The 72,089-nt window shown below is 41.2% G+C and overlaps 1 protein-coding gene across 1 annotated transcript; it reads right to left on the bottom strand.

Annotated features, from left to right (window-relative positions):
• Positions 1 to 16,129: 16,129 nt before the first annotated feature.
• cd79b (CD79b molecule, immunoglobulin-associated beta) lies at positions 16,130 to 31,095 on the bottom strand. Its single transcript, XM_063037372.1, has 5 exons — positions 30,971 to 31,095; positions 22,645 to 22,941; positions 21,600 to 21,718; positions 19,359 to 19,412; positions 16,130 to 17,483 (listed from the first exon to the last, which is right to left on the bottom strand). The coding sequence occupies exons 1-5, from the start codon at positions 31,038 to 31,040 to the stop codon at positions 17,388 to 17,390; spliced, it is 636 nt and encodes a 211-aa protein (XP_062893442.1). The 5' UTR covers positions 31,041 to 31,095; the 3' UTR covers positions 16,130 to 17,387.
• Between the last annotated feature and the right edge of the window lie 40,994 nt (positions 31,096 to 72,089).

The raw sequence follows: 72,089 nt of genomic DNA, 5'->3' as shown, positions 1-72,089 counted from the left end.
ATTAAAGAATTGTAACTAGCACCAAAATAGACAAAATACAGCAGTTTTAGGGTATTTGCTACCCAATTCTTGCCTTCTGCATGGTTTGCTTTGCTTTGCTTGCCTCTTTTGCATGTTTAATTTTTTTATACTGTATCCTGATCATCTACATTTGTGTGTTTACTTTCTACAATATTCTACTGTGTAGGTCTTCAACCTATGATGTCTGTGCCAACTATATCAATCTCACTATTCCCATCTGCCTGCATCAGTTCTCTATCGATTCCGTACCTATTCATCTGCCTGACCTCTTAAACATTCTCTTAAATGTTACAATAGTATCTGCTTCCACCACCACTCCTATACTAAATTGCAAGGATATAGAGGAAAAGGCAGGTGAGTTAGTTTAATGAACATAAGACTCAAGACTCAAGGCAGATATGACAGATTCCATCTCAGGGCGGATAGGGTAGCAGAGGAGTTAGTGCTGCTACTTCCTAGCTCTAAAGACCCACATTCAATCCTAACTTTGTGGAGTTTCCTGAATCTTCCCCATGACCATCTGGGTTTCCATCAGGTGTTTTTGTTTCCTCCCACCTCCCAAAAATGTAGTTGGCTGTAATCTGCCCTTTGCAGTTAACTGAAACTTTCCATACAACGATGACTACCACCTGGAACATGAACATAAGGCAAGTAGGTATTTAATTAGCAGATTAAGTTAACAAGATGACAAAACACTCCCATTCCAGATTTAACATTGGAGCATTGCCTGCTCCCCTAATTTAGCATTCATGTCAGTGACACCAAACACTATTTTGTAGAAGTCTGAAATATCAAAGGACATATAAGATTATACAAAACTCAAATAAAATGCTTTAAAGTTAGAGAAGAGAGCATGATATCAGACCCCAAAGATTAACAATTAGTTTTAAATATATATACAGTTTTGATTGAATAACTGTTAAATTTCTTCTCAAGCGATGCAACCACAAGTTAGGTTCAAAGGTATGATTGTAACTATGTTCTGAATTCACACTTTAAAATATCACTTGTCTTACAAGAGTCTACAGCACATGGATCAGAATTTAATATGTAGTCCTGCTGGGTTTTAATCACTATATCTAATTTGAATCCTATTGACCATCTGCTCATCCAGTTCTGACAAAATAACATCTGTATAGGTGTGGAGAAGATGGGGGATTAGTTGCAGGATGGAATGAAGATTGACTGATCAAAGTCTACCCTCTTAGATAGGAATGAGTCTGTGTTGGGATGAGTTCTGAAGGTGATGGGAACATGGACTAGCATGATCCTTCCAAGTGAACGCCAACGATATTCCTTCGCTTCTTTGGGAGACATTGATGTAAGTATATTTACTTAAATTGGCTGGCATCTAGGACAGATACACACAATGGATTTCTCAGAACTAGTATGGTCATTTACTGTGTCCCCACTGAATCTGTTGAGAATAGCATCCACTGACAAAACCAAGGGTGTTCAATCTGCAGATCAATGTAGAATGTAGAGAAGAGCTATTTCATTTTATGCACTGTCCAACTCTTCTGTAGCAGAAAATTCCCTATTAGCTGAAATTTCACTGCAACTTCTTTCTTTTCACTAAATAAAGTTGTCACTCCATTTTCAACAGTGGCATGCCTCAATTTTTGTTTTCCTTCTCCATGCAACACTGGCACCATTCATTGTTCAGCAGTTAATCTGTTAGCAAACCTCAGCTGACTTCACTGATTGATAAAGTGACTTGATCAGTTATCTGATGGCTTTTCTATTTCTGGCTAAACTTCTCTTTAACATGAACCCATGGGTAGTGAATTACTCCTCAGCTGAAGCTACATAGAATTACTCCTCAGCTGAAACTACATAGAATTACTAGCACAAAATTGAACAATTCAACCTACCTAGTCTATACCTCAATTGATACTCCACATGAGCACACATCTTATTGGCCCTAACAGTGTATACCTGTGCATGATTTTAGCTTTTCCTAAAAAGACCCTATGTAATTCATGTAAACAATTTGCATATAATACAAGCTTCTTATTCTACTTACTTTCTGGGTAAAACTTTATGGTATAAATCACCTCACATTTCTGTTTTAGCATGTTTGCAGAGGGTCTGGCATCTGTACTTTGTGGTTGAATTGCAATTTCACCAGCTGAAGTGAAGTAGAACTGAAGTATTTCAAGCTATTTAAGATCCACAAACATGTGGTTCAGTTACTAGGGTAGGTAATAGAAACAGAAGAGAGAAAATTGTGTGGACTAGGTTAAGGCTGGGGCATTGTGCATTAAACAAAACATTGAAAATGATAGGGAAACACCAGACAGGATTGTGTGAGGAATGTCAGGAAGAGGAGTCAGTAGAACATGTAGTTCTGAGTTGCAGGAAGTATGGGATACAGAGAGAGATGATGAGAAATAAATTAAGGGAGTTGGGGATGCAGGAATTCACATTAAAAGGGTTGCTGGGCATGGGTGAGAGAGCACAAGTCCGGGTATTTTTAGCGTTTTTAAGGGGTACAGGGGTTTTTTATAGAATATGACGAATAAACAGGAATAGGATACTAGGATGGTCAAAAATGGGAGGGTGAAGTGTAGGTTTGTATATGTATGTGTGTGTGTGTGTGCGCGCGTGTGCGCGATTGGTTGAAGGGATTTAGAATGTATGTCTAGTGCACATTCTGGAGCAGAGGGTGGCGGTAATGCACCATTAAGCTGGATGCCAACTGCCGTAAAACAAGATACAGACAGACAGACAAACATGTGGTGAAGTTCTGTGTAAATTTGTAGTTGATATGATTGAAAGAGCAGAGCTATTATTAACTTCAAGCAAAGCATGACTAGGTTGCAGGTGAAGTTAGCAGGTTGCTGTGAGGCTCACACACATTCATCTGTGTTGATGACCTGCAAAAGCTTGACTGGTGGAAAGAAAAACTTGCTGACTTACTGATGTATTGCAGGATATGCCTAGAAAGAGGGTGGGGTGGATGTCTTAGGAAGAGAGATAGTAGTTCAGTTTTTTGCTGTGGCTCCTGGAGGATAAGTCAAGTTCCTTCTGGCCCATCCATTAAAAATTTGGACAATTTCTTGGCAGATTCCTACTGTATGGAGTGCCTATCACCTACTGTGGATGGATGGTCTGTTTCCTACACAATTCTATCTCAAAATTACCGTGGATTTCTTTTTCTGCCATGGGGGTGGGATCTGGATCTTCCCACCAGGGGAAGCCTCCTGTTTAAGCTATTGAAAACTATGGTATTCTTCACCAAATCTCTTCCTAGGTATTTATGGCCTATGTGAACAGGAATTTAATGATAACATACCCTTCTGATCAAATCCAATATCTGTCCATATTTCACATGAATTTCTTCAACATTACAAAGTATGCAAATGGAATACTTTTTGACAAGAGAGTTGGCAGAAGTCATTAAGATTTATTTCCTGATCTGATCCCATTTAATCATTTTGGTCAACAAAATTTTTCTTTTTCAATTACTTAAAGAAGGTTCCTACTTTATATGCTTTTTGTTGAATAAATACTTTTATATTTGTTCATTTGTAAAGTAAATTAATTATGCCATGGGGGGAGGTGTCTCTGGAAATTCGCTCACATTACATTAATTCCATTTCCCAAACTATGTTCTGCATGAGTACTCTATATCTAACATTGCCTCTTTACTTCTTGAGCTAAAGTCTTGTGGATTCCTCGGGCTTCATTTCTATTTTTATTTCCCGAGCTACACTTGTTGATGTTGTAAAGAGTCAAAATCAGAACACTAAATTTTGTATACATTGCTTGGTTTGTTAATGCCATTGACCCTAAGTTATCCCTTCTGTGAATGAGATGAAATGAAATTTCATCTCATCTGAAAATTATTGATTACATTCAAGACTCATTGTGACTTGTTATTAATGCATGTTTTAGTAATATAAGGTTGTTACCAAAAGAATGATATATGGCATATCATGGCTGAAAGAAAATTACAGCTGGGAGGTTAATGTCTAAGGATACATATTGTATCGAAAGGACAGGCAGGAAGGCAGAGGGGGTGGCATTGCTCTGTCAGTAAAAGTTGAAATCAAATCATTGGAAAGAGGTGACATAGGGTCTGGAAGGTGTTGAATCATTGTGGATAGAGCTAAAAAACTGCAAGGGTAAAAAGTCCCTGATGGGAGTTGTATACAGACCCCTAAACAGTAGTAAGGATGTGACCTACAAATGCATGCCAAAAGGCAATGTTTCAATAGTCATGGGAGACTTCAATATGCAGGAAGATTGGGAAAATCAGGTTGGTGCCGGATTCCAGGAGGGGGAATTTCTAGAGTGCCTATAAGCACTCTAGAGCAGCTCGTGGTTGAGCCCACTAGAGGATCAGCTATTCTGGATTGGGTGTTGTGCAATGAACCACAATTGATTAGAGAGCTTAAGGTAAAAGAACCCTTAGGGGTAAGTGATCATAATATGATCGAATTTATCCTAAAATTTGAGAAGAAGAAGAAGCTAAAGTCAGATGTATCAGTATCACAGTAGAGTAAAGGGGCACGAGAGAGGAGTTAGCCAGAATTGATTGGGGAAAAAACACTGGCAGGGATGACGGCAGAGCAGCAATAGCTGGGATTTCTGGAAGCAATTCAGAAGGCATAGGATACATACATCCCAAAGAGGAAGAAGTATTCTAAAGGCAACAGAACCGTGGCTAACAAGAGAAGTCAAAGCCAACATAAAAGCCAAAGAGAGGGCATATAATAGATAAAGTTATATGTTTGGGAAGCTTTTAAAAACCAACAGAATCATTGAGAAGGTGAAGATGGAATACAAAAGTAAGCTAGCCAATTATATTAAAGAGGATATCAAAAGATACTTCAGATGCATAAAGTGTAAAAGAGAAGCGAGTGTGAATATTGGACCACTGGAAAATGATGCTGGAGCAGTAGTAATGAGGGACAAGGAAATGGTAGCCAAACTGAATAAGTATTTTGCATCAGTCTTCATGGTGGAAGACACTAGGAGTATGGTGGAGGTTCCAGCTGTTATGATGCACGAAGTGTGTGAAGTTACCATAACAAGAGAGAAGATTCTTAGGAAGCAGAAAGGTCTGAAGGTAGATAAGTCATGTTGACAAGATAGTGTACACCCCAAAGTTCTGAGGAGGTGGCTGAAGAGATTGTGGAGGCAGTAGTCATGAACTTTCATGAATCAATAGATTCTGGAATGGTTCCAGAAGACTGGAAAATTGCAAATGTCACTCCACTCTTCAAGAACAGAGAGAGGCAGAATGTGACATTACCATTGATTTCAAGAGGATATGAAATATTTCTCTAGAATATGAAAGCAAGGATGTAATTTTGAAACTTTATAAAGCACTGGTGAGGCGAGTATTGTGAGCAGCTTTGATCCCCTTATCTGAAAAAGGATTTGCTGAAACTGAAGAGAGTTCAAAGAAGGTTCACAAAAATAATTCCAGAATTGAATGGCTTGTCATAGGAGGAGAGTTTGATGGCTCTGATGAATGGCCTTGGCCTGAACCATTGACTGTTTACTCTTTTCCATAGATGCTGCCTGGCCTGCTGAGCTCTTCCAGCATTTTGTGTGTAAAAAGTAATTTACTTTCTTAGACGTCTTCAGCAAGTTCTACTTACCTTGTCTTATCTCATCTTATAATGACACTGAAGGGAACCATTTGGACTACTAGGTCCATGCAGGCCCTCAAAGGAGCAATCCCATTATTCCTTTATCTCCACACTTCCCTGTACTCCTGCAACTTATTCTCTCTCTCACTTGCCCAACAACTCTGCCTTTGATTTTCAGTCTGCGTTTACAATGACATTATATGTAACTAAATGGACAGATGGTCTGTGTATATTTAGGTGAATATGTTGAACTATAGTTGCAAGAACAGAATAAAAATAAATTTATCTACCTGTTGAGTATATTCTCAACCAAAATTTGGAATCTGGAAGAACTGGGGAATTGGGTAAAAATGTGGAATTGTGAATGACACAGCAGGCTAGAAAGACTATATTGCCTCTTTCTAGTTCCATTCCTTGCAGTCTCATGTTTCTAATTGTGACTATAACATGGCAGGGAATATAAGCATCTCAAAAAGTTTGAACAGTAATTATACAGATCCAGAAAAAGGATAATTGATCAGGGATATAAAACATAAGGTAGAAGTTAGAACATATGAAAATCTGATGGAATATTTGAACTTTGCTTAGTGTGCCTGATCCATGAGGCATTCTGGGCATTCCCTGTTTTTCTCTACACCCTTTATGCCCAAGGTTTCTATAAATCTATTGACCTAAGTTATAAGACTATTGAACAATCCCCAACTATGACAAGGTGAGCTCTTAACCTCACAATCTATCTTGTTATGACTTTAGACCTCATTGACTGCCTGCACTGTACTTTCTCTGACACTGTAGCACTCCATTCTGCATTCTCTTACTGTTTTCCTTTGTACTACCTTAATGCACTATTGTAATAAAATGTTCTGTATGGATGGCATGCAAAACAAGTTTTCTACTGTCCATTGATGTACAACTCAACAATATACAAATTTCAACTCTAAAATAGAATGACTGTTGTATTTAGTAGAATACTGAAGAGATCCTACATGCAATGCATTGATATTGAAAGCCCAAAGTGAGATAAGTGATATTTTGTATGTTCCTACAACCAATGAACTTACTTTTCAAGGACTCCATCTCATGTTCTTGATTTTTTTTGCTTATGCGTTTATTTCTTCTTTTGGTATTTGCGGTTTGTTGCCTTCTGGGCTCTGGTTGAATACACTAGTTAGACGGCTTTCATTGATGCTGGTTATTTGATTGGCTATTATTCGAGAGGTTTATTGAGTATGCTCACAAGAAAATGAATTTGTTATTGTTCACTGATATTAAACAAATCTTACAAGACACAGGAGAGAACTACCTAATATAAAGGACTACATCAGGTGATCCAGAATTATTTCCTAGACACAGCAATGGAGATTAAACCTGGTTAATACAATTAAATTCTTTAACTAGTAGAGATAAAATTTAGGTTGAAATTTTTTTTGCATCAGACAGTATATTTCAAGTATATTCCCTTCTGGACCAGGTTCCAACTGCTGTGTATTGTGATGTGGGACTAGTTGGAGGAGATTGGTAAACCAGATGAGAACTTGCACTCGGAATGTTGCAGTCAGTTCTAGCATGTGGTTATGTACCTTGGAAATAGAATATATCTTTCATTTCCTTAGATCATTTCAAGACATCATTGTTAGATCATTGCACCTCTTGAGAATACCATTCCAAACAACAGAAAAGGAAGAAGCATCCAGAAATACAAGCAACAAAAAATGCTTTAGGAAAGCAGAATCATGAGCTTCTGAGAATGTGCTCAGTCAAATGCAAGATGGAATGGAAGAAGTGACATGATTGAATATGTTTAGGATATTGCAGAAAGATTAACTCAGATTATAGAAATACTTTACTATCAGAAAATACAGTAGTTGAAAATTCAACTCCAGTACTTACCTCTTCATAAGTACTCCTTGACATGTCAAATAACTCTGGTATTTTATTGTTTTTTCCCTCCAGATTTAATTATATTCTTCTTTTTGTGAAGTACATGAATGTATTTAAAATTTGTATTTGCAAATAAAGGTATTTGAACTTCCAGAAAGGCTCTTCTGTCCAGCTTCCACAGATTTGGATATAAAGAAACAAAGAAACAAAGAAAACCTCAAAGCTGTGCTGAAAATGTACTTACCTTAGAAATTACCTAGGGTTACCCATAGCCCTATATTTTTCTAAGCTCCATGTACCTATTCAAGAGTCTCTTCAAAGACCCTATCATGTCCGTCTTCACCACAGTCGCCGGCAGCCCTGTTTCTTATTTCCACCCACAGAGACTCCATAGACAATCCCTCCATGTCTTCCTCCTTTTCTGCAGCCATGACAGTATCGCTGATCAACAGTGCCATGCCCCCCCACCTCTTTTGCCTCCCTCCCTGTCCTTTCTGAAACATCTAAAGCCTGAAACATCTAACACTTGAAGTATCCATTCCTGCCCCTGAGCCATGCAAGTCTCTGTTCTGGCCACAACATCATAGCTACAAGTACTGATCCACGCTCTAAACTCATCCACTTTGTTCATAATAATTTTTGCATTAAAATAGACACATCTCAAACCATCGGTCTGAGCATGTCCCTTCTCTATCACCTGCCTATCCTCCCTCTCACACTGTCCCCAAGCTTTTTCTATTTGTGAGACAACCTCCTCTTCCTCCATCTCTTCAGTTTCGTTCGCACCCCTCAACAATTCCAGTTTAAACTCTCCCCAATCGCCTTCGCAAACCTTCCTGTCAGGATATTGGTCCACCTCGGATTCAAGTACAACCCATCCTTTTTGTACAGGCCACTCCAGCCCCAAAAGAGGTCCCAGTGATCTAGAAATCTGAATCCCTGCCCCCTGCTCCAATCCCTCAGCCACACATTTATCCTTCACCTCACTCTATTCCTATACTCACTGTCGCGTGGCACAAGCAGTAATCCCGAGATTACTACCTTTGTGGTCCTGCTTCTCAACTTCTTTCCTAACTCCCCATAGTCTGTTTTCAGGACCTCCTCCCTTTTCCTACCTATGTCATTGGTACCAATATTCTCCTTCCTACTTCAGGATGTCATGGACGCAATCAGAAACATCCCGGACCCTGGCACCTGGGAGATTTAAACAGATCAGTAATTTCTCCAGCAATTCCTTTAATCCAGTAAAAATCCAGATTTAGATATCTAAAGGTTTTAATTTTCATGATGTAAAAATATGGAAAACTATGATTTTATAAAAAATTAAGTCTCAAAACATAGGTACAGGCCTAGCTACTTTGCTTTGCCACCTGATCTGTGACAACACCATATATCTGTTTTTCCCCATTTGTCTTAATAAGTTTAGCTGCCAAAAGATATCAATTTAAATTTAGCAATTTCTATTTGCAAGATGTTCCAAAATTCTACTGCCCTCAGCATCTGAAGTGTTTCCCTATTTTCCTCCTGGCAGTTCGCTCCCTAACGTTAGAACTTGGTCTTAGACTCTCTAATGGGAATTGTTTCCCTCCATCTGTTCAGTTCCCATTAATATCTGGAAAACGTTACTGAAAATCACATGGTAACTTTTAAAATTTCAGCAAACTTGAGCACTAATATGTTCTGCCTATAATTTAACTCTTAAATCCACCTGTTATTCAGGTAAACATTTTTTGCATTCGATCCAAATTCAATATATCCTTCCAAAATTGTGATGTCCAAAAATATTTACAGTACCTTAAATATGTGACCAAAGTTTTGCATTACTGCAGCCTAATTTCCCCCTCCTATTTAGTTTGGTCATCTGGCCATTCCCCAAAACACTTTGGACTTCTCAGTCATAAACACGAGAAAATCTGCAGATGCTAGAAATCCAAGCAACACACACAAAATGCTGGAGGATCTCAGCAGGACATGCAGCATCTATTGAAAAGAGTACAGTTGATATTTCTGGCCGAGACCCTTCATCGGGACCAGAGAAAAAAAGGAAGAGTCAGAGTAAGAAGGTGGGGGGAGGGGTTAGGAAGAAACACAAGGTGATAGGTGAAACTGAGGTGGTGGGGGGAAGTGGTGAAGTAAAGAGCTGGGAAGTTGATTGGTGAAAGAGATACAGGGTTGGAGAAGGGTGAAGAGAGGACAGAAGCCCATCGAAGAAAGAAAAGGGGGAGGACCACCAGAGGGAGGTGATGGGCAGGTAAGGAGATAAGGTACGAAAAGCAAATGGGAGTGGGGAATCATGAAGGGGGTGGGGTGGCAATCAGCAGAAGTTCAAGAAAGCATTGTTCATGCCATCAGCCTTGAGGCTACCCATACGGAATATAAGGTGTTGCTCCTCCAACCTGAGTGTGGCCTCTTCATGACAGTAGAGGAGGCCGTGGACTGACAGGTCGGAATGGGAAGTGGAATTAAAATGGGTGGCCACGGGGAGATTCCGCTTTTTCTGGCAGACAGAGTGTAGGTGCCAGACGCGAAGGCTGGTGGAGTAGGAGGTGATACAGAGAATTATGTGTTCTACATGGAGGTTGGTGACTCCAGCACATAATTCTCTGTGAATTCTGCCATCTCCAATGGGATCCCACCACCTAATATCATCTTTCCCTTCTCCCCCCCCCCCGACTTTCTGCTTTCTGCAGGAATCACTCCCTACGCGACTCGCTTGTCCACTCGTTCTTCCACTGATCTCCCTCCTGGCACTTATCCTTGCAAGTGGAACAAGTGCTACATATGCCCCTACACCTCCTCCCTCACTACCATCCAGGGCCCCAAACAGTCCTTCCAGGTGAGGCGACACTTCACCTGTGAGTCAGCTGGGGTCATATACTGTGTTCGGTGCTCCGGGCATTGCCTCCTGTATATCGATGAGACCTGACACAGATTGAAAGACCGCTTCGACATCCACCAGAAAAGGCAGGATCTCCCAGTAGCCACTCATTTTAATTCTACTTCCCATTCCCATTCCCATTTTGACATGTCAGTCCATGGCCTCCTCTACTATCACGATGACGCCACACTCTGTTGGAGGAACAAAAGTCTGGGTAGCCTCCAGCCTGATGTGATGAACAGCGATTTCCTGAACTTTCGGTAATGACCCCCACTCCCCTTTCCTTCACTATTCCCTATTCCCATTTCCCTCTTTCACCTTATCTCCTTACCTGTCCATCACCTCTCTCTGGTGCTCCTCTTCCTTCCCTTTCTTCCATGGCCTCTGTCCTCTCCTATCAGACTCCCCTTTCTCCAGCCCCGGTCCAAATTGTTGACTGTACTCTTTTCCATAGATGTTGCCTGGCCTGCTGAGTTCCTCCAGCATTTTGTGTGTAAAAAGTAATTTACATTCTCAGACCCCTTTAGAAAGTTGATGGTTTTCCACGTATCTACTTTGAAATTCATTGGCAACTGTTTTGACTATTTGCTGAATTTATAAATATCTTTCCTAATTACAGCTCCTCCCCAGTTTACAAATGCCCGAAGTGTGTGCAGTCTGTGTGCATGAGTGAGCCTTTGGGAAAATGGCATTACGAGTTTGCCTGATGCTGTGGGGTTGCAGGCATCTTCTGATTCGCGACTGCGTTTTCGACTTGTGAACTGTTTGGGTTATAAACATTTCACAGGAACAGAATCCTGCCATAATCTTGGACAAGGGAGTCGCGTAGGGAGTGATTCCTGCAGAAAGCAGAAAGTTGGGGGGGGGGGAGGGAAAGATGATGTTAGGTGGTGGGATCCCATTGGAGATGGCAGAATTCACAGAGAATTATGTGCTGGAGTCACCAACCTCCATGTAGAACTCCAAGGCAGAGTACAAAGTAAATGGCAGGATACTTGGTAGTGTGGAGGAGCAGAGGGATCTCGGGGTACATATCCACAGATCCCTGAAAGTTGCCTCACAGGTGGATAGGGTAGTTAAGAAAGCTTATGGAGTGTTAGCTTTCATAAGTCGAGGGATAGAGTTTAAGAGTCGCGATGTAATGATGCAGCTCTATAAAACTCTGGTTAGGCCACACTTGGAGTACTGTGTCCAGTTCTGGTCGTCTCACTATAGGAAGGATGTGGAAGCATTGGAAAGGGTACAGAGGAGATTTACCAGGATGCTGCCTGGTTTAGAGAGTATGCATTAAGATCAGAGATTAAGGGAGCTAGGGCTTTACTCTTTGGAGAGGAGGATGAGAGGAGACATGATAGAGGTGTATAAGAGGAATAGATAGAGTGGATAGCCAGCGCCTCTTTCCCAAGGCACCACTGCTCAATACAAGAGGACATGGCTTTAAGGTAAGGGGTGGGAAGTTCAAGGGGGATATTAGAGGAAGGTTTTTTAATCAGAGAGTGGTTGGTGCGTGGAATGCACTGCCTGAGTCAGTGGTGGAGGCAGATACACTCGTGAAGTTTAAGAGACTACTAGACAGGTATATGGAGGAATTTAAGTTGAGAGCTTATATGGGAGGCAGGGTTTGAGGGTTGGCACAACATTGTGGGCTGAAGGGCCTGTACTGTGCTGTACTATTCTATGTTCTATGTTTATTCCCACTCTCTGTTTCCTGCCAATCAGCCAATGCTCTATCCATGTTTGTAACATTCCCGTAATTCCATGGACTCTTATCTTGTTAAGCAGCCTCATGTGTGGCACCTTGTCAAAGGCCTTCTGAAAATCCAAATATACAACATCCACTGCATCTCCCTTGTCTAGCCTACTTGTAATTTCCTCAAAAAATTGCAATAGGTTTGTCAGGCAGGATTTTTCTTTAAGGAAACCATGCTGAGTTCTGCCTATCTTGTCATATGCCTCCAGGTACTCCGTAACCTCATCCTTGACAATCGACTCCAACAACTTCTCAACTACCGATGTCAAGCTAACCGGTCTATAATTTCCTTTTGCTTCCTTGCCCCCTTCTTGTAAATAGCGGAGTGACATTTGCAATCTTCTAGTCCTCCAGAACCATGCCAGAATCTATCGACTTTTGAAAGATCATTGCTAATGCCTCCGCAATCTCCACAGCTACTTCCTTCAGAACACGAGGGTGCATTCCATCTGGTCCAGGAGATTTATCCACCCTTAGACTGTTCAGCTTCCTGAGTATTTTCTCTGTCATAATTGTGACTGCGCACACTTCTCTTCCCTGCCACCCTTGAGTGTCTGGTATATTGCTGATGTCTTCCTCAGTGAAGACTGATGCAAAATACTCGTTCAGTTCCTCCGCCATCTCCTTATCTCCCATTACAATTTCTCCAGTATCATTTTCTATCGGTCCTATATCTACTCTCACCTGTCTTTTACTCTTTATATATTTTTGAAAAAGCTTTTAGTATAATTAATGTTTTATAATAATTAATAGTATAATTAATAATTAATGTATAATTAATGTTAAGTGGTTTCTCTTTCTACAGATCCTATATACAGTTCTTCCCATATCATCTGTGTCTGATTTCAGCGTCTGCAACTTTATTTGTTTTGCATCATTGCTGAATATATCTATTATTTTTACCAAATAGATAGCCCCGGTGGAGACACAAGAGATTCTGCAGATACTGGATATCCAGAGCAAAACTCTCTAAATGCTGGAGGAACTCAGCAGGTCTGACAGCATCTATGGAGGGGAAAAAACAGATGGTATTTCAGGCCAAGGACATTCGTCAGGACTGGAAAGAAAGAGGGTAGAGACACGAATAAACTGGTTGAGGCAGGGGAAGGGCATAATCTGGTGGGTGATGGATGAATCCAGGTGAGGGGTGAAGGTAGGAAGGTGGGTGTGGAGTTAGGCAGGGGGAAGGAATTATTGGAGAACCTGGAAGGTAATAGGTGGAAGAGGAAGAGGGCTGAAGAAGATGGAATCTAAGAGAAGAATACAGTGTACAGTAGTCCATTGAAAGAAAATGAGAAGGAGGTGGAGTACCAGAGCGAGGGGTTGTAAGTGATGGGCAGGAGAGGGGAAAGTAAAGGGATAAAAGGGCCGCAGAGATAAGGGAAAACAAAGGGTCTGTGGAACAGAGGGGAGGGGTTGTCAGAAGTCAGAGAAATCAATGTTGATGCCATCAGGTTGGAGATTACCAAAACAGAATATGAAGTGTTGTTCCTCTAATCTGCGTCTGCTCTCACTGTAGCAGTAGAGGAGGTTGTGAATAGACATGTCAGTGTGGGTATGGGAAGTGAAATTAAAAAGGCTTCCTGTTCCCACTGGTTAATTTAGGATAGCTCGTACACTGGTGGCTCTAGCAGACATGGTGAGAAGGATGCGTGGGGGGTAGCAGTAGGTTTCCTTTCTTGAAGATCTTCAGTAAGCTGAAATTGTTATTGACGATTGTACAGATTCATAGTTACTGGTACTGCATTTATTACATTTGAGTTTCATTTAATGGCTTAAATTGAAATTGTCCCATTTTTACGATGGAGTTTGAATTCAGGTCCCTGGCCCAATAGTTGAGAACTCCAGCTGGTCCATGAGCTACAATTTTTGAAGCAGGATGGCAGTTGAAGTGGAAATTACAGAGCAGAGTTAAAATAAGACTGTACTATTCATGCCTCTCAACCTCCGTTCATATGATCATGAAGCTTTTCTTTTTTTGAAGCTAATTAAAGGAAAGTATTTGCTTGATAGGCAAAATTTCAAGATGGAAATTGTACAGGTTGGTGCCATTGAGTCATTAGGTCGTTGCTTGACTGGTTCTAGTATGTTCCAGTTTGATTACTGGTTGCTAATTGACATCTCATCATCATGAATGTGAATGGAATATGTTGCTAAGTGTGACTAGGTATGTTTATTATGTGCAGTGCAGAAGCATAGATTATTCTTATTGACATAGCTAACTCTAAATGAGAATATACTAATCTCTCTCAAATTAGTAAAGAGATTACAAATAAACTTTCTTGGGGTTTCAGCTGGGTACAGGTATCGATTATAACTGATGTTCCAATGACAAACTCCGCCATCTTCATCAGGGGTGAAGAGATTGCTTGACAGAAAACTCTGAACTTTATAAAGTTCCATGTACATTTCATTTTGTCACATCTATTGAAAAGAACGAGAGTTGTCAGCACTGATGTTTTAAATGGCATTTCATTTTTAGGATCCAGTGTTAGCATGAACTGTTGGATGTTCTCTCGTCTGCTTTATCACTGTCTATGAACTCTATTTCAGGCAAGAATCTAAAGTAACAAGTGTTTCTACTTTCTGCATGGTTTAATAAATCAGTGGTGACTAATAAATATTTCTGGGCAACATCCTAAGAGGAAATAGATTGTGACATTTCTCATCTTGCTTTCAAAATAAGATCCACTGTCATCAAATTTAGACTTTAATCACACCATTCTAGGATGAATTTGATGTCAACTTGCAGAGGTTCTGTTAACATATGTATGTTGATATTTCAACAGTTGTAATTCTGCTTTCTGTTGAATATCTGCTTAAACAGTATTATGTAAAAAAAGTTCATCAGTTAGTTACTCTTTGAACAGACTTCTGGGTAGAGATTGCCTTAATTCCCAGCCAAACACAAGTTCCTAATGAGAATAAATTTATACTTGAAGGAAGTAATCCAGATTTTAATAATCACTTATTTAATGGTTTTAGTATGTCCACCAAAATTTAAATTTGCCCCGTCACTTTTACAGAAAGTATCATCATGGTTTGAAGAAAATCAAATGTTTTCCACTTACTGGGAGTTGTCATTGAAGCTTTTGCTACCAGTTCATGATGGAACAGTGCCTCTTACTGGCTGAATTTACAAGGCAGTCATTGAAGGAAGACACATTTTGGCACTCTCTTCTCTTTCACCAGTTCACAGGATAACCACTAGAGGCTAACACAGACAAAATCTCTGTCCTGTTTTTTTTTGGGAAGATTGTTTTTATAAAATCTTTAAATTAACAACCCCTGCCTTGGCATTTATTTTGCCCCTTGTACATTTTAGTAGCAGCAGCAGCAGCAGTGTGACATCACTATGTGGTGACAAAAGTTTACCAATTACCTCATAAGATGTAAAAATGTATTTAAATTCATTCACTTTGCTGGTGAGTAAAATTTAAAAGATAAACTTTGACTTGAAAATCAATCTATGTCTTAAGCTGTTAATTTTTCCTGTTGTGCAAAGTCCCCCCCACCCCCGTGCAGAATAGACAAACTGAAGAGATAGCAACACCAAGACAGAAATTATGAAAAAATTTACCAAATGGATTTATTCTAATTGTCTTCTCTCTAGTAGGGTTGAAACACAAAAAGGCAATAATTAAAAATGAGGAACTTACCAATAAAAAAGTAAGGTAAAATCTTTTTGGTCACCCGAGGTTAATAGAATTAAGCAATGTCACAAAAGATCATTTAGAATCACTGAAAAGTTTTTAAGGGAACAAAATTCCTTTGGAGTTTTAAGAGAGAGTAAAATAAAAGGTGAAAACAGACAGTGATATCTAAGAAAGGGACAAAAATATGAATTTTTTTTTGATGATCTGATCGACAATGCTGATTATAGATCTGGTGATCTATTCTAAGCTTTTTTGTCAGCCTTTATGATATGTTCAGGTGAAAGAAAGCAGTAATTCAGAAAACACTTGTTAATCACTGATGAAATACTAAACTTGTTTTTTTTAAAAGTCAAAAGCAAATAAATGATCAACAATATCAAGAGATTTTAAACTCTATGAATTTATAATTTTCCTAGGAATTCTACAGCAGATGGATAACTAAAATCAGCATTTACTGCAAGCTTAAACAAATACATTTGCAAATGAATGTTATCTTTAACAGCATACACTCCTTCAGCTATTTACATAATATATACAAGGTGGAAAATTCTCAAAATAACTTGAAGTAAATTGCTATATATTAAAACAGGTAAGTATGGTGCTATCTATGGTTAAATCATTTGTTTTAGTTTATTAAAACTGAAACCTTCTCTACCATGGCACCAGTTGAGGTGAAAACAATAGAAAGCACAGTAGATTTGCAGAGAAGCAATGTATCCGTGCACCTGGATTCACTTTAAAGAAGTCATATAGACTGCAGCTTGCTTTGTGTGGTGTTTATGAATGTTATGTCATCCTGAGGTTGAGATGACATTTCCAACCACTTAAATGGCACCTGCAGTTTATGATGTCACCTTGACCAATTATTGCATGCTTCTGTTTATGTACACTTTTGTCCACATTATTCAAGGACAAAGGAATTATCCCCTATTCCCTGAAGTAACATGATTATTCTTCCTTATTACTAACAACCTCATTGAATAATATAATAGTGCATCTAATTTAGCAACACAAGAAAAAGTATTCCTCTAGTTATTTTCCTCTCTCTAAAGGAAAATCCTTCATTATTTTGGAATGTTTTTTGCATGGAGTACAAACATGATCAGTTTATATGTATTGTGACTACCTATTATCCTAACAAGAAAATAAATTTATTTTACATTTCTTTTTCATCAGTTCTTATAATCCTGCATTAAAGTGTGCATGTTAAATGTCTATATATTGTCAATTAGCACCTTCAGCATTTTAAGTCTAATCTAACAGTAATTTTCACCTATGCAGCCAATTCCCTTACAAGAGGCTTCCCATTGTTGAAGAATGAAATCAAGTGAATACTGTGCAAGTTTCAGGAAACAATGGAAGGCAGAAGCTGCTCGACAGATCCTTGTATTAAAGCTGACATTCCTATTTATGATTACGTTATACATTTACATACTAGCTCAGGATCAGCCTGGAAGCATTTTCATGTCTGTAAACCATTCCTTAACCATATTCTGCATGGCTCTGTTCTTTCTTGAGTTAATAATATTATTTTCAACATGTCATTATATTGTTCAGGGAAACATGGTTGTGGGTTCTTGATGTGATTGTGGAATTTACTCATTAGGCTGCTCAGCAACAGATAATTTATCTTCAGATGCTCTCATGTTACCAATGTCTTCATACATGGCTGTCTGCATAACTTCCAAACCCTGCAGTGAAACAACACACTTTTACAAGAAATCAAACTTTTAATAAAACTCCAAACATGCTGTTTAAATTGATCCAGTGATGTACTTCATACATTATGATCAATTTTGTTCCAAACTAATTTCACATTGACAAAGTCAAAATACTTCTACTGATTATTAAGAGTTGCAATTATTTTAAACAAATTTGAATAGTCTCAATTCCATGCCCAAAAGACACCAGTCTATAAGTAAACCCTAAAGATTTAAGTGAAGAAATTTATTCCACCCAATGCTTCAGCAATTTGTATCATTCAGACATTTTTTCCCCAACACCTTACATTGAATAAATGATATGACTACATATAGTCCTGTAAGATAAAATAAACTTGGTATTCGTTGGTCAGGAACTTCTCTTAATTATCCTTTTTCTGTTGTGAGAAATTGAAATAAATTTGCCCCTATACTGTTTATTGCATGTACTGATGTTAACCTTTCAAACAATAGCAGAAAGAAATTCGATGCAAACGTATTCAACACAATTGAGAACTATGCCAAATTCATTTTGTACCTTAATGTCACATGCTGAGACAATCAGGTTTGGACATGTTTTCATCACTATTTTTGGCACTGAATTCCGCTTGGATAATCTTTCTTGGGAACAGCTCACAAAAGAGCTACGCTTGAGACCTTGTCAGCACCAGCAGTTGACCTTTCCATTACTCAGCTCGTCAAGCCTACTAGTTCCCGATCAATGCCTTCTGTGTGTGCTATTCCTCACAGGGGAATATGCTCTTATATTTGGAAAGCTTGTGGCTCTGCCACTACTTTTTTGTGATGTAATTCACATGTCAGTATTTACAATAATGACATGACATCCGCAATACTATGAAATCTTGAAACAGTTAATATGTTGGAAATTCAGGTACATTACAAGTTATAACAAGATATCTACTGATATTTGTTGCTGACATAGGACAAACTATTAGTTGTAATAACATTTACTGAAGTTCACTGTTTTGCAAGAACATACAGTATGTATTATTGTTTGTTCGCTATGTGCCATTTCGTGTGATGTGGGCCATCATGGTCTTTCACCATGATTGTTCTTGGCAAATTTTTCTTTAGTAGTGGTTTGCCATTGCCTTTTTCTAGGCAGTGTCTTTACAAGACAGGTGACTCCAGCCATTATCATTACTTTTTCAGAGATTGCCTGCCTGGCATCAGTGGTCACGTAACCAGGACTTGTGATATGCACCATCCACCACCTGCTCCCAGGGCTTCACGTGACCCTGATCGGGGGCGGGGGGGGGAAGGGGTGGGAAGGGCTAAGCAGGTGCTACACCTTGCTCAATGGTGACCTGCAGGCAAGCAGAGGGATGGAGCGCTTTACACCTCCTTTGGTAGAGACATGCATCTCCATCATATGTATTATACCTCTGAGACGTTAAGACCATAAAACATGGGAGCAGAATTAGGCCATTTGGTCCATCAAGTCTTCTCTGCCATTCAGAAGGGATTAGTTTAATTCAGCACAGATGTGGGCCAAAGGACCCACTCCTGAGCTTTACTGTTCAAATATTCTATGTTCTATCTCACAGCTCAGAATCAGGCCTTTAGCCCACAATAACCCATTTATACTAATCCTTTTCAGTGGCACTTACTCCATAACCTTCTGTGGCTTCACAATTCAATTGCTTAGCTAGATACCTCTTCCTAAGTGAGCTTACAGACTCATCTCCAGCACCGTTCAGGCAGTGTGTTCCAGAATCCAATCACTCAGTCCACAATTTTTTATGGGATGATCTAGTGAAACTTGTCTCCAGATACTTTCAACTAACATTCACATTGAGACATGATGTATTTTCGCTGAGAGAAAATACACTATTTGCTTCATACCTCATACATGTGGTAAGTTTCCGCTTCATCATCTTTCTTTTTCCTTTGATTGTTCTGCAAAGAATAAAAATGATTTCCATAACTGATTTTTAATTTGCTGATTTGTCCTGTCAGACCTTAACGGGATGAAGTAAAGCATTGTAGGTTGAACTTGAGTTTCTACATGAGGTATATGAAGCTGTGATAATCATTGACTGTACCTTGCTGTGGAATACTGGCAATTCTGTATATATGCCAATGAGTTTGGAATCTGGCCACATATGAATCTGAATGTAGAAATCCCAAACTTGCTGACAAGTTCCAGCTGGCTAATTTGCTACTGAATAAATAGGCATCCGTTAGTCTCATGAGACCATGGATTTGCGCCTTGGAAGGTTTCAGGACACAGGCCTGGGAGAGGTTGTATGGAAGACCGGCAGTTGCCCATGCTGCAAGTCTCCACTCTCCACACTACCGACATTGTCCAAGGGAAGGGCAGTAGGGCCGATACAGCTTGACACTGGTGTCGTCGCAGAACAATGTGCGGTTAAGTGCCTTGCTCAAGGACACAAAACGCTGCCTCAGCTGAGGCTCGAACTAGCGACCTTCAGTTCACTAGACCGACGCCTTAACCACTTGGCCATGTGCCACTGAACTCCACCAGGAACATGACAGCTCAGTCAATAGAGCTACTGTCTCAGTTCCAGCAACCTGGGCTCAATCCTGACTCTATATACTGCTTATGTTCAGTTTGTACCTTCTCCCTGTGACCACGTGGGTGGTCATGATGGCATGAATATTGATTCCTTCAACTTCTGGTAATTTTCCTCACCCCCCCCCTTCATTTCCCCACTCTGGCCTCTTACCTCTTCTCTTCCCCTGCCTATCACCTCCCCCTAGGTCCCTTCTCCCTTCCCTTGCTCCTATGATCCACTCCCCTCTCCTATGAAATTCTTTCTTCTCCAGCCCTTTGCCTATTCCTCTTTGCTTCTTATTTCTTCCCCCCCCCCCTTCCCCACCCACCTGGCTTCACCTATCATTTTCTAGCCTGTCCTCCTTCTCTTCCCCCACCTTCTTATTCTGGCTTCTTCCCCCTTTCTGATGAAGGGTCTCAGCCCAAAAACATCAACTGTTTATTCTCCTCCATAGATGCTGTCTGATCTGTTGAGTTCCTCCAGCATTTTGTATGTGTTACCATGTGGGTAGTCTGGTTTGCTTCTGTGTTGCAAACACGTGCTGGTTAATTGCTTAGTGTATTACCCTTGCTGCAGGTGGATGGTAATCAAGTTAGAAGGGAGCTGATGGGCTGCTGAAAGGAAATTGGGGAATGGTATTGATGGGGTGCTCTGAGAGCTGGCAAGGACTCAATGAGGTGAATGGCCTCATTCTATGCTGCAAGAACACATGAAAAAGCTATGAAGGACTCCCCAGCACTTATGTTAAACCTATGTAAAAGGAAAGATGAGGTTTACCTTATTGAAATGATTTGTTTTTCCCCCATAATCCATTTATTATCTGTTTAAACTTATTGTACTTTGATGACTTTATTTCTATGTTTTATAGCCTTTAATGTTTCTATTTTTTTCTGTTTTTGAATGCTTTGGATCATCAGGGACATTCAGAAATATTGAAAAAGATTGACAGCTGTACATAGGAGTGTAACTTGGCTGTATGCAAGACTTTCTGCCATTCTGTGGTGAGTGCTTGTTCTTCCTTTCACTTGACTTGAATACATTGCACAGGTTATTGCCAATGAACAGGCTTCACCCATCAAGATTGGAATGCTCTTGGTCAGTATATCAGTCCACATCAATCTTACCAACTGGGTATGAGTGGCAATTGGACCCTACTCAAAATTATTGATCATTACTTACAAATATTTTGTTTTCAAATTTAGAAAATCTCATCTCCAAATAAACTTCTTCCCAGGAAAAAAGGGATGATGAGATTGGTAATCATTAGGAATTGGAAAGTGTCAGAGGTGTACTTTTACTGGGCATTAGCATTAATAGATGAAGGTGGACAGATGAAGTAAAGGTATAAGCCCCAGGCTGAAATTAGTGAAATAATACATTCTTTCTGAGCAGTGGACTGTTTTAATTGTATTCTATGCTTTTCTATCAAAATACTTCTTAAACAATGTTCCATTTCATGTTCTGCTAATGTAGTGTAAACAAACATTTAGCTCAATGGCCCAAGCAGTGCACAAAACTGGAAGGAGAAATCTTAAGTAATTGGAAGGATGAATTGTGCTCTACTTACTTTTCCAAAGAACAGCATTCCTGGCAGGGTGAGACAAAGGAACAACAAAATTCCCTGGATTAAAATCAACAAGTCTTTCATTGTGTCTGCAGATTTCATCTTTTTCACATTGGTGGATCCTAAGGGGGGGGGGGGAAAGAGTTGGGGGAGAGAGAGAAAAAAAATCAAAGACGACTTTTGGAAAGAACAGCATTGCAGTCTCAAGGTAGCACATTGGCTTATGGTTACTGCACTGCATTCATTTAGAAATCCCAAAGATTTAGCATCTGGGTCCTAAGTTAATGTTTCTGATAGGCACACCTGGAACCATTGCCCATACTCTGTTTAAACTCACTAGTAACACAAGGGATTCTGCAAATGCTGGAAATCCAGAGCAACACATACAAAACACTGGAGGAACCCAGCAGGCCAGGCAGTATCTATGAAAATGAATAAATAGTCAACGTTTTGGACCATGACCCTTCATCAGGACCACCCTCACTTGTCACTGAGGCCCCATTCTCATGCTCTTTTTAAATTCACTAGAACCTCATTTCCTTTGCTCCCTTAAAACTTGCCAGTGTGCCATTTCCTGTGACCCATTAACATCACTAGGGCACATTTTCCATGCTTATTTTAAACTCAGTGGGCCCCTTTTCTTGCACTTCCTGTAAACACAAGGGCTCATGTACCATGCCCTCTTAGACCCACTGAGGCCTCACTCTTCATGCTCTCTTCAAACTCACTGGGACCAATTTCCTGCACTCTTTATACTCACTGGAACTCCACTTCCCATCTCCCTTCAGAGTTTCTGGGTTCACTGGATACTGTATTTATGGTGCTGTGTCATAACTGAAACTAAATGTTTCAGACCCGAAACGTTAACTCCGTTTCTCTCTCTGCAGCTGCTGTCTAACCTGCTGAGTGCTTCCAGTAGTTTGTTTTAGTTCAGATTTCATTGCTTAAGTTAGTTACCAAAAGTTCACAAAGAAAAACAATATAGGTCAGTGATCTGTATTTTGGAATTTTAAACAGAAAATCCTACATAGTTTATTGTTTTACTTACTCATTTGCACATTTACTTCTGCTCCACACCGCAATTTCACATTCTCCTTTTGAAAACCACAGTAGTAAATTCCTGAATGTAATTTCTTTGCATTGGAAATTCTAAGCCAGGCTTCACGGTTATTGTTCATTGTGCTATTCAACTCAGTGGGAGGTTCTCCATCTTTATACCACTTGAGGCCTCTATTATTGTCAGTAGTTACGTTTTCAAAGAAACAGTGCAAGCTGACATCGTTTCCTTTTGTAACAGCTCGATAAGGCACGGAGTATCTGACCTTCAACTCATGACATAGCACACCTGTAAGGAAAACAGACAATACACATGTATTCCTCTCCTACCTTGAATTAAGGTAAAGGTGCAATTGCATTGATATCACTAGAGTTTAGCATTTCCTGAGCTTGTTGGGACTGACTGTGGTCATTAAGTCTAGAAATTTGATTGCATTGGACTATTTCTGCCCTGCATAATGGAAAACAATTTCTGGATGATGTGAAATGCACTAGTAACTATTTGAGAGTTCTCCAACCCAGTGATCTTCTGTTCCCTTTACTCAGATATCCCCAGAGGTCCTTGATCCAGAGGTTTTCTCCAGGTCAAAATCCTATTCATTGAGTCCATCCACAGACTCCTATCTCTGGGCTTCTGCTTGCTCACCATTTCCCTTTGCCCAGACCCCCAGATTTGGTCTTGGGGGGTATTAGTTCCTTTGTAGGGCAACTGTGTAGTAGACCCAGGGTGCCATTGATATATGCCATGGTGAACAATGACCAAAATGGTCATTGGCTTACTAAACAACAGCCACACAAATATGTTTACAACAGTCCACTACAGTCTCTAGGTCTTTTATGTTCGCCAATAATCTAATCATGGGACAATCACAATAATTCAGGACGTGTTCACCACTGCATATTTTCCAACCAGATTAATATATTATCCTTGCTGATTTTTCACCTTCCTAATAAATGATATTGTCGAGTCATAACAGTCAAATTACTGAGTTACGTCTACTTGATTACCTAATCTGAGTCCAGGGATCAATCCTAGTCCTGATGAAGTGTTTCGGCCTGAAATGTTGACTATTTATTTTTCCTCCATAGAAGATGCCTGACCAGCTGAGTTCCTCCTGTATCTCAAGCTTAAAATTATGCCTCCTCATATTAGCCATTTTCACCCTGGGAAAAAGCCTTTGGCTATCCATCAATCTATTCCTCTTATCAGCATCTAAACCTCTATCAAGTCACCTCTCATCCTCCTTTGCTCCAAAGAGAATCTTAGCTTTCTCAACCCATCAACCTCTCCTCATAAGGTCTGGTCTCAAATCCAGGCAGCATCCTGGTGAATCTCCTCTGCACCCTCTCTAAAGCCTCCACATTCTTCCTATAGTGAGGAGACCAGAACTGAACACGGTACTCTAAGTGCAGCCACATCAGAGTTTTACTGAGCTGCAATGTTACTTCATGGCTCTTGAACGCAATCCCACAACTAATAAAAGTTAACACACCATATGCTTTCTTAACAACCCTATCAACTTGCATGACAGCTTTGAGGGGTCTGTGGGATCTATGGACATGTTCCTCCACGCTTCTAAGAATCCTGCCATTAACCCTGTATTCTGCATTTGGATTCGACCTTCCAAAGTGAATCACTTCACACTTTTCCATGTTGAACTCCATCTTTCACTTCTCAGCATCTTGTCATACCTGTTGCAACTTACAACAACCTTCTATGCTATCCACAACTCCAGCAACCTTCGGGTCATCTGCATGAGGCTGCTATGACAAAAAGAGTCCTGTTGCATGTTTTCCTTTATCCATTGTGGGGAGGGGAAAGTACAAAGCTGAGCTCCTATCTTGGTGCTGAGAATGTCAAGAAACTAAATGCAGGCTGAGCAAGGTTGTGCATCTGATCTAGGTTTATCCAATTGTTCCACCTACCTTTGTGGAACAAGTGAAGAAGAGAAAGGCATGGTTGAGTTGGTATCAAATTAAGCTCTTGACAAATATGTGTTTAATGGGAATCTATAACCATCTAGCAATATTGTGATGACTGTGTAATTGTGTTTAGCATTTGATTTATCAGGCACAGCAATATGACAATGCTGGATGTCATTCTTAACCATGAGTGCATCTGTCAGCTTGGAGAACTGGTGATTATTGCAGACGGCTGTGAATTTTCCCTCTCTGATGATTCAACCACATTAGTGTGATGGAACACTAATGTTATTTGATATTGTGATACAATTAGGCTAAAAGTAAATGAGTTGATGATATCAATGGTCAGCAAATATTTTTTTTCAATTTCTACCAAGATCTAGGCATAGGTGTGATAGCATTTGTTGTTTCCATCTAGGCTGTTATTCAAAAGGGTGGCGATTCAGAGAAAGTTCCACTGGTGTGTGCACTGGTACTAAGAGCTTGGCTATGGGTCAAAAGATGAAAAATGCAACTGATCAGAAGTGTGGGGTTAAGTCAATAACTGGGACAGTAAATTGTTAAAGAGCTGAATACTTGGTGAACAGGGAATCAAAAGCAATCGACAAGCTGCAGGTGAGGGTACATTGTAGGAAACAGCTATGTATTATTTGTTGCCTATTTTAAACAGCTGCAGATAGAAAACTCACTTAAGGCCGACAGTGTTTTTTCCCAAGTTTTCTACCAGAGTTTACTGATAGAAGAAACAACCGGATAGAAGAGGGATTACCTTCTAATATGGCTTTCCAACACACTTGGATTTTAACTTTAAATGAAGCATGCCACCAAACTAACAATCCTTTCCAGCTCATTCTGATCTGAATTGAATTTCACTCATTTGAAATTAGATGCCAACTTGCTGAATGTCTTTTTGGTGTGATTCCATACCCTGGGAAATGTTTGACACAGCTTACTTCAGGTCGACTTTGAGACCACAGATTCTTGTCCCTTGGGCATAACAAACGATGAAGCTAGGTCTCAAAGGCAGAAAAAAATTTGGTCATGTTAAAGACAGGAACTCTTTAAAACTGATGTTACACAGAGATATCCGCTGCTTCTTCCTGTCCAAATGGACAGGAATCACTGTTTACTGAGCTGTGCTAAAAGTGAAGCATCATTGTGTATCTAATCACTGTTCACAAAGCTGCAGAGAAATATTTATTATTTCCAGTATAATGAACTTGCCAATCTGCATAACGTTTGACAAATCATGTTTGACAAATCTTATTGAATTTTTTGAAGAGGTTACTAGGAAAGTTGACGAGGGTAAAGCGGTGGATGTTGTCTAAATGGACTTCAGTAAGGCCTTTGACAAGGTTCCACACGGAAGGTTGGTTAGGAAGGTTCAATCGTTAGGTATTAACATTGAAGTAGTAAAATGGATTCAGCAGTGGCTGGATGGGAGATGCCAGAGAGTAGTGGTGGATAACTGTTTGTCAGGTTGGAGGCCGGTGACTAGTGGTGTGCCTCAGGGATCTGTACTGGGTCCAATGTTGTTTGTCATATACATTAATGATTTGGATGATGGAGTGGTAAATTGGATTAGTAAGTATACAGATGATACTAAGATAGGTGGAGTTGTGGATAATGTAGTAGGTTTTCAAAGCTTGCAGAGAGATTTAGGCCAGTTAGAAGAGTGGGCTGAAAGATGGCAGATGGAGTTTAATGCTGAAAGATGTGAGGTGCTACATTTTGGTAGGACTAATCAAAATAGGACATACATGGTAAATGGTGGGGCACTGGAGAATGCAGTAGAACAGAGTGATCTAGGAATAATGGTGTATAGTTCCCTGAAGGTGAAATCTCATGTGGATAGGGTGGTGAAGAAAGCTTTTGGTATGCTGGCCTTTATTAATCAGAGCATTGAGTATAGGAGTTGGGATGTAATGTTGAAATTTTACAAGGCATTGGTAAGGCCAAATTTGGAGTATTGTGCACAGTTCTGGTCACCAAATTATAGGAAAGATGTCAACAAAATTGAGAGAGTACAGAGGAGATTTACTAGAATGTTGCCTGAGTTTCATTTCCTAAGTTACAGAGAAAGGTTGAACAAGTTGGGTCTTTATTCTTTGGAGCGTAGAAGATTGAGAGGGGACTTGATAGAGGTGTTTAAAATTATGAGGGGGATAGATAGAGTTGACGTGGATAGGCTTTTTTCCATCGAGAGTGGGGGAGATTCAAACAAGAGGACATGAGTTGAGAGTTAAAGGGCAAAAGTTCTGGGGTAACATGAGGGGGAACTTTACTCAGAGAGTGGTAGCTGTGTGGAACGAGCTTCCAGCAGAAGTGGTTGAGGCAGGTTCGATGTTGTCATTTAACGTTAAATTGGATAGATATATGGACAGGAAAGGAATGGAGGGTTATGGGCTGAGTGCAGGTCGATGGGACTAGGTGAGAGTAAGAGTTTGGCACGGACTAGAAGGGCCGAGATGGCCTATTTCTGTGCTGTGATTGTGATATGGTTATAAGCATCTTGGTTTTTCTATTGCAATATTATCCTGCTTGCAATAATTGTGAAGTGCTTGTGTTGAAATATTTTTTCAGAATATTGATAGGTAATTTATTTATTTATTTATTTTTTAAAGGTTGCTATTTTGATACCTAAGATGCAGATTCACTGCATTTAATATGATATATTGCTGGAATTTTAGTCAGTCTTCTGCACTTAAATATTTAAGTATATCTACTGATATTTCCATACATGAGTGATGTAGTGAGGCAAAAGAGATCAATAGGAACAAGTTACTTAGCCCAGTTTCATTGAATAGATTTGTGCTTCCCTAATTTTTTTCTAAGCATAATGTCAATAAAACACTGGAAATATTTTGGACCCCAAATGATGAAGTCAGCATTATCTTAAATTTGTGTTACAATATCATTTCTGATCCTAAAGTGGATTGCAACACCAAGACCAGAACATGCTGAATTAGATCAAGCATGGTTGATACCTACATCCAACTTTCTTTTCTTTGATGTATTTACCTAATGAATGTTTTGTTCCAGAAAACTTGAATTGTTCCACCATTCCTAGCTTTTGTAGAAGAAATTTTCATATTTTTGTAGCTCTGTGTGAAAAAGGCCTTTCTGATTTTGTTCTTAAGTGTCTGAGCGCTAGTTTAAGGTCAGGAAGCAGTGAAATTATTTTAAACCCAGTTTTCCGATTTGTTTTACTGGGGGTTAAAAAAAAACAACACAGGTCAGTTTTGATTTCACATTCAGAGAGATCTTTGTTACCTATCCAATTGAACCAACTTAACATTTCATGCACTTCATTCTCCAAAATTCTTGGGAATACAAGTTTATGAAGAATGTCCTCCTGGGTCTCTTAGGTACCAATGTGACCTGTTCACCAGTGGTCTTACAAAAAAAAACATATTAGATGCACTCTGAATGTGATTGTGCATTCTGACATCCTTTGCTGTTAGAATGCACAATGAGCAACATAAATTGAAGTGATCTGCAGCAGTTTTAAAAGAAACCTTAGAAAGTCTGAGAGCTTTTCAGAATTGTCATTTTGTATTTATTAATGTTTCAGCCCTTTTTCTTTTCCCTTCATCTCCATTTTGCAAAGCAGAAATACTGTTTATGCCTAATTTTCTAATGGAAAAAATATTATCAAAGTATAAATTTCATCTGGTTGGTTCTACCTCAGCATGTTGAGTATGCAAACTCTCACCTCAAATCCTGGCTATGGTGAATTGTGATGAACATTTTGTTTTGCTCTAAGATGATTATTTTCTTATTTGTTAAATGTTGGTGAGCATTAAATAAGCCTAAAATCTAATTGGTAGAAGCGAAGAAATAATAAAAGAAATTTTAGAAGGATTGAGAGGAGAAATGGTATGAATTAAAATAACTATTTATACTACACAACTATCTTTTTGGAGTAGAGGTTTCCATGAAATAATTCTCGCACACAAACAATTTCAAATGTATTCCACAATGGAATCTTCCAAGAGGATCACAACCTTATGGATTGGAGGCTTATCTGCCTCAATGACCCAGACAGCTATGCTGGCTGGACTCAGGGCTTTATATACTTTGGCTCTTGGTAGAGTCACCCTTGCCAAACAGGTTAAAGGGTAGAGGCCAGACTAAGAGTGGTCTACCGGTCCTCCAGGTTCAGGGGTTCAGCTCAGGCAAACAACCATAAATGGTAGAACAAAATTGTTATGGAAACGGCAATGAAGAATCTTTCTGCATCTGAGTGCAGCGGTATTCCTGAATCTCCACCCAGGACTTGCACGACAGACAGTAGTGAAAACCGAACTTCTAATACAATGAACGAAGTCCTGAACACCGCCAGAGATGGAGGACCTTCATTGCTGCCCTAAACATCGGTAGTGTAATGGGCAGTAAGAAAGTAAAGGTACAGAAATGGGCATGGTGAAAATATAGATTGCTTATCAAAGAAAGTCATCTGTGTCGCAGATGATGCTGTATTGTCTCTGAATGAAAAGGTTGTGAGTTTTTTCTCAAGCAAGAAAGCCTCGCAAGCTTATACACTCAAGTACAAAAAAAAATAGGCTGCCACTTCACTGCATCACGGAAACAGTCCTGCATTGTTAGATATTCAACCCTTTGGGAAAATGTTAAACTGAAGCTCAATAAAATGGTATTATTTCAAAGAAAGGTGGGGAATTATCTCCTGTGCCCTGAATATTCATTTACAGCAGATTAGCCTAGAGATGTGCACAGCCTACAATGCTTCATGTTTTCTTGAATTGTGAAGCTTATGCCTTAGGAGAATTAAACAAAACTGCGCATTAAGTAGACGTTACTCAAATAAGTGGAAACTTTCCAGTAAGATATCCCACTGTAGCAGGAGCTTTTCATGATGGAAAATGTTGTTTCAGTGTTGATTTGGGACAAATTTGCTCTCAAGTGTTGGGGGGATAAGGGAAATTGTTAATATTGTATCTTCAACAGTGGGTGGGGCAAATGTTTCCAAGAAGGCACATGGAAACAAAGTCACCATATTTCGGTTCCCACAAAGAAAGAAGAAAGTACTCTTGAAGTAAGCGTCAATAGAACCATCCAACATGATTCACATAACAACGCACATCAAAGTTGCTGGTGAACGCAGCAGGCCAAGCACCATCTCTAGGAAGAGGTACAGTCGACGTTTCGGGCCGAGACCCTTCATCAGAATGCAGCAGTCCTGACGAAGGGTCTCGGCCTGAAACGTCGACTGTACCTCTTCCTAGAGATGCTGCCTGGCCTGCTGCGTTCACCAGCAACTTTGATGTGTGTTGCTTGAATTTTCAGCGTCTGCAGAATTCCTCGTGTTAACATGATTCACATTCTTGGTTTATTGTTGGATTTCCTGATAGCAGATTGGATGGGAACAGGCCCTATAATTTAAGATTGAGCAGGTCTTCATTCTTTGATAATGCTTGCTCCAGGTCCATCCCATTTCCCAAGTACATATTTATGCTAGAAAACCACAATGGCAACATCAGGTTTTATATGCATGTTGTTAAGACCACTACAATGTGAAGTACGTGTGTGTGTGCATCCGTCCCTCTTGGATAGGACAGACATTACAAATCACAAATGCAGGCTGTATGCACATAGAATTGCTACCACCTTTACTGTTAAATTTTCAGATTAAAAATATCTATTGTGAAGGACACACAAAAATGTTTTACAAAATAGAACTAGTGTTGGGGATCTTGATTTCTATAGAAAGTGACTACAGTCCAGAAAGTATTTCATTGCTTGATATACCAAGGAATGAAAAATCCTAGATAAGTGCAATTCTTTCTATATCTGTTTTTTTTAAACATGCCCTTCAGTGTCTGTATTCAACATTGGGGTGCTTATAAATATCTGTAAATTCAGTTGAGTGAGGCATTGAAAAAAGCACAAAAAGCCACTTATCTTTCCAGTGACAAACAATCTTCATATTTTGCCTCAGCAAAAGGAGTGGGAATGATTAGTAGTGATAGAAAACAAAGAATGCTGGAAAAGCTTGAAATCTGTTTTTTTTATGAGACAGCTAAAATGCTGAAATAATCAATTAGACGAGCCAGAGTAAAGAGAAGAATATCTTCTTTGTACAAATGCTTGCTGACCTGAAACCTATTCCATGCATTTCCTGTTTTTGTTTTTGGACAGCTTTAGTTTGTGTCATTAGGGTACTAGGTAAATATATAGTTCTAACTTGCAGGTGTTCCCAACTTTTTTTATGCCACGGACCAATACCATTAAGCAAGGGGTCCCTGGACCCCAGGTTGAGAACTCTTGGAGTAGACAAAAGACTAGCAATATTTAGTTCTGCCTCATATCTCTAAGTTTATTTCAAAGTGCTTCATGTACAGCACATTTTGAAATTATGACAAAAAGACACTTACCAGTTGCAATGGTGAGCAGAAAGATGATGATTCCTGATACTAGACATGATTTCCCAGCAAAGAAAGCCATTGAGCAATCAAAGCAATAAATGTTTTTGGCTGTAGATATTCAAGTCTTGTTGGCAGCTATCTTAGCTAAGTTATTTTGATCAAGAATCATCATCTCTGTTCTTAAAAGGCATGTCTCTGATTGGCGAGATGCAATGAATAATGCTGAATGTTAATGTGCAGTTTCCTCTGCAATTAATTTTAGCTAAAACAGGAAGAACTCTGTCCCCAGTGACAATAACAACATTATCAGGAGGAGCAGTACTTACAGATTTTTCTAATTGATTACCAATTTTGTGCAAGCTAATAATATGGCCTTAAAAATAATGTCATATTTTTGAAACCAAATTTCTAACTTTACAATACTCAGGTTTTCTTAAAAATATAAAATGATTAATTTCATTGTCCAACTGCCACAAAAGCAATATTTTTAACCTATGTTTATATTTCTAAATTTACAAGGAGAATTTTTCCAGATTGATGGAAATTATTTTCCTGTGTCCATTCTACAGTCAAAAACAATGGTGAGAAATTAGACCCTGTCCAACCTATTTATTTGTCTTGGCGATCATGCAGTCTCCTTATACTGGAAACCAGTATCCAAGATACAGGTGTGCACATTTGCTGAAATGTTGGAATTTTGTTTTCTCTACAAAATTGGCAGTGTACAGAGCAAGCAAATTAAACTCAATGTTCAAAGTAAATTTATTATCACAGTGTTATAGAACATGACAGCCCAGAAACAGGCCCATCTAGTCCAAACCGAACCATTAATCCGCCTAGTCCCATTGACCTGCCTCCAGACCATAGCCCTCCATGCCCTTCTCATCCAAGTATCTATCCAAGTTTCTCTTAAATGTTGACATTGACCCCACATCCACTACTTGTGCTGGCAGCTCGTTCCACACTATCACCACCCTCAGAGTGAAGAAGTTCCCCTAAACTGTGACGTCTAGTTGCAGTCTCACCCAACCTCAGTGGAAAAAGCCTGCTTGCATTTACCCTGTCTATACCCCTCATAATTTTGAATACTTTTATGAAATCTTTCCTCAGTCTTCTATGTTCCATGGAGTAAAGTCCTAACCTATTCAACCTTTCCCTATAATTCAGGTCCTCAAGTGCTGGCAACATCCCTGTAAATTTTCTCTGCACTCTTTTAATCTTGATAACACCTTTCCTGTAGGTATGTGACCAAAACTGCACACAATACTCCAAACTAGGCCTCACCAATGTCTTATACAATTTCAACGTAACATCACATCTCCTGTACTCATTACAATGATTTATGAAGGCCAATGTGCCAAGAGCTTTCTTTATGACCCTACCTATTTGTGACGCCACTTTCAAGGAATTATGAATCTGAATGTTCAGCTCCTTTTGTTCTACCACACTCCTCAGTGCCCTATCAATCACTGTGTAAGTCTTACCCCGGTTGGTCCTCCCAAAGTGCAGCACCTCACATTTGTCTGCATTAAATTCCATCTGCCATTTTTCAGCCCATTTTTCCAGCTGGTCCAGATAGTCTTTCTCGCTGTCCACTACACCCCCAATCTCGGTGTCATCTACAAATTTGCTGATCCAGTTAACCACATTACCATCCAGATCATTGATTTAGATGACAAACAACAACAGAACCAGTGCCAATCTCTGCAGAATACCACTAGTCACAGGCCTCCAGTCAGAGAGACAACCCTCTACTACCACTCTCTGACTTCTCCCACAAAGTCAATGTCTAATCTAGTTTATTATCTCATCTTGAAAGCCTTCTTGACCATCTTGAATGCCTTCCTGCAGGACCTTGTCAAAGGTCTTACTAAAGTCCATGTAGACAAAATCCACTGCGTTGCCTTCATGAATTTTCCTGGTAACTTCCTCGAAAAACTGAGTTTTTCTCTATATATGTCACCATATACAACGCCGAGATTTATTTTCTTGTGGGCATTTACAGTAAATACAAGAAACATAATAGAATGAATGAAAGTCCACACCCAACAGGATGGACAACAACCAATGTGCAAAATAAAAACTAATTCCATAATAATTATAAATAAATAAGCAATAAATATTGAGAGCATCAGATGAAGAGTCCTTGAAAGTGGGTCCATATGTTGTAGGAACAGTTCAATGATGGAGCAAGTGAAGTTGAGTGAAGTTAACCCCTTTGGTTCAAGAGTCTGATGATTGAAAGGTAATAACTATTCCTGAATCTGGTGCTGTGGGTCCTGAGGCTCGTTGTCCTTCTTACTGATGGCAGCAGCGAGAAGACAGCATGACCTGGGTGGTGGGGGTCCCTGATGATGGTTGCTGTTTTCTCGTGACAACGCTCCACGTAGATGTGCTCAATAGTGGGGTGGGGTTTGTCTATGATGGACTGGACTGTATCCACTACCTTTTGGATGGTGTGAATTTGTAATTGAGGCTGGGGTTTTATATTAGAAAGTTCTCCGACATATTCCCTGCATTGTCCTCACCATTTTAAATGGGACACAGAGTGACATCATTTAAGAAGATCGTGAAATGTTTATAAGTTAATTTCCAGGTTACTTCTCTTGGCTACCAGTGAATTGCTCACATTTGACAGAAAGTTATAAATTCTGGTGGTCTACACATTGTGGTGCTGAAGTAAGACCATAAGATATAGGAGCAGAATTAGGCCATTTGTCCCATCGAGTCTGCTCTGCTATTTCATCATGACTGATCCACTTTTCCTCTCAGTCCCAGTCTCCTGCCTTCTCTTTGTATCTCTTCATGCTCTGACCAATCAAGAATCTATCAACCTCTGCCTTAAATATACATAAAGACTTTGAGCACAGTACTCCAAGTGGGGTCTGACCAGGGTCCTATATAGTTGTAACATTACCTCTCGGCACTTGAACTCAATCCCACAGTTGATGAAGGCCAATACACTGTATGCCTTCTTAACCACAGAGTCAACCACTTTCTGGCTAAAGAAATTCCTCCTCATCTCCATTCTAAACAGACGTCCCTCTATTCTAAGGCTGTGTCTTCTGGTCTTAGACTCTCCAACCATAGGCGAGGGAGTAGATTGCTGAATCTCTGGCAATGATCTTTGCATCATCAATGGGGACAGGAGAGGTTCAGGAGGATTGGAGGGTTGCAGATGTTGTTCCTTTATTGAAGAAAGGGAGTGGAGATAGCCCAGGAAACTATAGACCAGTGAGTCTTACTTCAGTGGTTGGTAAGTTGATGGAAAAGATCCTGAGAGGCAGGATTTATGAACATTTGGAGAGGCATAATATGATTAGGAATAGTCAGCATGGCTTTATCAAAGGCAGGTCGTGCCTTACGAGCCTGAATGAATTTTTTGAGGATGTGACTAAACACATTGATGAAGGTAGAGCAGTAGATGTAGTGTATATGGATTTCAGCAAAGTATTTGATAAGGTACCCCATGCAAGGCTTATTGAGAAAGTAAGGAGGCATGGGAGCCAAGGGGACATTGCTTTGTGGATCCAGAATTGGCTTGTCTACAGAAGACAAAGAGTGGTTGTAGACGGGTCATATTCTGCATGGAGGTCAGTGACCAGTGGTGTGCCTCAGGGATCTGTTCTGGGACCCCTCCTCTTCGTGATTTTTATAAATGACCTGGATGAGGACGTGGAAGGATGGGTTAGTAAATTTACTGATGACACAAAGGTTGGGGGAGTTGTGGATAGTGTGGAGGGCTGTCAGAGGTTACAGTGGAACTTCGATAGGATGCAAAACTGGGCTGAGAAGTGGCAGATGGAGTTCAACCCAGATAAGTGTGAGGTGGTACATTTTGGTAGGTCAAATATGATGGCAGAATATAGTATTAATGGTAAGACTCTTGACAGTGTGAAGGATCAGAGGGATCTTGGGGTCCAAGTCCATAGGACACTCAAAACTGCAGCGTAGGTTGACCCTGTGGTTAAGAAAGCATAAGGTGTATTGGCCTTCATCAACCATGGGATTGAATTCAAGAGCTGAGAGGTAATGTTAGAACTATATAGGACCCTGGTCAGAACCCATTCGGAGTACTGTGCTCAGTTCTGGTCGCCTCACTACAGGAAGGATGTAGAAACTGTAGAAAGGGTGCTGAGGAGATTTACAAGGATGTTGCCTGGATTGGGGAGCATGCCTTATGAGAATAGGTTGAGTGAACTTGGCCTTTTCTTCTTGGAGTGGCAGAGGATGAGAGGTGACCGGATAGAGGTGTACAAGATAAAGAGAGGCATCGATTGTGTGGATAGCCAGAGGCTTTTTCCCAGGGCTGAAATGGCTAACACAAGAGGGCACAGTTTTAAGGTGCTTGGAAGTAGGTACAGAGGAGATGTCAGGGTACGTTTTTTACACAGAGAGTGGTGAGTGCGTGGAATGGGCTGCCGGTGATGGTGGTGGAGGTCGATACAATAGGGTCTTTTAAGGGACTCCTGGATAGGTACATGGAGCTTAAAAAAATAAAGGGCTATGGGTAACCCTGGGTAATTTCTAAGGTAAGGACATGTTTGGCACAGCTTTGTGGGCCGAAGGGCCTGTATTGTGCTGTAGGTTTTCTATGTTTCTATGCTTCAGAGGAAACATCCTCTCCACACCCACTCTATCAAGGCCATTCACCATTCGATAGGTTGTAATGATGTCAACTCTCATTCTTCTGAAGTACTTCTATTTATCATCATTTAAAAAGATTATATGAAAGAATTTTGTTGCTAGGCCTTTCTGATTTTTTATATTTTCTTATGATATAGAAGAGGACATTTGGTTCATCAAGCCAATGCTGGCTGTAAGGCTATCCCATCAATCTCATACCCCTACTTATTTCCCGGTGCCCTATTCTCTCTTGCATCCCCATCAGGTCCATTCTAAATTCTCCTCATATTTACCAAGGCCTATTGAGGTAACTTAGAGCAACTTATTACCTACCATTGAGCACCTCACTGGGATGTGAAACAATCCCATCCACCTGGTAGGAGCAAGAGGACAGGCAGAGGCACATCAAATAAGGCCAGAAGATCATAAGACATAGCAGCAGAATTAGGCCATTCAGTCCATCGAGTCTGCTCTGCCATTTCATCATGCTGATCCCAGATTCCACTCAAACCCTTACGCCTGCCTTCTTGCCATATCCTTTGATGCCCTGACCAATCAGAAAATGATTAACTTCCACTTTAAATATACCCATGGATTTGGCCTCCACTGCAGTCTGTGGCAGAGTATTCCAGAGATTTACTACTCTCTGGCTAAAAGAATTCCTTCTTACCTCTGTTCTAAAAGGTTGGCCCTCAATTTTGAGGCTGTGGCTTCTAGTTCTGGATACCCCACCATAAGAAACATCCTCTTCACATCCACCCTAACAAGCCCTTTCAACATTCGGTAGGTTTCAATGAGATCCCCCCACATTCTTGTAAATTCCCATGACTACAGTCCCAAAACTGCCAAACCCTTCTTGTATGTTAACCCTATCACTCCCGGAATCATAGCCGTGAACCTCCTCTGGACTCTCTCCAATGACAACACATCCTTTCTGAGATATGGGGCCCAAAAATGTTTCCGGTCATTTCATCAGGATTTTTGCTTTTGAGTTAGAGGAGTTTGTAGGAAGAGGAGCAAGAAGAGCGAATCAAGACAATTTAGGGTTAGAGAGAAGTCATTATTGATACCTCCAGTATTGCGAATGCACATTTTTCTTCCAATTTGAAATGGCATAGATTCATACTCAGGTTAAAATATTCAGACACACTGATGTTTCACCAGTTCTTTGTTAATTCCTCCTTTGATAAGCAACCTTCAATACAACAGAGTTGTGGATCTGTGGAATGCTCTGCCTCAGAGGGCAGTGGAGGCCAATTCTCTGGATGCTTTCAAGAAAGAGTTAGATAGAGCTCTTAAAGATAGCGGAGTCAAGGGATATGGGGAGAAGGCAGGAACTGGGTACTGATAGTGGATGATCAGCCATGATCACAGTGAATGGTGGGGCTAGCTCGAAGGGTCGAATGGCCTACTCCTGCATCTATTGTCTATTGTCTATAACAGTGAACTTCCTACAGATGTTTGTATGTTGTGGCTACCAGGTTAAGTAGTGTCCTGTGTGGACAAGTTATGAATGTAAACCACATCACTGTGCGTCAGAGTGAAGTGAAGCATGTTTAGAATGGAATGAATATTGCTGGCAGAGCAGGGAATAGAGGAGCAGATGAGATTAGTATCCAGTCCTCTGGAATGCCATTAAAATGGGGCTTGCTTATTGGGCACTGTGTTGCTGTGGGTAGTGCATCTGCAGGGACATTGGGTTGATTGTGATCTCAGGTACTCTTTGTATGGAATTTCTGTGATGTCCATGTGCTCCAGTTTCCTCCCACATCCTGGAGATGTGCTGGTTCTTTACCTAATGGGCTACTGTGAATGATCTGGTTTTTAAATAGGTGTGTGCTAATGAGAACATGAGTGAGGATAGGTTAGAGTCATACATCACAGAAGCAGGACACTTCATTCACCATATCCATGCCAACCAATGGCTATCCATCTGTGTTAATCCCAGGTTCCAGTACACAGCATCTAGCTTTCAATGCTTGGGAAAGAGTGGAAGATACAATGGGGAGTGAAGCGATGGGAAAATCCCTGGCTTTCAATTTCTACAGAACAAAAATTATAAATGGAGAGGCCATACAGAATGTAAAAGGTAAACTGGAAAACTGGAAGGGCATGTCTGGCAATGAAAGTGAATAATACAATAAATGACAGCTGTAGTAACCCCATGGGATGCCATAGTGAATTCTAGGCTTCACTAGGCTGAAGCAGTTCGCTTAGAGTGTTTCTGTGTTGCCATACAGCAAGGATGAACAAAACAAAATGGTTCTTTTTGTTTTAGCATCTCAGGTGCTTGAGGTACAAAAAGTGAAGGGTTGATACTCCAGGGTCCAAAGAACCAGGTCTCAGAACAGAAGTTGTGCCAAACATGTCCCTACCTTAGAAATTACTAGGCTTACTCGTCGCTCCAAGGAGAAAAGGCCGAGTTCACTCAACCTGTTTTCATAAAGCATGCTCCCTAATCCAGACAACATCCTTGTAAATCTCCTCTGCACCCTTTCTATGGTTTCCACATCCTTCCTGTAGTGAGGCGACCAGAACTGAGCACGGTACTCCAAGTGGGGTCTGACCAGGGTCCTATATAGCTGCAACATTGCCTCTCGGCTCCTAAATTCAATTCCGTGATTGATGAAGGCTAATACACCATATGCCTTCTTAACCACACAGTCAACCTGCGCAGTTGCTTTGAACGTCCTATGGACTCGGACCCCAAGATCCCTCTGATCCTCCACACTACCAAGAGTCTTACTATTAATACTATATTCTGCCATCATATTTGACCTACCAAAATGAACCACCTCACACTTATCTGGGTTGAGCGAAGAAAGTGAGCAAATAAATTGGAAATTAGTCCAGATCATGGTTCCAAATGTTATTGGTGGGGTTGATTTTATAACAATGTATTTTTGTCTTAGTTGTGATAATGAAGTTATTTGTACATCAAAACATGTTGGAACTCTTGATCTTATGAGCCATATGAAAGTATGTAAAGTTGAATGTAGAAAAAATATTTGGGATGAGACTGTGGAGTGATTATCCTTGAAACAAATGATTAAATTAAAAAAACATTTGAAGTAAATGTAATGCTCAGAAAGATTGTGAAATCCGCTTAAAGGGCAGTTTACATACTAATAAATCTGATCCCATGTTTTTTTTCCTATCAGAGCAAATGTCTAGGCTGAAAAAACAAAATAACATGAAGAAACACTGTCCAGATGGTGTTGGTTAAACAGAAACTGAGCACATGACTGATCAGTGCATGACGAGGATAAAGAACAGGATGTTAAATGTGCTGTTACCTGTAGCAGCAGATGGGGATGGAATTGATCTAGTCAGTCAATTTTAGAAGTTACAGTACATTCAGTCCAGACTAATTCCCATACAGCAACTGGCAGCCAGTTTGGGGGTTTGAGAATTATATAGTTTAAGTGTTTTTAAATAGTTTAAGCAATTTATAATAGTGGTAAAATAGTGATAAAATTTGTAGAAATTAAAACACACAGTCTCAATAAAGCAATTCATTAAAGGAGAATAGTGATCTGTCTTATAAATCATGAAGTCAAACTCTGAAAGGTAAAAAGAGTTGGAAAGGATTTTCCTAGAGGACTTAAATTCATCCTTAATCCCCTGAGCATCATGATGGGATTTATCAGAATAATACTAGCCCTTCAGCCCATCAAATCCATACTGGACATCAAGCATCAATTTACACTAATCCCATTTCATTCAACCCACGTTCCCCTAAATTCATCCCTGACTCACCTACAAACTAAAGGCAATTGACAGTGGCCAATTAATCTGCCAAACAACACCTCTCTGGGATGTGGGAGGTAGCTAGAGCACCTGGATGAAACCCACACAGTCACAGGGAGGAACGTGCAAACTCCACCCAGACAGCAGTGGGGTCTTCACTGAATATGCATCACTGGAACTGAGATGTAGCAGCTCTATGAGCTACATGACTCTGCCGCTCTATAATCTACAAAGCATTTAGTAGCATGTAGAATTAGATGTTAGAGAATAAGCAATATATATAACCCAATCTGGTGTATTACAACATGTTGACTGAAAGTTGGTTGACCAGGTTATTGAGCTAATCCTGCTGTCTGCAAAATTATTTCCTTGAGCTCAAGATGTAGAAACAGGGAGGCTCATTAACATGACAGCTCTTTCTGCGGCGCTCCAAATTAGAACAATATGAACCACACAGTAACACGCTAAGAACTTGTGTGATATTTACTTTATTTCTATTGTACATGTATCAATCTAGAATTAATGAATAAAAGTGATCATTTAGCCACTATCAGATTCAGACTGTTCCAAAAATGTGGTAGAATTTTGCACCAAAAGCTGTAAACAAGCTTAACTTTAACAGCTGTGTTTTCATTTACCCTTGGGATTTAAACTAATTTTTGAACTGTGGTTTACCAATTTAAAAAAAAAACATTTTACCGGATATATCACAGGGGTGTAAAGATCTGCATGGGTATACAATTAAAATCCAACTTAAATCCAACCTTTCCAAGGCCAATCTGAACTCATTATGAGCCAAGCACTCATAATATTTTCTGTGCTTGATCCAATCCATCATCACCCAAGATCCCCTGTAAACAGGGGGTACTAGAAACCGCAGATGCAGAAACCAGATCAAGTGTAGAAACTCAGCAGACTGAGCAGCATCTATGGGAGGAAAAGAATTGTCAGCAACCATTCTTTTCCTTCCATTGATGCTACTCAATACACTGAGTTCCTCCACCAGATTGTTTCTGATTTACTGTAAATAGAATTATCTTAATTATTGGAGCTAGGAATAGGTAAAACAATCACAATGCAGAATAAAGTTTAAAAGCTACCAAAAAAGTGTAGTGCAGGTAAACAATAAGGTGCAGGATCATAAGAGGTAGATTGTAATGTGAAGAATCCATCGTAACGTACAAGAGGTCTATTCAAGAGTCTGATGACAGAGGGATAGAAGCTGTCCTTGAGTCTGGTGGTACGTGCTTTCAGGCTTTTGTATCTTCTGCCCAATAGGAATGGGGAGAAGAGAGAAAGTCTGGTGTAGGCAGGGTCTTCAATTATGTTGGCTGCTTTACTGAAGCAGCAAGGAGTATAGGCACAGTCTACGGAGGGCAGGTTGGTTCCTGTGATGTGCTGAACTGTATCCACAACTCTCAGCACTTTATTGTGTCCACCTGCAGAGCAACTGCTGTACCAAGCCATTGTGCCTCCAGACAGAATGCTTCCGATGGTGCATCAACAGCAATTGGTGAGAGTCAGTGGGGACATTCCAAATTCCTTTAGCCTCCTGAGGAAGTAGAGGTGCTGGTGAGCTTTCTTGGCTGTGTCATCAACATAGTTGGACCAGGTGAGGCTACTGGTGATGCTCACACCTAGGAACTTGAAGCTCTCTGCGCTATTGGTGTAGACAGGAGTACATGCACTGCTCCCCTTTCTGAAGTCAAAGACCAGCTCTTCTATTTTGTTGATGTTGAGAGAAAGCTTGTTGCCATGACACCATGTCACTGAGCTCTTCTCCGTCCTGTAGTCTGACTCATTGTTATTTGAGATGTGGCTCATTACAGTGGTATTAACTGTGAACTTGTAAATAGAGTCAGAGCAGAATCTGGCCACGTAGATATGAGTGAACAGGTAGTAGAGGGCTGAGGATGCAACCTTGTGCAGCACCAGTGTTTAGAATAATTGTGGCAGATGTGTTGCTGCCTATCCCAGGACACCTTCAAGGATCAGTATCCCCTCAGAAAGGCAGCATCCATTATTAAGGACCTCCAGCAGCCAGGGCATGCCCTTTTCTCACTGTTACCATCAAGTAGGAGGTACAGAAGCCTGAAGGCACACACTCACACAAGTGTTACAGTTCTAGAGAAAATGCACTGCAGGTAGACAATAATGTACAAGGTCATAACAAGCAGATTGTGAGGTCAGGAGTCCACCTTATCATAATAATGAATCATTCAATAGTCTGATAACAGCAGGATAGAGGTTAACCTCGAGTCCAGTGGGACGTAATTGTTTAATTTCTCTGCTATTTCATTAGTCTGCCTCTGTAGATATGTGGCCAGTATTTTCCTAATTCACCAGCATTTTCCTTTTTTACATTCCCTTTTCCTTGCTTTCAATCTATTTTTTATGTTTCTCACTCGTCATATTTAATCTTGCCTCTATCATTTTCTTGAAATAGGAATTGATGAGAGATTCTGAACAATTCAATTAGGTCATTTGATCACAGCAAAAGTGACTCAGAGAATAAGTACACACAAGAGACTCTGCAGATACTGGAAAAGACAAGCAGCATCTATGGAGGGAAATGAACAGTTGATGACCTCCTCCAGCATTTTGTCTGTGTTGCTCAAGCTAATAGGTAGCTGTGAAGATTGAGAGTTTGATTATAGCACTCATGAACCCCATGGTGGAAGTAGATTTGACTGAAAATGTCTGAATGATAACTGTGGCACATTCAGAGAGTCCTGAGATGGAAGCTACATCAACAATATCTGCTGTGTGTCCAGTAACAATATAAGCAACCAATGTGATCCCAGTCATGGTCAAACAAAATTGGAAAACCAGTCCCAGTCAAATAATTACAAAGGGAAACTGGTGTATTGTAGGCCCAACATTGGATTGGCAGACTAATTTAATGGAAGTTTTCTTGAAAGCTGAATTAGTAATTATGAATGAATTGTTATAATTTTACATTTTCCCATTAAACATGTTTTATCAGAGTACGCTATCTGTCTACATCTGTCTTGTCACAGGTTTAAGATGTAACGTCACATAATGAAGAAAGCACAAAGTAACAGACAAGAGAAAATCTGCAGATGCTGGAAATCCAAGCAACACACACAAAATGCTCCAGTATTTTGTGTGTGTTACAAAGTAACAGAAGGATTTGGAATGGAAAATTAAATTTGAGGGAGGATTTTATATTACCTTCATATAGGAGTGACAATATGATGCTTTTTTTGTTTGATTGATTGCAAACAAGCAAAACCTAATACTATTCACTCTACAAACCCCTAGCTGAAGAAAATGGTTTCCTGAGTGCCAAGAATATGATGGTGCACTAACCACTTAAACCCAAGCAACGATAACACTTTTAACACTATTTTTTAAGCTCAGGGAATCTTTTACACATTAGATTAAAGTTTAAGGCATGCTTAATACTCCAGCATATGCTCTTCCAGTACCTCATGGTCATTTGCTTGACTCATTTGACAAGCTAGAATTTACAATTCAAACTGGTAATCTCAAAACCCACTCTTTGTTCTGTCCAATGTAAAAGTAAAAAGATGTAGAAACTACAAGGTATTGGTTAAGAATTCACAATTAAAAATAGTTCATTGTAGTTATTCTGGTTGTAAATTCATCCCAAGAAAATCCTAGGAAGTATGGTTCACCTTTTACCACATCATTGATGAGGTGAGTGGGCAAACACAAACGTCAATTGCACATTAATTAATTACACATTGCTTTGCATTCTCACCTGAAGCATTATTACAAATAACTGCTTCATAACATCTGTTCAGAGCTCTGCATATGAACTTACTAATTATATTGCTTTTAACTCATAAGACCATAAGACATAGGAGAAGAATAGGCCACTTGGCTTATGGAGTCTGCTCTGCCATTTCATTATGGCTGATTTATTATCAAACCCATTCTGCTTCTCTTCATAACCTTTGATGCCCTCACTAACCAAGAACCTATCAAATGCTGTTTTAAATATACTCAATGTCTTGGCCTCCACAGCAATCTGTAACAATGAATTCCACAGGTTCACCACCTCCGGGCTAAAGAAATTCCTTCTTATCTCTGTTCTAAATGGACATCCCTCTAGTCTGAGGATGTTCCCTCTGGTCTTAGACTCTCTCACTACAGGAAACACCCTCTTCACATCCACTCTGTCTAGGCCTTTCAATACTCGATAGGTTTCAATGAGATTCCCTCCCCCCCACCCTTCATTCTTCTAAGCACCAGCAAGTACAGGCCCAGAGCCATCAATTGCAACTTTTATTAACACTTTCATTCCTGGATTATTCTTGTGAACCTCCTCTGGACCCTCCCCAGTGCAGCACATCTTTTCTTAGATATGGGGTTGAAAACTGCTCACACAATACTCCAAGTGCAGTCTGACCAATACCTTATAAAGCCTCAGCATCATTTCCTTGTTCTTATATTCTAATCCTCTTGAAATGAATACTAACATTGCATTTGCCTTTTTTACCTCTGACTTACCCTTCAGGGTATCCTGCACAAGGACTGCCAGATCCATTTGCACCTCTGCTTTTCTAATTTTCTCACTGATTAGAAAATAGTCGACACCATTATTCCTTTTACCGAAGTGCATGACCATACGCCCCCTACACTGAATTCCATCAATCACTTCCTTGCCCATTCTTCCAATCTATGCAAGTCCTTCTGTAGACTTGCTGATTCTTCAACACTGCCTGCCCCTCCACCTATCTGCAGACTTGGCCACAAAGCCATTAATTCCATCGTCCAAATTGTCGACATATTATGTGAAAAGCAGCGGTCCCAACACTGAGCCCTGTGGAACACACTAGTCACCGGCAGCCAACCAGAATAGGCCACTTTATTCGGATTTTTTGCCTCCTGCCAATCAGCCAATCTTCTACCCATGCCAGTATTTTCCCTGTAATATCACAGGCTCCTATCTTGTTAAGCAACCTCATCTGTGGCATCTTCTGACTTTCTTTTGTCCATCCTGCCTGTCATTTCTTGAAACAATTCCAACAGATTTGTCAGGCAAGATTTTCCCTTGAGGAAACCATGCTGACTTTGGCTTGTTTTATCATGTGCCTCCAAGTACCCTGAGACCTCATCCTTAACAATCAACTCCAACATCTTCCCAACCACTGAGAGCAGACTAATTGGCCTATAGTCCCCTTTCTTCTGCCTCTCTCCCTTCATGAAGTGTGGAATGATATTTGAAATTTTCCAGTCTTCTGGAACCATTCCACAATCTAGTGATTCTTGAAAGGTCATTTCTAATGCCTCCACGATCTCTTCAGCTACCTCTTTCAGAATCCCAGGGTGTAGTCCATCTGGTTCTAGTGACTTATTTGCCTTTAGACATTCCAGCTACCCAAACACCTTCTCCGTAGTAATAGTAACTACACTCACTTCTGCCCCCTGACTCTCTAGAATTTCTGGCATACTGCTAGTGTCTTCTACAGTGAAGACTGATCCAAAATACTTATTAAGTTTATTCACCATTTCTTTGTCCCCCATTACTACGTATCCAGCATCATTTTCCAGTGGTCCAATAACCACTCTCATCTTTCTTTTACTCTTTATACAGTATATATGATAAAAATGGTATCCTCTTTGATATTATTGGCTAGCTAAACTTGATATTTCATGCGTTCTCTCCTTAAGGTATTTTTAGTTGCTTACTTTTGGTTTTTAAAAGATTCCCAATTCTCTAATTTCCCACTCTTTTCTGCTATATTATATGCCCTCTCTTTGGCTTTTATACTGTCTTTGACTTCCCTTGTCAGCCACGGTTCTGTCATCCTCCTTTTAGAATACTTCAACTTTGGGATGTATCAACTTCCGAATTCCTCCCAGAAACTCCAGCCATTGCTATTTCTCCGTCATCTCTGCCATGACTCAGAGATGCCCACAACATCATACCTGCCAGTCTCTAACTGCTCTACAAGATCTTCTACCTTATTCCTTATACTCCGTACATTCAAATATAACACCTTCAGACCTGTATTCATCACCCTTTTCAATTTTGCTCCCATGTTACACTTCAACTCATCCCACTGACTGCAATTTTGCCCTGACATTTGCCTGTCCTTCCTCACAGTCTCACTCTATACTACATCTACTTGTATACCATCCTCTGCCCTATCACTCTGGTTTCCATCCCCCTACCAACTCAGTTTAAACGCTCCCCAACAGCTCTAGCAAACCTGCCCACAAGAATATTGGTCCCCCTTTGGTTCAGGTGTAACCCACCCTTCTTGTTCAGGCTATACTTTCCCCAGAAGAGATCCCAATGATCCAGTAATCTGAAACCCTGCTCCCTGCACCAATTCTTCAGCCACACATTCAGCTGTGCTATCATCCTATTCCTGCCCTGACGAGTATATAGTATTGGGAGTAATCCGGAGATTACTACCTTGGAGGTCCTGTTCTTCAGCCTTTATCCTAACTCCCTGTACCTACTATGCTGGACCTCTTCCCTTTCTACCTATGTCATTGGTGCCAATGTGCACCATGACCTCTGACTGCTCATCCTCACTCTTGAGAATCTTCAGCAGCTGCTCTGAGACATCAGAATCAGAATCAGGTTTAATATCACTGGTATAGAAACATAGAAAATAGGTGCAGGAGTAGGCCATTCGGCCCTTCGAGCCTGCACCACCATTTATTATGATCATGGCTGATCATCCAACTCAGAACCCTGTACCAGCCTTCCCTCCATACCCCCTGATCCCTTTAGCCACAAGGGCCATATCTAACTCCCTCTTAAATATGCCAATGAACTGGCCTCAACTGTTTCCTGTGGCAGAGAATTCCACAGATTCACCACTCTCTGTGTGAAGAGGTTTTTCCTCATCTCGGTCCTAAAAGGCTTCCCCCTTATCCTCAAACTGTGACCCCTCGTTCCGGACTTCCCCAACATCGGGAACAATCTTCCTGCATCTAGCCTGTCCAATCCCTTTAGGATTTTATACGTTTCAATCAGATCCCCCCTCAATCTTCTAAATTCCAACGAGTACAAGCCCAGTTCATCCAGTCTTTCTTCATATGAAAGTCCTGCCATCCCAGGAATCAATCTGGTGAACCTTCTTTGTACTCCCTCTAAGGCAAGGATGTCTTTCCTCAGATTAGGGGACCAAAACTGCACACAATACTCCAGGTGTGGTCTCACCAAGGCCTTGCCTTGTGAAATTTGTTGTTTTGCAGCAGCAATACATTGCAATGTTGTGGTTGCCCATCATGTCTGTCAATGACAGGAAACGTGTGTGTGGGAGTTTTTAAAGAGGAAAAGCCAGTGCACTGGGGCAGTGCCACTCTCTCCACCTTGGAAGTCCATGTTCAGTGGCACAAACAAGCGTCACAAACTGTTGTCTTCCTTGGTTGCAGTGGATGACCATTAAATCTTTTGTGCCTTGTCATGCCCTTTGTTCTCCATGGAGCATAGCAGTACCACCTTGCGGACCTTTGGACCTCTGTGTAGATTTCATCCGCCCCGTCTGCTGGGGCTGACGTCACATGCTAGGGCAGACGTGTCCCAATCTCACCAGGGTATGAGGCCGCTGACTACTCTCACCTGATTTAGCCTGCCTGTCAGCTACTCGGAGCCACAGATGAGAACTGGTTTCCAGTGGGAACCAAAGGTGAGTGAACTGCCCCAGAATGGGCACAAGCTCCTTCACCAGAGGTGCTACCCCTCCCTGGACACCCCCTACACATTACAATACATAATAGTAAAAACTATAAATTACATGTATATATATAAAAAGAAAAGAAAATTAAATAAGAGAGAAAAAAACAGTGAGGTAGTGATCGTGGGTTCAATGTCCATTCATAAATCTGATGACAGAGAAGAAGGCATTCCTGAAATATTGTGTCTTCAGGCTCTTGTATCTCCTCCTTGATGGTAGCAATGAGAAGAGGGCATAGCTTGAACCTTTGCACTTGTGAGGCAGCACACCATCCTGGCTCCTCTTTCATGGCCACAGGGTCTCCGTCCATCCCCATAACTATTGAGTCTCCTATCACTTACGCTCTGGCTGTCTTTTACCTTCCTTGCTGAGGCTCAGAGCTGGCCACAGTGCCACTGGCCTGGCTACTGCTGCTGTGCCCTGATAGGTCACTCTTTCCCCCCGCAACCCCCACGAGCAGTATCCAGAGGGGTATGTTAGTTACTGAGAGGAATGACCACAGGGGGAATTATGCATTGACTGCTTACTCCCCTTACTTCTGGTGGTCACCTATCTACTGTCTGAAGCCTGCACTATGGGTGTAACCACCTCAGTAAATGCTTCATCTGTGGAGGTTTTCAGCATAATGGATGGTCCTGAAAACCTCCCGCTCCAGTTCCAGTTCTTTGACCTTGTCAGTCAGAAGTTGAAGTTGGATGTGCTTCCTGCAGCTGTAGTCATCAAGGAGACATTTAGGTATGCCGAAATTCCGCATCTCACAGGAGGAGCAATCCACCACCCTAACTATCATCCTGCCAACACTTATTATACTTTTAATTTCTCAAGGTTAATTCTAGCCTGCGTCTGTTTTTGAACAAGCCTGTTGAAAACTCTACTAGTGGTGATCAGTAGCATTAACACAACCGTTTTAACCCTCCTCTGTGGGTCTTATTGAAGGTTGAGACCTTCCTATCTGCACAGAGGTAACCCTCTAGTTGGATGGCTGTGTCTGGAATATTGTCCTGTAGCCATGTTTCTGTAAGAATAAGCACACATCAGTTCCTCAACTCACACTGTCAGCTGCCTCTCTTGCCTGTTCTCACCTAAGCCTGTTGAGCCCGACCACAGACATAGTGACTGAGTCCCAATGATTTTGGCCCAGTAGGTTACAGCTGGAAAGCATATTGAACTCTTCTGGACAGAGAATAAATCTGCTTAAATATAATTTGCGGTCAAATCATGGAACATTGCAGTATCCTGTATAAATTTTAGAACTTTTTTTTGGCAGTTGCTGTTGCCCATTGAATGAATCCATATCCTCCATTGAGAGAACCCAGCTGAAAAGGACAAAATGTTAAAAATGTAATCCAATCAATCAGGAGTGGAAGCATAAATGAAATCCGGAACTAGTTCTTCATGAGACTTTATGGATGTAAAGGATATTTATTTCAGAATCAGAATCAGGTTTAATATCACCAGCGTATGTTGTGAAATTTGTTAACTTTGTGGCAGCAGTACAATGCAATACATAATAAATAAACAAAAAGCTTAATCACAGTAAATATATTACACAGTTATGTTAAAATAAGTAGTGCAAAAAAGAAATATAAAAAAGAAGTGAGGTAGTGTTCAAGGGTTCACTGTCCATTTAGAAATCGGATGGCAGAAGGGAAGAAGCTGTTCCTGAATCACTGAGTGTGTGACTTCAGGCTTCTGTATCTCCTACCTGACTGTAACAATGAGAAGAGGGCATGCCCTGGGTGATGGGGGACCTTAATAATGGACACCACCTCCTTGAAGGTATCTTGGATACTATAGAGGCTAGTACCCATGATGGAGCTGACTAATTTAACAATTTCCTACAACTTTCTTTCAATCTTGTGCAGTAGTCCCCCCATACCAGATGGTGATGAAGCCATTCAGAATGCTCTCCATGGTACATCTTTAGAAATTTTCAAGTGTTTCAGGTGACAAACCAAATCTCCTGAAACTCCTAATGAAACATAGCTGCTGTCCTGCCTTCTTTATAACTGCATCGATATGTTTGCTCCAGGTTAGGTCCTCAGACATATTGGCACCCAGGAATTTGAAATTGCTCATCCTCACCACTTCTGATCCCTCTGTGAGGATTGGTTTGTTTTTGAGTCCTACCCTTTCTGAAGCTCACAATCAGCTCTTGGTCCAACGAACTTTGAGTAAGGACACTGAGATTTTTAAAATTTATTTATTTAGTGTGATAAAGAGTGAATAGGCCACACCACCCAGTAACCTCCCATTTAACCCTAATCGCAGGATCATTTACAATGTCCCTATTAACCCACTAACCATTACATCTTTGGACGGTGGGAGGAAAGTGGTTCACCCGGAGAAAACCCACACATTCCGTGGGGAGGACGTATAGACTTCTTACAGATGACTTCAACGTCCTGAGCTGCAACAGTGTTATGCTAACTGTTACACCACTGTGCAACCAATGGATGCAAAAGGAAACTAAAACCTACAAGATTGAATTCAACAGACTATAAAACCATAAGATATAGGAGCAGAATTAGGCCTTTGGCCCATTGAGTCTGCTCTGCTATTTCATTATGGCTGATAATTTTCCCTCTCAGCCCCAATCTCCTGCCTTCTCCCCATAACCCTTTATGCCCTGACCAATCAAGAATCTATCAAACTCTTCCTTAAACATTCACAAAGACCTGGCCCCCACAGCTGCCTCTCTGGCGAAAGAAGTTACTCCTTATCTCCGTTCTAAAAGGATGGCCCTCTATTTTGAGGCCATGTCTTCTGGTCCTAGACTCTCCCATCATATGAAACATCCTCTCCACATCCACTTTATCAAGACCTTTCAGCATTCGATATGTTTCAATTAGGTCATCCCTTTTTCTTCTGAATTCCAGTGAATACAGGCCCAGAGCCATCAGATGCTCTTTATAAGACAAGCCATTCAGTCCTGGAATCACTTTTGTGAATCTTCTTTGAACCCTCTCCAGTTTCAACACATCCTTTCTACTTTGTAAGACAAGGGGCTCAAAACTGCTCTCAGTACTTCAAGTGAGGCCTCACCAGTGCTTTATAAAGTCTCAATATTACATCCTTGCTTTTATATTCTAGCCCACTTGAAATGAATACTAACATTGCATTTGCCTTTCTCACCACAGACTCAACCTGCAAATTAACCTTTAGGAAATCCTGCACAAGGACTCCCGAGTCCCTTTGCACCTCAGTTTTTGTGTATTTTCTCAACATTTAGAAAATAATCAACCCTTTTATTTCTTCTACCGAAGTGCATGACCATACACTTTCTGATACTGTAATCCATTACCCACATTTTTTCTTATTTTCCTAATCTGTCTAAATCCATCTGTAGTCTCTCTACTTCCTCAAAACTACCTGCCTCTCCACCTGTCTTTGTATTGTCTGCAAACTTTGCAACAAAGCCAACAATTCCATCATCCAAATCATTAATGAAGATCGTACAAAGAGTTGTCCCATCACAGACCCCTGTGGAACACCGCTAGTCACTGGCAGCCAACCAGAAAAGACTCCATTTATTCCCACTCTTTGCCTCCTGCCAGTCAGTCACTGCTTTATCCATGCTAGAATCTTCCCTGTAATATCATGTGCTTGCAGCTTGTTAAGCAGATTCATGTGTGATACCTTGTCAAAGGCCTTCTGAAAATCCAAGTACACACCATGAACTGATTTGCCTTTGTCTATCCTACTTGTTATTTCTTCAAAGAATTCCAACAGATTTGTCAGGCAAGATCCTCCCTTGAAGAAACCATGCTGACTGCGGCCAAATTTATTGTGTGCCTCCAAGTAGCCTGAGACCTCATCCTTAATAATTGACCTCAACATCTTCCCAACCGCTGAAGTCAGACTAACTGGCCTATCATTTCCCTTCTTCTGCCTCTCTACCTTCTTGAAAAGTGGAGTGACATTTGCAAATTTTCAGTCTTACAATCAATTTGGACCAACTCTTCTCTCATGCCTCAGTAATTCTCTTTACTGCACTGTAATACCGGATACATCAGACATTAGTTTCTCCTTTTCAAATTTTAGGGTGAGCTTGATCATATTATGATCACTTACCCTTAAGGGTTCTTCTACCTTCAGCTCTCTAATCAATTCCAGTTCATTGCATAACACCCAATCCAGAATAGATGTTCCCATAGTGAGCTCGACCACAAGGTGCTCTAAAAAACCATTTCATTGGCATTCTAGAAATTCCCCTCTTGGGATCCAGCACCAACCTGGTTTTCCCAATCTACCTGCATATTGAAATCCCCTATGACTATTGTAACATTGCCTTTTTGGCATGCATTTTCTATCTCCCATTGCAGCTTGTAGTCAGTTAGTGGGTGCCATCCCGAATCCGGGGCTGGCGGCTATGCACTTCCATCTTCTTCGATCTTGCGACAGCATCGAGTACAGCCTCTCCTCCAGTTTGTTCTCGCTGGCTGCCTTGGCACTGCCCGTCGCCGCCCCCGCCGAACTTGAGCCCGAGGCCATGTCGGCCTCCAGCCGCAACCGCTTCTTCGAGCTCGGCCCTTCCTCAGGCAGAGGCCTTGGGCAGGTCCAGGCACACAGCGCAGCGCCAAGTTCATCATGTTCTCTTCTAACTAGGTGCATAGCATACGATTCGTAGGTATGGGGTGAGGCTTTAATCTCTTCCACAGAAGATGGCCGTTGGCTCACAAGGAGCTCATCCGCCCTTTGTCAGGTCTTTTTTTTTCAGTCCTGCTGGGTGTCCTCACACCCTCCTCACCAGACTAAGTCCGGTGGGGGAGCCGGCCCAAGTCGCTGACCACTCGACCACAGCCCCCAGCCGAGTGCCAGACGTCTGCCCTCCGCCGAATCTCTACGAGCATCCGGCGCCCGACCAAAAACCATGGTCGAGCTGCCGGCAACAAACGGGAAGCTTGTAGACCACATTCTTACTGCTGCTTAGAGTCCTATGTATAAACTCCCATCAGGGTTTTTTTTACTCTTGCAGTTCCTTAACTCTATCAACAATGATTCAACTCCTTTTGACCCTATGTCACCTTTTTCTAATGAATTGATTTCATTTCTTACCAACAGAGCAATATCGCTTCCTCTGCCCTCCTGCCTGTCCTTTTACTACAATGTGTATCCTTGGATGTTAAACTCCCAGCGAGAATCTTCTTTCAGCCATGATTCAGTGATGCCTACAGCATCATACATGTATGCTAATCTGTAACTGTGCTACAAGTTCACCTACCTTATTCTGTCTCCTGTGCGTATTGAAATATAACACTTTCAGTCCTGTGTTCACCCCTTTCAAATTTGCCTACCTTTTATATTGAGCTCATCCTGTTGACTGCAGTTTGCCCTATCATCAGCCTCTCCTTGCTCGGAGTCTCATGAGAGATTGCCTTTGTTTGTAAACCGACTACCTCATCTTCAGCACTGTCATTCCTGTTCCTATCCCCCTGCCAAATTTGTAGAAACCATCCCAAACAACTATAGCAAACCTGCCCGCAAGGTTATTGGACCCCCTTGGGTTCAGGTGTAACCCATCCCTTTTGTACAGGTCATACCTTCCCCAGGAGAGATTCCTATGAACCATAGATCTCAATCACTGCCCCCCAGCACCAGTTCCTCAGCCACGCATTCATCTGCCAAATCATCCTATTCTTACCCTCACTAGTGCATGGCACAGGCCGCAATCCAGAGATTACCACCCCAGAAGTCCTGTTTTTCAGCTTTCTACCTAGCTCCCTAAAATTTCTCTTCAGGGCCTCCTCACCTTGTTTACCCATGCCATTGGTGCCAATGTACACCCATACTTCTGGCTGTTCACCCTCGCCTGAGAATGCCATGGACCCAATCCAAGACATCCCTGACCCTGGCACCAGGGAGGCAACATACCATCTGGGTGTCTCTATCTCACCCACAAAATCTAATCTTTTTTCCTCTGACTAAGGAATCCCCTATCAACACTGCAGTCTTCTTCACCTCTCTACGCTTCTGAGCCATAGCACCAGACTCAGTGTCAGAGACCCAATCACTGTAGCTCCCCCGGTAGGTTATCCCCCTCAATAGTATTTAAAGTTTTATAATTATTATTGAGGGGGATGGCCACAGGTGTACTCTGCTCTGGCTGTGCATTTCCCCTCCATCTCCTGACAGTCACCCAGTTACCTGTCTCCTGCAACCTAAGGATGACTGCCTCCCTGTAACTCCTGTCTGTCATGTCCTCATACTCCTGTATGAGTCAAAGGCCATCGAGCTGCAGCTCCAGTTCCTTAATACATTCTCTCAGGAGCTGCAACTCAGTGCACCTGGTGCAGATGTGTTTATCCGGGAGACCGCAGGTCTCGCAGACTTCCCACATCCCACGCGCCATACAAAGCACTGCCCCTGGAGCCATTCTCACTGAACTACTGTGCTCTAACAAACAAGGAATGAACAAATAAGAACAAAAAGAGAGAAAACTACCAAATACTTAACCTCACCCAAGCCTGATGAGCCAAGGCCGCTTTAAAGATTGGTACACTCAAAAGGATGGACACTCTGCTTGCACCTGTGTTACTTGTATTCCCACTTTCTAATGAATCCCTCTTGTTGACTGGTCACTCCTCAACTCAGAGAAACTGCTGCAAAGCTCTGCTTTTTAGACCTTGATTGTGGACCTAATTGAAAAGGTACTGCACAGTAGCTCTTTTTATGCACTCCCTCTCTGTTGATTGGTTGCCACATAACTCAGAAAAACTGTTGCAAAACTCTGCCTTTTAAACTGGTTATGGACTGAATTGAAAAGGTAGCTCTGTTTATGCACTCCCGCTCTGTCGATTGGTAAGGATATCAAGAGATATGGATTAATGGCAAGGAAAAGGAACTGTGTAACAGATCAACCCCTAACTCTCTGTAGGAACAAGTTCCAGATAATTATTCCATCTGGAAGCTGAAATTGTGAAATGGGTGAGCATATAATCTATTCCCTATTCTGTGATGACTGGAATAATTTGGGGTGTTTAAACTCCATTAATGTCTTCATCTTTACCCAGGAGTCCAGAAAGCTTGGTCTTGCAAATCTGAAACCAAGTCCTCATACTCAGAAGCTCCCACATTCATTAGGGAGTGCATTTCGTGTCAAGCAAACAGGAAACAAAAAGATGGGAGAGTTTTACATTCAGGCTCTTAAACACAGCTTTTCGTATGAGTCACACAATCAGAAATTTCTGTAATAGTTTTTTTTAAATCTACTTTTGATAGACATGTAATTGAAAGCAATTGCACAATGGAATTGGGCAGATGGTAGCGTAGTGGGTTTTGCACAACATTTTACAGCACCAGTCGGGTTCAATTACTGCCGCCTTTTGTAAGGAGTTTGCATGTTCTTCCTGTGACTGCTTGGGTTTCCTCCGGGTGCTTCGATTTCCTTCCACATTTCCAAGATGTATGGGTCACAGTTAGTGCTTGGAAGTTGTGAGCATGCTATGTTGGTACCGCAAGCATGGTGACACTTGCAGGCTGTGCCAGTGCATCCACAGACTGCGTTGGTTATTGACGCAAATGACACATTTCACTGAATGTTTCGATGTTTCAATATACATGTGACAAATAAAGCTAATCTAATCTTTCTCCTTTAACAGCCAAAGTGAAAAATGTCAATTGAGTCTGCTATTATTTCAGAGGTAACCAGTTTCTAAACTTCACCAAGGTCTGAGATAATAATTGCAATGGCAGTATTATCAATATTTAGCCGGTAGAGCTTGTGGGATCAATGGGGAAGCTGCCCAGAATGGAATATTGTGCACTGGACTATTGCAGGTGCCCATTTGGTGCAATGCCTTCTCTAAGCTATTGGAAATAATGCCAGTCATTCATTTTGAATTTGACATACATCACCCACATCCCCAGGCAAATGAAGTAGGGCTGATCTGCAAAAGGTTATTAAAACCAAATCCTCACTTCATGGGTCAAGTCCATCCCGTTGGGCTGGACTTTTCTTTGCTGTCTATCACTCACTTCAGCTGCACCAGAGTGGGAAGGCTTTAGGCCTACTGGCTATCACTCATGCTAGGCTCATAGAGACAGGAATAGTAGTTGTCCCCTTTCCAGGGGCAGGTGGAGACCCCTTACTCCAGGTCAAATGAAAATTCTCAATATCGTGTCCAAATTCTGGCTGTTCTCAAGTCAAACTAACTGATTCAGTGATGCCTTTCTTATGGTAGGTGTTAAAAATGCAGGCTCACGACTCAGGATGAACTGGCAGTTGCCATGGCACAAGATCCTGTAAGAAAGAAGGTAGTAAATCAATCAAAATCATGGAATATGTTTCAGTGATATGCTATAGATTAACTTGAAATAGTTCTAGACATTGAGGATGTTGGATCTTTGCAAGTTTGCAGTGATTAAGTAATGCAGATAATATAAGAAACAAGAATTTAGAAGGTTCAGTACAATGAATGAGAGCAATTAATCCACATGATGTGACATTGCACTCACTTTCAAATGTTTTTTCCCGTGCCTCAATTTACAAACCTTGTTTGACTTTTAAATTGCATTATTATACTTCTTTCTTCCACAAGATGGGGCTGCAATCTGCTTGCTTCGAACATTCACAGCTTTTACAGGTTTACTGTGATTAATGAGAGATCCGTAAGTTTGTTTGAAGGGAAAGGTCACATTGCTACAACATTAACTGATTTTGGAAAATCATCGTTCTCTCTTTCAGACAAAAGTTGCCTTCCTGCAATTTGGTGGCTCTAGCAAGGCAGGAAATTTCCACCAGCCACTGCCCATCTCTGCCCATTCCCTATCTCCCCAGCTCTTGTAGTGTGATGGGACCCAGAACAGGGAATTCCATAAGGCTCAGCAAAGGTCCAGAGATTTTTAGAAGACTGAGAACATTTGTGTTTCTCCTAGCCATAACACAATTGCCTTTCATGTTTCCTGCTATTTTGTAATCAGTGCAAAAGGTATGAAAGGTCCCTTAGGGACTATTGGTCAAGGTACTCACCAATGAATACATTCTCATCTATTTGGAAATCAAAAGTGCATTATGTGTTCTCCACGCTCCATAAATCCCCAAATCACCTGAGTCTCAAGTAGTCTAATAAGAATCAGATCAGATTTATTACCATTGACTTATGACATGGTTTTTGAAATTTGTTGTTTTGCAGCAGCAACGATGCAGCAATGTAAAATTCCCCATAAATTACTATACAAAAGTTAATAAATACTGCAAAACTGGAATAATGAGTTAGTGTTCGTGGGTTCCTGGACTGTTCACACATCTAATGGCAGAAGGAGAGGAGTTGTTCATGACCGTTGTGTGTGGATATTCCGGCTCCCGTACCTCCTCCCCAATGATAGTAATAGTAATAATGATAATAATAACTTATTTATAGAGCGCTTTTCATATAGTTGGTGTAGTTCAAAGTCTTTACAATAGGATAAAGTGAAAATATGGAAATAAAAGACTAAAAGATGTTAGTAAAAATCAATGTTAAATAAAAAGGTTTTGAGCTGGTGTTTAAAAGTGTCAACTGAGTCTGCATCCCTTATAGTTTCAGGTATTGAATTCCACAGTTCAGGGAACATAGTTCAAAAAAAGCTGACCTGCCAATTATCTTTTGAGGGAGATTGTTTAAATTTAAGAGACATGCAGAAGAAGACCTGAGAGCTTGAGCAGACTTATAAAACAAAGTGATTCTGTAATGTCCTCTGGTCCCAGACTATTGAGAGCTTTAAAAACAAGCAAGAGAACTTTAAACTCAATTCTAAAAGATACAGGATGCTAATGCAGAGTCACTAGTACTGGAGTGGTATGTTCCCTCATCCTGGTTTCAGTTAAAAGACTACCAGCGGAGTTCTGAAAGAGTTTGTCAATAGATTGCTTTGGAAGGCTAGTAAAATGTGCTTTGTTGTAATCTAGTTTAAAGCTGTGAATTAGTTTTTCAGCATCATTACATGACAGAAACAGATGTAACTTTGCAATATTTCTTCAGTGTAGAAATGCTGCTCTGGTCACTTTCTTTATGTGGGATTTAAAATTCAAATCTGAATCAAGGATAACATCCAGGCTAGTTACTTCTGATTTTACAAGGGGAGACAAGTTCCCAAGTTTATTAAGGTTTATCTTTAGTAGTGAAAAGAGGGCACATCCTAGATTATGAGGATCTTCAATGGTGGATGCTATTTTCTTGAGGCATTGTCTCTTGAAGGTGTCCTAGATAGTGAGGAAGGTTGCTCCCATGATGGATCTTGCTGAATCTACAACTCTCTGCAGCCTCTTGTGATCCCGTGCTTTGGAAGCTCCATAGCAGGCTGTGACGCAACCAGTCAGAATGCTGTCCCCATGGTACATGTGTAGAAATGGGTAAGTCTTTGAGAATGTAAAACGTCTTCTCAAACTCCTAATAAAAATATAGCTACTGCCAAGGCTTCTGCATGATTGCATTGATGTGTTGGGCCCAGGATAGATCTTCAGAGATGTTGACACCCAGGAACTTGAAGCTGCTCACCCCTTCCACCGCTGACCTCTCGATGAGAGCAGGTGTCAGCCAACTAAATCCGATGAGAATGGGAAAGCAGTTTTCATGCATAATGCTCCAATGCACTATACAAGTCCAGTTCTGAGAAGGGTCTCAGCTCGAAACGTCGACGGTTTATTATTTTCCATAGATGCTGCCTGGCCTGCTGAGTTCCTCCAGCAGTTTATGTCTGTTGCTTGGATTTCCAGCATCTGCAGATTTTTTCTTGTTTGCTATAGAAGTCATCCTATCCGGATGCATCAAAGCTGGGTATGACAACAAGAAACTGCAGAGTTGTGAATGCAGCCCAGTCCATCACGCAAAACAGCATTCCCTCCACTAACTCCAGTACACTTCCTGCTGCCTCGAGAAAACAGCCAAAAGGATCAGGGACCCTCCCACCTCAGTCACTCCTTCTTCTAACCCTTCCCGTTAAACAGAAGGTACAAAAGCTTGAAAGCACATACCAGCAGGTTGAAGGACAGCTTCTATCCCACTGTTATCAGACTCTTGAATGGGCCACTCATATGCTAAAGGTGAATTCCTGAACTCCCAATCTTCATCGTTGCGACATGTACACTATTAGTTTTCCTGCACTGCACTTCCTCTGTAGCAGCAACAAAATATTCGACATTCTATTTTCTTTTTACTACCTCAATGTACCTATCTATGGCATGAGTTGTCTGCGTTGTATTTTTCACTGTATCTCAGTACCAATGACACCATACTGTAGAACACAGAAATCTACAGCACATTATAGGCCTTTCAGCCCACAACGTTGTGCCAACCATGTAACCTACTCTAGAAGCTGCTTAGAATTTCCCTACCGCATAGCCCTCTATTTTTCTAAGCTCCATGTATCTGTATAGGAGTCTGTTAAAAGACCCTATTGTATCCACCTCTACCACCTTCATTGGCAGTGCATTCCACGCACCCACCACTCTCTGTGTGAAAAACTTACCCCTGACATCCCCTCTGTACTTGCCTCCAAACACCTTGAAACTATGCCCCCTCATATTAGCCATTTCAGCCCTGGGAAAAAGCCACTGACTATCCACATGATCAATGCCTCTCATCATCTTATACACCTCTATCAGGTCACCTCACATCCTCCGTCGCTCCAAGTAGAAAAGGCCAAGTTCACTCAACCTATTCTCAAAAGGCTTCCTCTCCAATCCAGGCAACATCCTTGTAAATCTCCTCTGCACTTTCTCTGTAGTATCCACATCCTTCCTGTAGTGAGGTGACAAGAACTGAACACAGTAGTCCAAGTGGGCTGTGATCAAGATCTTGTATAGCTGTAACATTACCCCATGGCTCTTAAAATCAATCCCACGGCTGATGAAGGCCAATGCACCATATGCCTTCTTAACCACAGAGTCAACCCGCGCAGCAGCTTTGAGTGTCCAATAGACTCGGACCCCAAGATCTCGCTGATCCTGCACACTGCCAAGAGCCTTACCATTAATATTATATTCAGTCTTCAATTTTGACCTGCCAGAATGAACCACCTCACATTTGTCCATCTGCCATTTCTCAGCCCAGTTCTGTATCCTATTGATGTCACGCTGCAACTTTGACAACCCTCCAGACTTTCCACAACACCCCCAACTTTTGTGTCATCAACAAACTTACCCTTCTATTTCCTTATCCAAGTCATTTATAAAAATCACAAAGAGGAGGGGTCCCAGACAAGATCCCTGCAGAACACCACTGGTCACCGGCTTCCCTGCAGAATATGACCCATCTACAACCACCCTTTGCCTTCTGTGGGCAAGCCAATTCTGGATCCACAAAGCAATGTCTCCTTGGATCCCAGGCCTCATCACTTTCTGAATGAGCCTCACATTGGGAACGTTATCAAGTGTCTTACTGAAATCTATATACACTACATCCACTGCTCTGCTTTGATCTACCTTAAGCCAGGTGTAAGCCACCATTGAGCATATCTACATGGAGCACTGTCGGAGCAAAGCAGCATCCATCACCAGAGATCCCCACCACCCAGGACATGTTCTTTCCTCACTGCTGCCATCAGAAAGGAGATGCAGTAGCCTCAAGACTCACACCACCAGGTTCAGTTACTACCCCTCGACCATCAGGCTCTTGAACCAGAGAAGATGACTTCACTCAACCTCATGTCCCATTACTAAATTGTTCTCAGAACCAATGGACTCACTTTCAAGGACTTTTTATCTCATGTTTTTGATATTTATTGCTTGTTTATTGCATATCAACAAATACACTCAAAAACTTCTATAGTTGTACTGTGGAGAGCATTCTGACAGGCTGCATCACTGTCTGGTATGGAGGGCCTACTGCACAGGATCGAAAGAAGCTGCAGAAGGTTGTAAATCTAGTCAGCTCCATCTTGGGTACTAGCCTACAAAGTACTCAGGACATCTTCAGGGAGCGATGTCTCAGAAAGGCAGCGTCCATTATTAAGAACCTCCAGCACCCAGGGCATGCCCTTTTCTCACTGTTACCATCAGGTAGGAGGTACAGAAGCCTGAAGGCACACACTCAGTGATTCAGGAACAGCTTCTTCCCCTCTGCCATCCGATTCCTAAATGGACATTGAAGCTTTGGACACTACCTCACTTTTTTAAAAATATACAGTATTCCTGTTTTTGCACATTTTTAAAAGTCTATTCAATACTGTATACGTAATTGATTTGCTTGTTTAGTTATTATTAAGTTTAATTTTATTTTTTTTTCTGCTATATTATGTATTGCATTGAACTTTTAACACATAGTGATCACACTATTCTTTGAGTTCAAAGTAGTTCAAAAGGAAAGTGAAAGTGCTACTAAGATTCTGGATTAAAATATTGATGCCAACGTAATGAGAGAGAGATTGTCTGCAGCAGACTGAGGAAACAAGCCTGTAGATAAATAGGAAATGAGAATAAATTGAAAAATGTATCTTCATGCAAAACTGGTTTGAGGAAACAGGTGGCTGATGGTTGGCACAGATCAGTTCACATACTGTTATCTCTGCCAACGTGAAAGCAGTGTTGAGTAAAGAGGTAAAGGACAACATATAAGAAGAAAAATGCATGCAAAGAGGATACCCTATCACAATGATCACTGAAGTAATATTTAAAGGGTACATTACAAAGGAAACAGTGATATGGAATTTCAAATCTTAAGGTTTAGATAGCTGCAGGCACATCCCCTCTCATTCTTCTGAACTCCAGCAAGTACAGGTCCAGAGCCATCAATTGCTCCTCATACATTAATCCTTTCATTCCTGGAATCATTCTCATAAACCTCCTCAGGACCATCTCCAATAGCAGCAAAAATGTTCTTACATAAAGGGCCCAAAACTGCTCACAATACTCCAAGTGTGGTAAATGACTCATAAAGCCTCAGCATTACATCCTTGTTCTTATGTTCTAGTCCTCTCGAAATGAACACTAAATATTGCATTTGCCTTCCTTACCACCGACTCAACCTACAAGTTAACTTTTGGGGAATTCTATACAAGGATTTCCTTTGCACCTCTGTTTTTTGAATTTCTCCTGTTAATAAAATAGCCTATGACTTTGTTCCTTCTTCCAATGTGCGTAACTATACTCTTCCCGACACTGTAATTCGTCTGCCATTTCTTTGCCCATTCTCCCAATCTTTCTCAGTCATTCCAAACTACCTACCCCTCTTTGTATCATCTATAAATTTGGCCAGAAAGTCATTAATTCTGCCATCCAAATCATTGGCATATAACGTAAAAAGAAGTGGTCCCAACACTGACCCCTATGGAACATCACTAGTCATCAGCAGCCAATAAAGCGTCCTTCTATTCCCACTCTCTGCCTCCTGCCAATCAGCCAATGCTCTATCCATGCAAGCATCTTTCCTGTAATACCATGGGCTCTAATCTTGTTAAGAAGCCTCATGTCTGGCACCTTGTCAAAGGCCTTCTGAAAATCTAAGTGAACAATATCCACCGACTCTCCTTTGTCTACTCCACCTGTTATTTCCTCAGAGAATTCCAGTAGATTTGTCAGATATGATTTCTCCTTGAGGAAACCATGCTGACTTTGGCCTATTTTATCATGTGCCCTCCAAGTACCCCAAAACCTTATCCGTAACAATGGACTCCAGGATCTTCACAACCACTGAGGTCAGGCTAACAGGCCTAAAATATCTTCTGCCTCCCTCCCTTCTTAAAGAATGGGGTGACATTTGCAATTTTCCAGTCTTCCAGAACCATCCCAGAATCTATTGCTTCTTGAAAGATCATTGCTAATGCCTCCATGATCTCTTCAGCCACCTCTTTCAGAACTCTGGAGTGTAGTCCTGCTGGTCCAGGTGACTTACCTATCTTCAGACCTTTCAGTTTCTCAAGTACCTTCTCCTTAGTAATAGCAGCGACACTCACTTCTGCCCCGACACTCTTGAATGTCTGACATACTGTTAGTGTCTTCTACAGTGAAGACTATCACAAAATACTTCTTAAGTTCATCCACCATTTCCTTGTCCCCCATTACTACCTGTACACCATCATTTTCCGACAGTCCAATAACCACTCTCACCTCGCTTTTTACTTTTTATAAACCTGAATAAGTTTTTGGTATGCTCTTTGATACTATTGGCTAGCTTACCTTCATATTTCATCTTTTCTGTCCTTATGGCTTTTTAGTTGTCTTCTGTTGGTTTTTAAAAATTCCCAATTCTGTATCTTCCCACTAATTTTTGCGATATTATGTGCCCTCGCTTTTGCATTTATGTTGGCTTTGACTTCCCTTGTTAGCTATAGTTGCCTCATTCTTCCCTTAGGATACTTTCTCATCTTTGGGATGTATCTATCCTGCATCTTCTGAATTGTCCCCAGCAACTCCAGCCATTGTTGTTCTGCCATCATCCCTGGTAGTGTACCCTATCAATCAACTTTGGCCAGCTCCTCACTCATGCCTCTGTAATTCCCTTTACTCCACTGTAATACTGACATCTGACTTTATCCTCTCCCTCTCAAACTGTAGGATGAAGTGAGCAGAGAGTTGACACTCATCCTGTTAGTAAGTGGGCAGCGTATTTTTATATTGCCTCAAATTTAAAGATATGGAAGCTGCTCAGGAAAGAATTGAATTAGTTGTCTTGAGATGACAAAAAGTGCTTTGGGTTAGGAAATAGCTGTATAATTAAGTGGAGTTTATTTAATATTTATTTTTTCAGAAGTACTTTTTTCACTTAATCTGAAGTGCAATGGAAGCAACCATATAATGTTGAGAGATTTGCTGCCTGGTAGCATAAGGCAAAAACATTTTATTGATTGCAGCAAGTGGCCTCAGCTTTGAGGAAGGCTAAGATTTCAATTAACTGGAAGTTGTGAACTAATGAGTTGGCACTTTGCCTCCATTTTTCTGCTACACCTCTACAGAAACCCAAACATCCAGCTCCATACCTGCTCTTTTAAGGTGCTACATGTGCTGAATTCATTCTTATATGGCATCCATAGTATATGTATATGCACATTCATCCATACAGGTGATGGTGTTAGTACCAGCACAGAGCAAGTAGATTGTGATGCCAGTTTGTGAGCATTGCTGTGTTGACACCAGCATTCCCATGCTGAAATTCAGTTGCTGTCTATTAACCTTGCTTCGATTATCATTACAGAAAGGGCTCCCACTGACGCATTTTAGAGGGTTATTCTCTAGACAAGGATTAGTTGTTTTAAAGTAATGGAGGAATTAATGATGATCTTCAAAAACTAATGGAGGATGATGAGGGATGTTTGTCTGAAAGTGCCAAGATCCTGAAACCACATGGGGCAGATAGGGAAGCAGCAAATGTAGTGCCACTACTTATAAAATATAGGAGAGGGAAAGGACCTGTGATCAGTTAGTCTGATTCCTGCTGTTGGCAAAATACTGCGATCCATTTTTAATGATGTGGCAGCAAACCAAGTGGAAATGAACTGTGCAGAAGATACAAGCTTCTACAAAATGTCACAAACAAATTAACTGTGTAAGCAAGGAGGTGGCAGATAGAACATAATGCAGAATAATTGAGCTTTTTTGCTTTGGCAAGAAGAACATAATATTGTATTGTGAGTAACTAGTTCATAAAATGTCAGAGTAATTATGCATATGTGCCCGCAATTACAAAGGCAGCTCAAATGAAAGGTCATTTCCCCACAGAAGTATTTTTACCTCTCCACAGATGCTGTCTAATTTGTTTAATAAACATGCATGTGTAGTCAGCAGTTGAGAGGTCAGTTCTGATGAAAGATCATTACCCTAAAGGATGGATGATGTTTTATCTCCCCACAGGTCCTGCCTGACACATTACGTTTATATTTAAGGCAAAAGGCATGTTGGCCTGTTTGCCTTAATTACATGGGGTGATATCAAAAGTAAGGGCTTCATAATGAGTTTGTACAGAGCTTTGATGGAACTTCAGTTTGAGAATCTCGGGCAGATTTGGTCATTTTAACTCAAGAAGAGAAAAGTCTTAGAATCAGTGCAGTATAGACTCATAGGCTGAGGCTGGTGGATTTTTGGACACACAGGGAATGGGAATGGAAATAGCGCAGGAGCAGCCAAGATTAAAGATTGGTAGAACAGGCTTACAGACCTATGGCTTATTTCTGGTTCTATTTTCTTTACCCTTACATTTCTTCAATTTGTTGCTGATTCTACATGTGTCAACTGTTGGAAAGCTTCATTTTACTCTTCTGAACAAACAAATTGCTCCCAGACAGTGTACTAGCAAGCAGTTTGTTTGTTATTTACATGACCAGGAGTATAACAACACAGAGTGAGACAAGCTTTCAGACAAAGGGGCATTCAGATAGAAGCAGGACTGTTCTGGTAAGGACAGCATGTGTTCTGTCCTAGACAGAATGGCCAAGCTCAATACAAAGTTGATGCCAACTCTTTCATGCACTTTGGCAAGCTTGCAGAGAGGATCTGCCAAAATTTAATTATGTATTTCATTGTTCTTCTTTTATAAGAATCTTCAGTCAAGGACTTTTGCTGCAGAATTTAATTGTGACCTTGTCCTTTTTGTCCCTGTCGTAGTTGTAGATCTTACTCCACATACATCTCTAAATTGGTGCATGCTGTTTGAAGCTGAGTTGTGGATGGGGTTATTGAATTCTGTCACATAACTCTGTTATTTAGTGCCTAGGCTGATGAAGGAAAGCATGCCACATGCCTTTCCTTCTGTCTGCATGTGTTGCCACTTTCAGGGAAAAATGCATTGTTCTCTCCAGGAGCATACCCTCTTCTCATTGCTATCATCTGGGAGGAGGTACAGGAACCCGAAGGCACACACTCAGCATTTAAGGAGCAGTTTCTTCTCCCCTATGGTCAGATTTCAGAATGGCCCGTGAATACTAATTTGTTATTCATCTTTTGATTTATCTATTTAGTTATTTATATTGTAACTTGTAGTAATTTTTACTCTAACCCTCCTCTCTCCTCTGACGCCACCAACTCTCTTCCCCCCCCGATCCCACTTCTAATCCTTGCTATGTCTTCACCATTACCTCTGACCTTCCCCTCTCTGAGGTGCAACGTTCTGTCCTCAGCGAGGGCCTTACCTTTGTCCCCCTTCGCCTGCACCTCAGTGAGTCCCGTGCCCGCCACAATGCTGAGCTCTTCTTCTGTAGCCTCTGTCTCTGAGCCCGCATCTTTGGTAAGAATTCCACACGCTGCATTGATAACCCCTTCTCCTGTCATCAACCCTCCTCCTCTTTTTGAACACTGCACTCTGGTTCTCTGGCTGCCCTGGATCTTTTCGTCTCTAATTGCCAACGAGACATCAACTGGCTCAACCTCAGCGCTCCTCTCTCCTCCTTGAACCTTAACCCTTCTGAATTCACTGCACTGCACTCTCTCCGCACCAATCCCAGCCTTACCATCAAACTCACAGACAAAGGGGATGCTGTTGTAGCATGGTGAACAAACCTCTACCTTGCTCATGGCAACTCTCAGACCCCACTCTAGACCATCAGAAACTGTCTCTGACATCATCACCGACTTCATCATCTGTAGAACTTCCCATCCACTGGCACTAAGCTCATAATTCCCTTACCCCGCACTGTTCGCTTCTACCTCCTACCCAAGATCCACAAACCTAAGTATCTGGGTAGGCCTTTGTTTCTGCCTGCTCCTGCCCTACTGAACTCATGTCCTCATACCTTGACTCCATTCAGTTCCCCCTTGGTTCTGTTCCTTTGTGGGCACATGGCCAAGTGGTTAAGGTGTTCGTCTGGTTATCTCAAGGTCGCTAGTTTGAGCCTCAGCTGTGGCAGCGTGTTTGTGTCCTTGAGCAAGGCACTTAATCACACATCGCTCTAGCCTGTGTGAGGAGTGGCGCCCCACACAGACTTCCAACCTGCGCCTTGTAAGGCATGAAAATGCCTGATGCAGGCCTCTCATGGTCTGAGTCGACGTTCCCTCCCCCTCTGTTCCTTCCAACCTACATCCGTGACACTTCTCATACTCTCAATCTGCTCAGTAAATTTCAATTCCGTGGCCCCGACCACCTCATTTTCACCATGGATGTCCAGTCTCTATACAGTTCTACTCCCGATCAAGTAGGCCTTAAAGCTCTCTGCTTCTCTCTCAAAAAAATCAACCAATTCCCCTCCACCATCACTCTTCTCCACCTGGCAGAACTGGTCCTCACTCTCAAAAATGTCTCCTTTGGTTCCCCCCACTTCAGGCTCAAGGGAAGCCCAGGGCACCTGCATGGGCCTTGCTTTGCCTGCCTCTTCTTGGGCTAGGTAGAACAGTCCATGTACCAAGCCTTCCCCGGTAATGCTCCCCAACTCTTCCTCTGCTGCACTGATGACTGCATGGGTGCTGCTTCATGCACCCATGCTGAGCTCGTCAATTTCATCAACTTTGCCCGTGACTTCAAGCTTGCGCTTAAGTTAACTCAATTCATCTCTGATGCCTCTCTCCCCTTTCTTAACCTCTCTGTCTCCATCTCTGGAGACAAACTGTCTACTGATATCTTTTATAAATCTATCAATTTCCACAGCTATCTTGACTATACCTCTTCTCACCCTGGCTCCTATAAAAATGTTATTCCCTTTTCTCAGTTCCTTCATCTCTGCCATACCTGTTCCAGGTTGTGGTTTTCCTTTTCAGGATATCAGGGATGTCCTCCTTCTTCAAAGAATGGGGTTTCCCTTCCTCCATCATTGATGCTGCCCTCACCTGCAGCTCCTGCTTTTCCCGAACATCTGCGCTCATCCCCTCTTCACATCGCCTTACCAGTGATAGAGTCCCTCTTGTCTTTACCTACCACCCCATGAGTCTCCACATTCAACACATCACTCTCCACAACTTCCGCCATCCCCAAAGGGATCCCTCCCACCAAACACATCTTTACCTCCCCCCTCCCTCCACTTTCCACAAGGATCGCTTCCTCCGTGATTTCCTTGTTCATTTGTCCGTCACCACTAATCTCCCTCTTGGCACTTAAGCCAGCAAGCAGCCTAAGTGCTACACCTGCCCATTCACTCCTCACTTATCTCCATTCAGGACCTCAAACTATCCTTCCAGGTGAGGCAATACTTCACCTGCAAATCTGCTAGGATCATTTATTGTGTTCAGTGCTCCAGCTGCAGCCTCCTTTACAATGGTGAGACCCATCATAAATTTAGGGCCTGCTTTATCAAGAACCTCTGCTCCATCTGTCAAAAGCAGAACTTGCCTGTGGCCAAACATTTTAATTCTGATTCCCATTCCCATTATGAGATGTCGGTCCATGGCCTCCTCTTGTGCCACGGTGAGTTTACTCTCAGAGTGGAGAAGCAACACGTTATATTCTGTCTGGGTAACCTCCAACCTGGTGGCCTGAATATTGATTTCTTCTTCTGGTAAAAAAAGATTCCCTCCTCTTCCCCTCTTCTTCTACTTCCCACTCTGGCCTCGTACCTGTTCTCACCTGCCTATCACCTCCCCCCGGGTCCCCTCCTCCTTCCCTTTCTCCTGTGGTCCACTGTCCTCTCCAATCAGATTCCTTCTTCTCTGGCCCTTTACCTTTCCCACCCACTTGGCTTCATCTATCACCTTCTGGCTGTCCTCCTTCCCCTCCCCCTGTCTTTTTTTTTGCTGTAGTGTCTTCCCCCTTCCTTTCCAGTCCTGAAGAAGAGTCTCAGCCTGAAACATTGGCTGTTTATTCATTTCCATAGATGCTGCCTGACCTGCTGAGTTCCTCCAGCATTTTGTGTGTGTTGCTCTGGATTTCCAGCATCTGCAGAATTTCTTGTGTTAGTAATTTTTATGTCTTGTTCTGTACTGCTGCCACAAAAGAACACATTTCATGACATGTGTTAGTGATAATAAACCTGATTCTGACTCTGCAGTGTGAGCTCTGCTCCATCGTTAATAACATCCTTGAAGTGGAGAGGATTTCCCTATAAGTTACAAAAAATTTAGATCCCATGTTTAAACTTTCAATATATTTAGCTCCAGAATTCAAAAACTATTTTGGTTACCTCATTTTCCAACTGCCACATGATTCCTCTGCAGAATGATAAAGGACCCAGAGTTTATTCATAGAGGCAGGAGATATTAATAATATCTATCAAACAGATGGCTCAATAGCAGCGAAGAAGCCGGCAAGGAAGATGTTCAATGGAAGGTTTTTGCTGGGTACACATATCATTTATAATGTAATCAATACTTGGGAATATCTTGTGTCACAGTAACACATCAAAGTATTCTCAGTACAAACAGCAGGAGCAAAATTCATTGGTGAACTGATGCCATGGGATTTCAGGATGGGTTACTGCCTTGTATTTATTTTGATTCCCTATATGAACATATTATTTATTTAGAGATACAGCAAGGAATAGGCCTTTCCCACCCTTCAAGCCACACCACTCTGCAACACTCGATAACGCTGATTTAACCCTAACCTAATCACTAGACAACTCACAATGATCAATTAACCTACCCGGTACGTCTTTGGACTGTATGAGGAAGCCAGAGCACCTGGGGAAAACCCATACATTCCATAGGGAAGATGTACAGAGACTCCTTACAGAGGAGGCTGGGATTGAACTGCGAACTTTGACACCTGTACACCTGCTCATTAATGCAAACATCTAATCAACCAATCATGTGGCAGCAACTCGATGCATAAAAGCATGCAGACATGGTCTAGAGGTTCAGTTGTTGTTCAGAGCAAATATCAGAACAGGGAAGAAATGTGATCTAAGTGACTTTGACCATGGAATGATTGTGATTGTTGGTGCCAGATGGGGTGGTTTGAGTATCTTAGAAACTGCTGATCTCCTGGGATTTTCATGCACAACAGACTCTAGAGTTTACAGAGGATGGTGCGAGAAACAATAAAAACACCAAGTGAGCATCAGTTCAGGCGCAAAATGCCTTGTTAATGAGAGAAGGCAGAAGAGAATGGCCAGACTGGTTCAAGCTGACGGGAAGGTGACAGTAACTCAACTAACCCACGTTACGACAGTGGTGTGCCAAAGAGTATCTCTGAATGCACAACACGTTGAACCTTGAAGTGGCTACAGCAGCGGCGTACACTTAGCGGCCGGTTTATTAGGTACAGGAGTAATCTGATAAGGTAGCCACTGAGTGTTTGTGATTGCCATTGCAAAGTTAGTATGAATTATTTAATGATACAGCATGGAACAAGCTCTTCTGGGCCAACAAACTACACCGCCCAGCAACCCTCCTCTTTAACACTAGCCGAATCACAGGAGCATTTACAATGACAAATGAACCTACTGACCAGTATATCTTTGGGACGTGGGGAGAAACTGGAACATCCAGAGGAAACATGTGTGCTCATGGGAAGGACACACAAACTTCTCAGGAACAGCGTCAGAATGAACTCCGAACTCCAATGCCCTGAGCTGTAGTAGGTTCTTGCTGCTACACGACCATAGCACTCTAATGAAGAACCTTCAAAAAATTCTGTTGCTGTTAGAAGTTCTTAAACTTTGCAAACCTTTCAAGACTCATCATAAGTGCATATTAAGTTGATGTTCTTAACTTGTGTACTTAACACATCCTAACTTAAATATAAAGATTCTGGAAATCTGAAACAAACACAGAAAGTGAAAAGAGAAACCTCAGAGTTAGAGGTTTATATTGTCAGTAACTCCCATAACTCCAATATTATTGATGAGCCTGTGGAGCTTCAACAGAGCCAGCAGTTTTTCAGCACACCCAAGTCCAGGTTTGTGGATAATTGACTCTGTTACCTTCATTCTGGATGATGTCCAGCATTCATCAGCTACAGTAACAGCAAATCTGACAGTCCAGGAGAAAGTCATGTTCAATTTGTAGCAAAACAGAATCAGGCTAAAGATAGCAAAATTCGGATTCCGATAAAGATCAGTGTGCTATTTCGACAATCAAATTTATGCACAGGGGTTGTCCTGGCCTAGACCAAAATGGATGCCCAGACAACTTGTGCCAGGCAATGGTCCTGATTTTTCTTTGCAGGAATGGGTGCATTTTGCTCTAGGCCAGGAACAGTATCATCCACTGCGGTAGAACTCAGGATATTTTTTGGCTTGATAAATATTCTGGCCAAGCTGTCACCTTTGCTGCAGCTACTCTATTGCATTGCAAGCAGGAGTCAGCTGTGCAAAAACCAGATTTGTGAATAACAGGAGCACTTGGTTCAGGGAAGTCTCTGACACTTGAGATACAGATTGGTGCAGTCATGCATCATGTTCAGGTGTAGAACATCCCTTCACTGTGCTTTCAAAACCTTGACATGAAGTGAACAAAATTATTCTAATATATAAAAAGAAGTGCTGAGCATAATCTTTGGCATCAACAAATTCCACTATTGTTTGTTTGGCCAACAATTCCCCTTGAGTGTGCACGGGCCAAAGTCAGTAATATCAGCCCTTACAACATTGTGAACATAGTACTGGGCCTTGACATTTTTGGTCTATGATTACGAAATAATCATATTATTTCAGGCCATGAAAGTGCAAATGCCTTGTCTTCATTGCATGCAAAAATCAATTAGGAATTGACAATGATGGAGCAGCATTTCAAAAATTATCTTTTGGGGATCTACCTGTGTCATCAGATGATGTTATGACAGAAACAAAATGGAATCTTGTCCCTCAAAAGCCTTGAAGTTAACCCTAATAGGCTGGACCAGCTTCTTGAGAGACACAATGCTTTCTTTGATAGGCTAGGGATGGGTTCTATGGCATTCCAGAGTCATTAAACCTCCAATGTTCAGGAATTGGGTGACTTTCAGGGGTATTGCCCTGGTGTTTCTTACATGAAAGCTTCGACCTTGTGTCACCCATGTTGGCCAGGAAGGACTAGATCAAGTCATTTGGAATGTTGCGAATCAGTTTTATGCCCTGAGAGATTGTTCAAAATCAATTTGTCCTTGTATCTCTGTATCCATAGCCCTGACCGTGACACCATGGGACCACATTTACCTAGACCTCACTGAAGTAAGCAGATAGCATTCTCTAGTGTCCATTCAAACTGCTTCCCACTTGACTGACCAATGACTGATAGACCTATGGATCCTCTGATGCATCTCTTTGAATGTCATAGATTACCCAGAGAACTTGTGCCAGGCAATGGTCCTCATTTTTTTCCTCATTAGTTCATCCTGGAACTACTGGAGCAATTAAGTTTGAAGACCTGAATGAAACTGAATCTGCTCCTGCTTCCCAACTGTTAGCTCGGTCCATATTTATGTATTGGAACACACCTGAGTGAAAGACACCTGACAAGTGGCTTTTGGAATGCCATCCTCTCCTTCAGCCAGCCTTGCACCAGCATGGTTTGTCTTTACTTGTTTCCAAAAGTTAACTGCAGCAACTGTACGGTCATGTTAAATGATCTAGTCTGAGCAGAAGCTCGTTCCTGGTCCAGGATTTCGGACACCCATAGTTACTGTGAATTTCTAGAGAAGTTGTCAAACATAAATGACCTTTGATCAGCTGGTACAAGTGAAAATAGACATGCTCATGTGCAGGTTGATCCCCATCCTAACTTTGTATGTTCCAATTCTGCCAGTAGATGTCCTTCCTGTTTAAGACAGAGACATGAAGGACTTTGTTCCTTTCCATGAGGCTGCAGCTGTTCCATGTGCTTGGTGAAACCATCTATATCCGTTATTCCTGATCGAAGATACCCCATGTAGAATTGAAAGGCATGCAAGAAGTTTGACCTTTAAATTGGAAATATCTGACTGTGTTCTTTAATGGGCAGAGTAATTCTCTGAACTTGTTCTCTGTTGGACAGTCTACTTTGGTACAAGAGTAAGAATTGTTGGTAAAAGGATAAGTAGTTTTAAACTGTATACTGTTATTATGTTATTATTATTATTATTATTATTATTATTATTGGTCTAAGGAGGATGAGTGTAGTATATTGACTTGTGCAATTTGCATGCTTGTCTGCTTCTGGGCTGCTATTTTACAGCCTTACCAGAGTTTACCACCAGGGGTAGTTGAGAGGGAGAATAGGGAATAAAGATGGCTGCACCCAAATTAACAAATTAACACACCATGTTGCTCTGTTCTCTCTGTATTACTCTAATTTAAAATATTCTGCAGCTACCTAAGTCTCGCATTCTCCATCA

The sequence above is a fragment of the Mobula hypostoma genome, chromosome X1 (genome assembly GCF_963921235.1).
Source record: "Mobula hypostoma chromosome X1, sMobHyp1.1, whole genome shotgun sequence".
In the NCBI taxonomy this organism is placed as follows: Eukaryota; Metazoa; Chordata; class Chondrichthyes; order Myliobatiformes; family Myliobatidae; genus Mobula; species Mobula hypostoma.
The sequence above is the reverse complement of the archived record's forward strand: the minus strand, read 5'-3'. Positions and strand labels throughout refer to the sequence as shown.

Excerpts from the sequence above, each read along its gene's own strand:
- cd79b (XM_063037372.1), bottom strand. The coding sequence starts at position 31,040 with ATGGCTTTCTTTGCTGGGAAATCATGTCTAGTATCAGGAATCATCATC. Across the intron at positions 22,942-30,970 it reads TCTGCTCACCATTGCAACTG|GTGTGCTATGTCATGAGTTG; the intron begins GTAAGTGTCTTT and ends TTTTCCTTACAG. Across the intron at positions 21,719-22,644 it reads AGAAGTAAATGTGCAAATGA|GATCCACCAATGTGAAAAAG; the intron begins GTAAGTAAAACA and ends CCCCCCCCTTAG.